Below are 72,089 nucleotides of genomic sequence, written 5' to 3' on the forward strand. Positions count from 1 at the left end.
ATTCTATCTTTTCTCTAGAAAGGGAAGTATTTTGTCCAAAAAAATGTAATCAAATCTTGGAAAACTAACTCTTGGATATAAAAATGTTTAAAATGAAGAAGTAATGTAAAGAATTTAGTGTAATACCTGATAAGTAGTTGATTCAATCTTTTCTTCCTCTTCTTGTCTTTTAAAGATACTCTACAGTAATACATGAGGCTAGAATTCTGTATCTGTGTGTAATAAATACTTCTTGAAGAAATCAACAAATGTTAAAATCTCCCAAGGATGCCTTAGAAAATGTAAATCATATTTTTACACATCTCAAAGCATTTGGTAGAATCACTCATTAACCTCTTAATGACAAAAGAGCATTATCATAGAATTAAAGTACTGGGAATGAAGAGGAAGGATGAATGGGAAAAGATATTATTAACAGCACAACAACTGAGTACAAATGTGTAGACTGTAATTGCCTTAATGGACATTTGCCGAAGACAATCAGATAAATACCCACAACCTACCAAATGTGCTCTTCTATCTCTAAACTGTTGGATACAGGCTTTCAAATTTTCTATTATCTTTGAAATTAGACATTTATCATGCAATCCCCTCTGCATAGCATTTGACAGGTATCCATCTAACGTCCTCAAGCCAGAGATATTGCCTGACAACAAAGAGTTCTTAAACACTAGAGTGTGTTTAGAAAATGCTTAACCCACCAAGATGGAAACCAAAAGTGCAGAAATATCTTGCTCTATTATATATTCCCACAAGCTTGAAGATTTGACTTTTTATCACATGCAACAAAAATTACTGTTCTTCCCAAAGCAAATACAGCTCAAATTCTTAATCAACATCTTTGAAAGCCTAAGCCTAGCTTATATATTTACAGATGCAGACATCCTACAGTTACCATAAGCTAAACAGGGTAAGTCCCCTCATCCAGGGACTCTATAGCTTTTGCTATATGTAGAACTAATAAGGATCTGCTAATGTGGTCATCAAATGCAGTCCTATCAGCACTAAACACTTGGCTTGGCATTTTGATAGTAATACCCTAAAGGAAGTGGACAAGATGGATCCTCCTTTATATGGTAAATGGATAATAAAGCAGCAGCTTCTCTTATTGGGTTAGCAACTGAGAAAACTAAATGAAGTTTGTGACATAAGAAACATAAGAGATGGCATCTATGATAAATTCTCACACTGGGAAATAAGCACTCTAAATAGCTGTTTCTGAATTTGTGCTGTAATTCCAGTTGAAGGGCTATTTCACAAGTGATATTTACAGGCTTTACAATGCTAATACAGGAAGGCTCCCCAAAAGTACATTTTACTTACACTCTAGCTTTTTCCAAAAAGGAAATTGTAAGAAAAATCTTATTCACAACGCACAGATAAAACAGTAAAACTTCCCTACCTCGGAGAAGGAGCCTTATGTAAATATGGTGGAAGAAATGGGACTAAAAGAGGACGAAAACTGTGGCTATCTCTTGGCCACAGCAAAACCTGTCTTCAATCACCAGCCTGCTTTTCTGCATTTCTGCTTGGCCTTTCACTGTGCCTTTCTAGCTTATGGCTTTTCTTGCTTCTTGCTAAAATTTAAAAAGGTGGAAAAGTGCTGTCTGCTGATTTTTAAATCTTTCTTTCACTGATATTAAAAAAAAAAAAAGCAAGCTGATGACCACTCTTGATCAAGAGTTGGCAGGAGTTTTTCTGCTTTTTCAACTATTGCATCTCCTAGCAGTTTGGGGAGTAGGTATTCCTATAACCACCACTACAAAGATACAAATCCAGAGAGGCTAAGGGACTTGTCCAAGACACATGGGGAGCACAAGGCAAAGGCATGTTTCCACTCACCTTTTCTGAAATTACACCTCATTCCTTCCACACCATTATCCTCTCCTCTGAAAAGAATGGTACCACACAAGCAATAATAGTCAGTGTGGTTTTTCTAGTGACCAAAATTTCTAAAGAAACCAAAACTTGCAAAGCTACCACTGATTGCTAATTTAAAGTATCTCCCTCCTATCCCCACTGCTAAGTCTCAGTTCTTTACTTCCTTCTTGCCACTTACCACAAGGTATAATCATTTTTCTGATTATTTGCTTGTCTGTCTTATACATTAGAATATAATCTCTCTGGGGGCTGGACAGTGTCTTATTCACTCCACTCATTGTGTCCAGCTTCTAGCACAATGCCTAGGATATAGCAGAGTTGTAACAAATATTTGTTAAATGTGTGAATAGTTAGATTTCTTCCTAATTTACACAGAAGAATAAGCAGAGTTCCTTATTATATCACTAAGAATAAAATCCTCCAAGTGCAAGAATTATTCAGTAGGAATAAAAATCATGGATTTTAGAACCATAAAAGGCTCTAGAAGACTATGTAACTTAACTCTTTTGTATAATTGACGAAGTACTGAATCCCAGAAAGGTAACTCAGCTTACCAGGTCACACCCTTAGCCACAGAGCTGTGACTAGAACTGAGTGAGACTTTATCAGCTTTACTTATTTATATGTACCCTTCAGTACTGAAGAAAGCATCTAGGGAAAATGACTAATAATGTTGAAAAAAGGTAGAAGTTAGTACCCTGAAATAAAGTTCAACAGGAATTTTTCTTTTACTGGAAACATTTGATTCAGCTTCCAAATGATAGTAATTTACACAATGAAATACAGTACACTGCTGATGAAAACATGCATTCTGCTTCATAACTTACTACCCTGTGTTTCAGGATAAAAGACATATTTTAACATGGTTTAGTCCCTCTCTTACCAAAAAAAAAATCCAGTATTTCTGAAATAAAATTATTTGGAAAAGCAAGAGGGTGTATAACAAATAAAGCCACAGATAGGGATTTTACGTACAACTCTCCAATTTCTGCATCAACTCAGAAAATCTTTACCCACTAAAATAAAGGAAAATTTATTAATTAAATAAAATCAAAGTGTCTTCTCACCTACTAAATATACCATCTTGGGTACTTACAAATAACATTACTATCTTGAAATGCAGGCTGCTTATAAATATACACCAATGATTACTAATACTATTTTAACTTTACACTACTGTATAACAAAAGAAAGGGGAAAAAAATGTCCAGACTGAAATCATCTGTAATTCATACTACAGCACATAGTTATTACAGCCCATATGGAGTGAAGATCACCCACTGCTGAAAGTTCCATGAGAATGCGACAAGGTGACACACTGGAGTTAAGTGTCTTATGCTGGGTGGCAGTTCATTTCATAGGGGCGCACAACTTGCGATATGAAAAGGATGTACAGAAGCTGCCTCACTGACAGGGGTGAAAACAGGGGAATCAAACAAATATTGCTGATTCAAAATTGTTCTCCTACAATAACAACTAGCACCAAATGAGTTGCTGTGGTGGAGAGCAAGCTGTGCTCGGAGACTAATTGCTGCACTTGTTAGAGTGTGCAAGAAGGTGTTTATTTGTTTTACATGTGTTTGGTGCCAAGACATCCCCGGGATCTGGAGCTGAAGTGGAAACAGAATGACAGTGTTTAGAAAACTAAACACAAAAACAAAAGGGAAAGAGAATTTTTTTTCTGAAAGTGACTTGAGCGTTAAATGTATGAAAAGCTTGAGGCTCTTATCCTGGGTGACTAATTCTTCAGTCTCCTTCAGATCAACCCGTGGGAGCCCATGCTGGAATGGAGTGTATTAAGTCTGGGATGCTTTGATGTTGTTACTTTTATTTAGATGGTGAATTATTCAAAGCAGGGAAGATGAGTCTAAGAGCTACCAATAAAATAAAAGAGAATGAACTCAGGAAAAGGAAGGAAGTGAAGCACAAAATGTGGGTGTTCAAACAGTTCCACCTGAATGGCAAAGTTTAGAATATGTACTATGGGGAATTTGCCACACTGTATCTTTCCAGCTTCAGAAATAATAACTAGATTTTGATTGACATTTTTAAAGGTTTAATGATGGAAATACTTCTACTGAACAACCTTGTTTTTCTTCTCTCATACTTCATAGGCCTCCAGAGTCTTCCTTTGGACAGAAATTTGCTACTCCAAATCTAAGCCCAAATTATTTACGGAATATGATTTGAAAGTATGTTAATTCCTCCAACCAGTGAACATGGTAAATATTAAAAACAATTATTGTTACTCATTATTTTTCTTTTGATGTGCAGACATTTGAGCACTAATAAACTCCACAAGGACAAATTTAATATGCTTACATTTTCATGTGATTAGCATATTATGTGGATTATTTGTTATTTAAAAATGAGGAATATGAATAATATTTATTATGTACCATACATCATTTTTGAAGCACTTGTTTTACATAAACTGGGTCACAAAAAAATCAAGCTATTCAATTTTTTTAAGTTCCCTTTATAACCTCAAAAATGTATACAAAGAATTTTTGCTTGGTTTGATTCTTTATTTCTCTCTGCGAATCTCTCTTTCTCTTTCTATCTCCCTCTCGGGTATTTGAAAATTTCTCAAAAAGGAGGAAGTAACCTTCATTTTGCACACAAGGACAATAATGCAAATCTGTACCCACCATAGATAAAAACTTCACTTTAACGTCATTTACTTTCTATTTTTCACTGCTTTCTGCCACATAGAGTGTGACTGGTTCATCAATGTGTAGCAGAAAACATATGTCAAATTGAGATTCATGCAAATCATCAATCCTACACAAAAAGCAAATTTCATATCTATGAAATTCTTACTTCTCCAAAATTATATTTAACTTTGAAACTATACTTACTTGATCTTTGAAAAATATAATCTGTACTCTTTAAAAATATTAATTTCATGTTTTTACCTGGTATTATGTACAAAACAGTCTTATGGCAAAAAAAATCAACTTGCTTATTGAGGGAATGAGCATTTGTTTCTGGTTTAATGCAAAATACATCAGGTCAGTCAGTCACATACTATTAGCCCAACTATGACAATTACATGGGAGATATTCTGCCTCACCAAAGTTCCTAAAACAAAAGAAAACCAGAAAAACCAACAAATGAATCAGTATATGTAGGGATGTGTGTGTGTCTAAGTGTGTGTCTATGATGTTTACCCTGATATTTGTAATTCAAATCCAATACCATAGGGTTTCCCACTTGCTTTCTGTATTCTCTCTTTTCATCTCTATGATATCTTCATCCCTTCCACCAAGCACTCAACTCCAAGGGCAGTGGTGTCACTCAGAGAAATGCTTCCCAGTGTCCCCACTGACAACTCCAGAGTTTTGACTCAGAGATTTTGCCTGTGGAAAGAACAGACTGTAAAACAGATGGCTCCTAATCTCTTCCCAAAGAAACTGGCTTCATTTGCAACTGAACACGGAGAAGTTTAAACCTGAGGGTGCTCTCAAGAACAGCAGAAGTTGGAATGGGAAAATATATTTGCTAATCATATATCCATTAAACATTAATATCCAGAATATATAAAGAACTCATACAAGTTAACAAAAAAGCAACCAACCTGATTTTAAAGATGAGCAGAGGATGTGAATAGACATTTTTTCAAAGAAGACACACAGCTGGCAAACAGGCACATGAAAAGATGCTCTACATCACTAATTATTAGAGAAACGGATATCAAAACCACAATGAAATATCACCTTACACCCCTTAGAATGGCTATTATCAGAAAGGTGAGAAATAACAAATGTTGGAGAGGATACGGGAAAGGAAATCTTCAAACACTGTTGGTGGTAGTGTAATTGATGTAGCCAGTATGGAAAACAGTATAAAGACTCCTCAAAAAATTAAAAATAGAACTACCATATGATCCAGCCATTTTACTTCTGGGTATTTATCCAAAGAATATGAAAACATTAAATTGGAAAGATTTACCCCAGTGTTCATTGCAAAAAAATAAGATTCACCACAGAGTTCACTGCAGCATTATTTACAATGGCCAAGATATGGAAACAATCTAAGCACCCACAACAGACGAATGGATAAAGAAGAGTGATATATAAATAATACATATAATAGAATACTACTCAGCCATGAAAATAGATGAACTCCTGCCATTTGTGACAACAATGATAAACTTTCAGGCTATATGCTAAGTGAAATAAGTCAGAAACAGATAAATACTGTATGATATCACTGATATGTAAAATACAGAAAAAATAAATAAATCAAACCAAACCAAACCAAACTAAAACAAGCACATAGATACAGGGAACAGAGAGGTAGTTACCAGATGGGGAGAAAGGAAAGGCAAAATGGGTAAAAGGGGTCAACTATATAGTGATAGATGAAAACAATTTTTGGTGGTGAGCACACTGTAGTGTTCACAAAAGTCAAAATATAATACTGTACATATACAACATATACTGTTATAATTCAGTGTTATTCTAGTAAATTTAATTAAATAAAAGAATAGTGGAGACTGTGGTCAAAGGAGGCTCAAAGGTGAGGTGATTTATGGATCTAATGAAGATACAGCCTGGACAATAGATAGGGTAGATTACAGGAGATAACTGGGAAATAAGATGGTTGCGAAGAATCCTCCTGGGGTCAGAACAAATATCAAACACTGATCTCAAACTATTCCATCCTCTGAAGGAGACACAATTGTATTTGATTTGTTTGTAGAGGAATGTATGCCCAGGTTATTGTTGAAAACAAAGCAGTTAACTGGAAATCAGTCAAGCTAATAGCTGGATCTGGTCAGGAAAAAAATGGAGAGAATTTTACCAGTACCCTTGTTATCCCAGGGTGACTCTGGTCATATCCAAAACTGTACCTCCCTGAAGGGCAACACTGGAGGCTTAAAACTGTGAAGTGGAGGGAACAGGTATCACTAAAATAATCCCACCAATTACTAAACAAGTAAACACATAACAATAACAAGCCCTATAAGGTCAAGGGGAGAGAAAATCCATATTTGCTATAATTTATTATAAAATATATCACTTTTACATATATTTATTTTATATAAATTATATATATAATATAAAATATAACAATACATAAAATATGTTACTACCTGCTACAAAATATTATAAAATATCCAGTTTCCAAAAACAAATTAGAAGGCAGGTAAAGAAACAAGAAAATATGACCCATACACTATGGGAGAGGAGGAAAGTTGGGCAACAGAAATTGCCTATAAGAGTAACCAAATGTCAGATTTAACAGAAAAAAATTTCAAAGTAGCCATTATAAATACGCTTACAGAATTTTTTAAAAAGTATAATTAAAATAAAAGAAGGTATGATCACAATGTTGCAACAAATAAAGAATACCAATAAAGATACTGAAATTATAAAAGACAAACCAAAAAAAGACAGAAATTATAGAGTTAAAAAATACAATAACTAAACCTTTTAAAATTCACTAGGGAGGCTTAACAACAGATTTGAAATGGCAAGAAGACAGAATTTAAAAACTTGGAAATAGATTGAAAGACATTATACAAGCTAAATAGAAAAAAAGAATGAAGAAAAAACAGAGACTGAGAGAAATATGAGACAATATCAAGCACTGATATATGTATAATGAGAAAGTTAGGAAAGGAGAACAAGAAATGTGAAGAAAAAATATTCAGGAAGGTGTGGCCAAGATGGCAGAGAAGGAAGACCCTGAGCTCACCGCCTCCTTCAGGCACATTAAAATTACAGTTATTTATAGAACAACTGTCTATGAGAGTGATCTGAAAACTAGCAGAAAAGATTTACCACAACTACAGATATACAGAATAGACCACAAAGAGATGGGTGAGAGGGGCAGATACGCAATACAGTCAAGACCCACACGTCTGAGCAGGCGACCCACAAACAGGAGGATAATTACAAGTGCAGAAGTTATCCCTAGGAGCAAGGAGTCTGAGCCCCACATTAGGCTCCCTAGCCCAGGGGCCCTACATCAAGAAGACAAGACCTCATTATGTCTGGTTTTGAAGACCAGCAGGGCTTACATACAGGAGAGGGCTGTAGAAAACAGAAACTCCACTCTTAAAAGGGTACAAAATCACACATGCTCCAAATCCAGCACAGAATATGAAAAGAGCCTGGGTTAGCCGACTTGCTAAATTTGGAGAGCCTCCCAGGAGGCAACTAGGATACCTACTGAGGACACAGATGCTGGTGGCAGCCACTTATGGGAGCTCTTTCAACCAGGACGACACTGGTGCTGGCAAGAGTTATTCTGGAGTCCTCCCTCTAGCCTATTAGCACCAGGGGCTTACTACACACTAGCAGGCTGGCATGAGTCCTAGGATCCCCACAGGCCAAGTAGCCAGCTACAGGGGTAACCAGCTCTAACCATCATCAAGCCAGAACTAGCCCAGGTCCTTCTGGGCCCTGTAGTCAGCCACACGATTCAGGCCTCTCCCATCAGCAGATGGACAGCTGCCACAGAACCCCAAGGCACACACAGCCAGGCACCCCAGGACTTAGCCCTACCAACCAGTGGGCTGGCAGACATAGCCAGAGGCAGTGCCTGGCAGCCCACTGGGTCAGGGGACAGCCTCACCTACTGATGTGCACAGTTGATGGCCCCTCAAAAACAGAAGGACCCCTGCAGCCCATATAGGGGACACCTCTAGACCATAAAGTTCTGGTGACCAGAGGGAATGGGCTGCTGGACCGCATAGGATGTCTCCTACATAAGGTCATTTCTCCAGATCAGGACATATAAACCACCCTATCTAATACCTAGAAATAACACAGAGAATTAGGCAAAATGAGGAGGCAGAGAAACATGTTCCAAATGAAGGAACAAAATCAAATCCCAGAAGAAGAACTAATATAAGTGGAGGTAAGCAATCTACTTGATAAAAAGATCAAGATAATAATTATAAAGATGCTCACTGAATGTGGGAGAAGAATGAATGAATACAATGAGAAGTTTAACAAAGAATTAGAAAATATAAAGAAGAACCAAACAGCTGAAGAATACAATAACTGAAATAAATACCCTAGAAAGAATCAACAGTAGCTTAGGTGATACAGAGGAAATCATGACCAAGAAGAAAAATAACTGACAATCACCCAAACTGAACAGAAAAGAGAAAAAAAGAATTTTTAAAAATGAGAATAGTTTAAGAAACCTCAGACAACACCAAGAATACTAGCATTCACATTACAGGAGCCCCAGAGGAAGGAGGGGAGAGAAGGAAAAGGACAGAAAATATATTTGTAGAACTAATAGCTGAAAATTTCCCTAACCTAAGAAAGGAAATAGACATTCAGGTCCAGGAAGCAGAGAGAGTCCCAAATGAGATGAACTCGAAGATGTCCACACTAAGACACACTATAATTAAAATGGCAAAAATTAAAGATAAAGCAGCAAATCTTAAAAGGAGTAAGAGAAAAGCAACTAGTTATGTACAAGAAAACGCCCATAAGACAATAAGCTAACTTTTCAGCAAAACATTGCAGGCCAGAAGGAGTGGCACAATGTATTGAAAATGATGAAAGGAAAAAACTTAAAACCAAGAATACCCAGCAAGCTATCATTCAGATTTGCAGGAGGGATACAGAGTTTTACAGACAAGCAAAAGCTAAGAGAGTTCAGTAGCAGTAAACCAGCTTTACATGAAATATTAGCAGAACTTGTTTAAGTGGAAAAGACCATCCACTTACAAAGCCAGCAGGAAGGCTAAATAACAAAAGTAGTAAAATCACCTGTATCCAACTAAGTGGTGAAGGAATACACAAGCAGTTAAGGAAAATAAAAAGATGTAAAATAAGATGTTAAAAACACTAAATATGGGGGGAAGGTAACAATGTAGGGTTGTTAGAATGCATTATAACAAAAGAGATCATCAATTTAAATAATCACGTATATGCATAGTTTATTATATACAAACCTCATGGTAACCACAAACCAAAAACCTATAATAGACACACACACACACACAAAAGAAGACCAAACATAACACTAAAGACAGTCAACAAATCACAAAAAGAGCAAAATAAAAGAGAGGAACCAAAAAGAACTATAAAAACAACTGAAAAACAATTAACAAAATGGTAAAAAGAACATAACTATCAATAATTACCATAAATGTAAATGAACTAAATCCTTCTCCAATCAAAAGACCTAGAGCAGCTGAAAGGATTAAAAAAAAACAAAAACAAGACCCATATTCATGCTGCTTACACAAGACTCACTTCAAAGCAAACGACATAGACAGACTGAAGGTGAAGAGATGACATGCTACTGCATGTAAGTGGAGTCAAAAAGTTGGGGTAGCAATATTTATATCAGATTTTAAAATAAAGACTGTTATAAGAGACAAAAAAGGACATTACATAATGATAAAGGGATCAATCCAACAAGAAGATAAAAAAATTATAAATAGATAGGCACCCAGTGGAGAGCACTTAAATACAAAAAGCAAACGTTAACTAATATAAAGGGAGAAACTTTCACAGTAATACAGTAACAGTAGGGGACTTCAGCATCCCACTTACAGCAACGGTCAGATCATTCAAACAGAAAATCAATGAGGAAACACTGTCCTTAGACCACACATTAGATCAAATCAAATAAATAAATACATACAGAATACTTCATCCAAAAGTAGCAGAATACACATTCTTTTCAAGTGCACATGGAACATTCTCCAGGGTACATCACACATTAAACCACAAAACCAGTCTCGAGAAATTTAAGTTTGAAATCATATCAAGAATCTCTTCTAACCACAACAGTATGAGACTAGAAATTAACTACAAAAAAGTCTGCAAAATCTGCAAAAACACAAATACATGGGGGCTAAACATCATACTACCAAACATGGTGTGAAGATTAGTGAATTAGAGAATAAAAATTAGGTTCTTTGAAAGGATCGACAAAATTAACTAACTTGGTTTTACCAAGAGGAAAAGAGAAAAAAGTCAAATTACCAGAATCAGAAATGAAAGAGTAGGCATTGCTAACCACCTTACATAAATAAAAAAATTATGAAGAAATTCTGTAAGCATACCAACAAATTAGATGAATTAGAAGAAACAGAAAAATTCTTAGCAAGACATGAACTACTAAAATGACTCAAGAAGAAACAGAAAATCTGAATATACATATAAAAAGTTAAGAAACTGAATCTATAATTTAAAAATTTAGTCACAAAAAGGCCCAGGCTGATATGGCTTCACTGCTGACCTCCACCAAACATTCAAAGAAGAATTAATACCAATTCTTCACAAATGCTTCCAAAAACAGTAGAAGAGAGAGCACTCTTCATCTCATTGTATGAGGTCAGTATTACCCAGATTCTAAAATCGAGCAAAGAAAACTTTAAAAAAAGAAAAAGAAAGAAAACTACACATGAAAAGAAAACTACTGTCCAATATTTCTTATGAATATGGATACAAAAATCCTCAACAAAATACTGGCAAACCAAATATAACAACATATAAAATGAACTACACACTACAGTAAAGTGGGATTTATCCCATCATAGTAGATTATTGTTAACATCTGAAAATCAGTTAATGCAATGCATAATATTAATAGAATTTTTAAATTCACAAAATCATCTAAATAAACACAGAAAAGCATTTGAGTAAATCCAACATCCTCTGATGATAAAAACACTTCACAAAATAGGAACAGAATGGAACTTCCTCAATCTGATTCTTTTAAAGGCACCTAGAAAAAAAATCCATAGTTGACATCATATTTAATGGTGAAAGACTGAATGCTTATCCCTAATATCAGGCACAAGACAAGGTAACCATTTTTGTCACTTCTACCTGACATTCTACTAGAAGGTCTCACCAGGTCAATTTGGCAAGAAAAAAGAAATAAAAGGCATCCAGATCGCAAAGAAAGTAGTAAAACAGTATCTATTCAAAGATGGCATGATCTTACACAGAGAAAATTCTAAATAATCCACTAAAAATTTCTCAGAATATATGAGTTCAGCAAGTTTGCAGAATACAGCATCAGTTTGCAAAAACCACAACAGCCAAAACAATCTGAAAATAAAAATTTAAGAATTCCATTTGCAATAACATCAAAAGGAATAAAGTAGGAATACAACAAAAGAAATGCAAAAATTATTCTCTGAAAACTATAAGCCATTGTTGAAGGAAATTAATGATGATCTAAATAAATGGGAAAGCATTCTATATTCATGGATCAGAAGACTTAACATTGTTAAGGCATTAACCCCAAACTAGTCTATAAAGTCAGTGTAATCCCTATGAAAATCCCAACTGATTTTTTTAAGAAATTATCTGATTCTGAAATTCACATGGAATTCCAAGGAGTCCAATGGAGCCAAACAGTTCTGGAAATAAAAAAAAAAAAAAAAAAGAATAAAGAAGGAGGATTCACACTTCTCAATTTCAAAACTTACAATGAATCAGATAGTGCTATAAGGCATAAGGATAAGGACATACAGATCTGGCATAAGGATAGACACAGATCAATCCAGCAGAACTGAAAGTTACAATGAGAAAACAGCTATTTTGAATGCTGCCTGGGCATTTTACAGCATGAAAACCCTGCTTACTCCTAGAGTCTGGACATTTCGAAAAGGACCCAAACCTAGGATCACCACCACAAATTCCCACTTTGCTTTTCCTGGGGCACCTTTTAAAATAACCGATTAGAGTTGAGCTGGCAAAACATTAGTAACCTGTGGCCCAAGCACCTTATAAATTTTTTGCTAATCTGAGAAAGAAGACTGCACTTCCCCCAGCTTACTCTGTGTTCCTCTCCCTCCTTCTGGGATCTCTAAGTAATAATTTTTGTGACTTTAGTTCATTTGTGTGAGTGTACTGAAACTGCGCCTTCAATCAAAACAGTTGTGGGATTTTCACTTCCCTGAAGTGGGAGCTCAGGTGCTGAGGAAGCTACCTGCCAACCCCATGTAGATGGCTTGTGCCTCTTCATTTAGCTGGTCATAATCTGCATACTCTTTTTTTCAGAGGGCCCAAATGAGTTAACTGACCTTGACTCAAGATCCTCTGTGGAAAACAGACTCACTGCGCATGGTTTAAAAAAGGGAGATCCCTACATAATCTTGCTAAATGTCATTGTGCATGAACAGATAGAAACTAAGTTGGAAAGGAAAGAGGTTTTGGAAGTTGTTGAAGGGCAAATTATAAGATGAGTCAGGTTCACTGAACATAATCTTCGTATTTTCAATTTAATATACCAGCTAGGAGCCCCTCAACACAAAAGTCTAGAAATTAACCCAAACACCTATGAAAAACTGATTTTTAACAAAGGAGTCGAGACTTTCAGGGAGAAAGAACAGTCTTTTCAACAAACAGTGCTGGGACAACTAAATAGCCACAAGCACAATAAAACTGGATTCCTCATACAAAGTAAAAAAATTAACTCCTGTCTGGCATGTAAGGGATATTAAGATTGACTCATGACTGATAACAGTGTATTACAGTTGAGAACAGTTCCTAAGTGTCTGTATCTGCAATAAAATGGGTATGATCTTTTCAAATGTACTAATTTATAAACCATAAAAGACATTATTGATTTACTAGATTAGTTTCAGTGAGTGGAAAAGTATGATATTCTCTTAAACTAATCAGATTCTTAGTTATCAGGAGCTTAGCATTTGGTACCTAATTAAGATAGCACTGAGATACTACTGCATGTTAAATTCATAGGGGGAAAATAAAAGAGAACTAGCTTTATAAATTCAAACCTACAAAGTGAACACTAAGGTCCTTAGTCCCCATAGAATTTCTTCTTCATGTCTTTGTAATTTTTTTCTTGGAATAAAATGCAGTTTGAATGCAATGATGGAAACTTTCAATCATGGTGGCAAAGTCTTCTCTAGCATAATAGGTTCTGAAGTTACACTTCTGAGTATAAATCTTACTTTCCATTACTTGGCTAGCTGAGTAGTCAGGAAAGCTGTCTCATCAGAAAATGAGTATGAATATAGTAATTTGTACTTCATTAAGTTATTGATAGGATACAATTACTAGAACATATTAAATGCTCAGTAAATAATAACAGTTGGTATTTTCCTTAAGGTTCACCAAAGAAAAATATTTATCTGTATCCTTAAACAAGTCTGATCTAAACCAGAATTTTACTATGACTAATTCCAATTAATGAGCACCAGGAACAAACATCTGAAATTTCAATTCTTTCTCATTTATCTGTTATGTTGAAGGTGACAGGGCAACCTACAGCATGATTTCTCATCAGGCATAAAAATCCTTTTTACAGGGAGTCATTCAACAAACATAATTTGAGGACTTACTATGACTAAGGTTCCATACAAAATATTAATACAGGTTGCTACAATTTCAAGGCTGTGTATGTACAGTTTTAATAGCTCTTTTGTTTAAAATATATCAACAAGTAAACTCCAAAAAATTACTTACAATAGCAAAGAAACGTGTGAATTAAAAAGATAAATTATATATTGTAAGAAAATGAGCTCAAAGAAACAGACTGTTCCATAAATCAAAAGTAAAAGCATTCTGGTCAGTGATGCCCAAAACTGTTATTCCAAAAAGATATCTGACATAACATAAATGTTGTTGGCCTTTAAATGAAGTTCTGCCATTTGTCATACTATAATTATACTTCTCAGGCAGTATTTTTTCCATCATTATTTTCCCTATTGTTACTATCATAATTGTTATCGTTATAATTATCTTCATCCCCATTAGCTCAGTATTTTAGATATTCAAAATTTCTCCATATCCAAAATATCTTTTGTTCAGAGATGAAAAAATATAATCCAAGTCATTCACTGAAAGAGTGAAAATGTCAGAAAGTATTTTGACCATATTTCTCTACCATAATTGAGTCCTCAAATCAAGTCTTCTGAAATAACCTATGTAGGCAGCTTGAAAATCACAAAATCTAAATGTCAAATAGCTTCATGTAGTAATCATAAACTATGCACAAATATTCCTAGTCTCATATTTCCAGGTCAAAGGTACGACTGTATTCCTCATCCTCCTGCTTTTCAGTTAAACATAGAAATAATTTGCTTATACCAGTGAAATGTAAGACAAAATGATGTCTACTACTTCCAAGCAGAAAGGTTTACAAATCAGCACATGATTTACCATGCTTTTCCCACTATTACCAAGACTGGTAACACTCCATTCCTCCTCAAAGTCAAACAACAGCTAAACTCATTTAAGTAGCCATTGTTAAATCAAAGGAGATCCGATTAAAATTAGCTACAATGAAACCAAATATATCTCCCCTTTTTTCACTTTAAATTTTTTTTTATTGAGGTATAGTCAGTTTACAATGTTGTGTCAATTTCTGGTGTACAGCACAATGCTTCAGTCATATATGAATATACATATATTCATTTTCGTATTGTCACCATAAGCTACTACAAGATATTGAGTATGTTTTCCTTTGCCATACAGTATAAACTTGTTTATCTATTTTATATATACCAGTCAGTATCTGCAAATCTCAAACTCCCAGTTTATCCCTTCCCACCCCACTGCCAACTGGCAACCACAAGTCTGTATTCTGTAGGACTGTTTCTGTCATATATATGTATGTGTGTATATATATATATTCCTTTGTCTTCCTTTGTCTTTTTTTTAAATTCCACATATAAGTGATATCGTATGGTATTTTTCTTTCTCTTTCTGGCTTACTTCACTTAGAATGACATTCTCCAGGGCCATCCATGTTGTTGCAAACCACATTATTTTATCATTCTTTATGGCTGAGTAGTATTCCATTGTAGAAATATACCATTACTTCTGTATCCAGTCATCTGCCGACGGGCATCTACATTGTTTCCATGTCTTGGCTATTGTAAATAGTGCTGCTATGAACACTGGAGTGCAGCTGTCTTTTTTTAACATTTTTTTATTGAGTTATAGTTGCAGTTGAATTAAGGTTTCCTCTGGATATATGCCCAGGAGTGGGATTGCTGAGTCAAATGATAAGTCTATTTTTTTGTCTTTTGAGGAATCTCCATACTGTTTTCCACAATGGCTGCACCAAACTGCATTCCCACCAACAGTGTAGGAGAGTTCCCTTTTTCCCATACCCTCTCCCAGCATTTTCCATTTGTGGACTTTTAAATGATGGCCATTCTGACTGGTGTGAGGTGACACCTCATTGTAGTTTTGATTTGCGTTTCTCTGCTAATTAGTCATATTGAGCATTTTTTCATGTGCCCATTGGCCATTTGTATGTCTTCATTGGAGAATTGCTTGTTTAGGTCTTCTGCCCATTTTTGGATTGGGTTGTTTGTTTTTTTCTTAGTAAGTTGTGTGAGCTGTTCATATATTCTGGAAATCAAGCCCTTGTCAGCCTCACCTTTTGCAAATATTTTTTCCCATTCCATAGGTTGTTGTTTTGTTTTGCTTATGGTTTCCTTTGCTGTGCAAAAGCTTGTAAGCTTAATTAGGCCCCATTTGTTTATTTTTGCTTTTATTTCTATCGTTTGAGTAGACTGCTCTAGAAGAACATTGCTGTTTATCTCCCATTTTAACAAACATTTTATCCCCCATCACTGAGAAACAGAAAACAATTTTCAGACTGAACTACAAACACAAACCTAATTCTGTGTAGTCTATATAGATACTAAAACAAAGTGATTCAGACAGTTTGAAAATAAAAGTGAAAGGCATACACATACATACAACACACCCAAAAAAGAGGGATTATGATATAACAATCAGTTGAATCAGATGAGGTAGAATTCAAGTCAACATATAATAAAAGTCAAAAGAAACCCAAAAAGGGTATTTTATAAGTATAAAGGGTACAAATCACAATGAATCATTAAAATCTACATATCTCACAATATGACACCTTTTTAAAGCACAAAATAACACAGGAGATACAAGCAAAAATTTAAATATATTAGTAGTGGGACATTATTAGACTATACACACCAAAAAACACAATAAATATTAAAAAGTTTAAAGAATACAGACAATATCCTCTAATCAAAACATAGAAAACAGAAAACTTTAAAATCAGAAACAAAGAGGTCTTTTCACTTGAAAATTTAAAAAATAAAATTTGCAAATCTTGTGTCAAAGGTGTAAATATATATATTTGATGTTTTATTAGCAGTTGCACATAAATAACTACATATTAATTTTTAATTCATTTATATTATTATTATTTTATTTTTATTTTATTTATACTTGTATATGTCAATTGAAATAAATGCACAGGCTAAAAGTTTAGAGTTTTGTTTTATTTGGCAAACATTTCTGAGGACTCGAGCCCAGGATGACAGCCTCTCAGATGGCTCTGAGGGACTGCTCCAAAGAGGTAGGGGAGGAACTAGGATATATAGGAGTTTTACAACTAACGTTAAAAGATTACTTGTTAACTGAAGAAAACCAGACATCTCAAGTTAAAGAATTTAGCGCTTTTCTATGTATGGGAGGGAGCAAACATTTGGGCTCACTGAATTCATTCCTTTGACAAGCATCTAGCTATCTAGGGCCAGTATCCTGTCCTTTCTTTTTCTGAGTCCACTCAGGCTGCAGAGGTTAGGCTGCAGGCTTGTCTTCACTGCAGGGGGTGGCAGCAGTGGCTGATGACTTGATGGCTTCAGTATTCTTTGTTTATAGATATGGTTTGCAGTATTTTTCATTCACATATATTTATTTTATTTTAATATCATTAATATTAATAATTATAACTAATATATATAACAAACCACTAAAATAAAACCTGTTATAATTATTTTATTGCTTAAAAATCAGGCATTATAAATGAGACCAAATGTCTTAATGTACAGGTTTTTCTGTGCCACACATTACCAATATAAAGATAAGCACTCATAGGGACTGAATTTTCCCTGGGTTACACTTGTCTTTGGGCCCTCACTTTGGGGAGTGCCATATATTTAGATATACCCTGAAGATACAACAAAAGATCTAGGAGCATATGAACTTTAACAAGGGAGCAGTAATCTGGTCTCATTTACAGTTAATAATCCTACTCTTCCTCAAACTTTTTCTAACCTCTTGGTAAAGTTTGTGTCTTCCAGGTTACAACAGTCTCACATCAGATGATGGCTATGCGAGGATTCCAGCCCATATCGCCCTCAGATACAAAAACAAAAGGCTGTCCTGCCCCAGGGGCCCCTAGATTAGAATATATAGTTCATATATATATATAAGTATATACATGCACTACTGTACAAATATATTATGCATTAGTATGCATATATATTAGGCAGGGTCAACGCCCCTCAGCCCAGTAGTAGTTTTGGAAGATGGACCATCACCCCTCTGCACACCAAAAGATTATGGGAGTAAAATCTCTGAGGGGGGAATGAGACAGGAGGGAAGGGGGCAGGGCACAGCCATTCAAGGAATGAGGGCAACTAACACCATAATGGTGGAAGATTCAACTCCCAGTAGGCCTTGAGGATCAAGATGGTGGGAGATTTGACTTCTAGTAGACCTTGAGCTTCATCATGTGCTAATTGTAACATATTAGCATAATAAATAACATGCCCTCAGGCGCCATGACAGTCCCAAGGCTAACCACAAAAGGTCAAAGAGTGGGCCATGGCCCAATTCCTGGGAATCCCAGCCCCTTCCTCAGGGTAATTGGAATGGTCCTCCCACTTGTACGTCTGAAGCTACTGAGCCCATAAAAACTAGCAACACCACGCCTCGTGGCCGCCTTTCTCAATCCCTCATCTTTGGAAGACAGCCCGCACTCTGTCTATGGAGTCTATACCTACTTTTACTTTAACCTGAGCACCCAACCCCCGCACCTCATGGCCTTTCTCTTGCCTTTTGAAACAGCCTACACTATGCAGTATGTATCTCTCTAAATAAATCTACCTTTGGTAAAAAAAACCTAAAACAAAAAAAATCAGGCATTATAGGCAAAGCCCTTCTATACTATACTCAAAGTTCAGAAGCCATAGAAGAAAAGATTAATGTATTTCATTATGTAAAAAGTGGAAGTGAACATAAACCCTCTGCAGAACAACAAAAAAAAAGTACCTTAAATCAAAAGACAGAATAAAAACACATATCCCAAAAATAAAACTCAAATTTCCCTAATACAGAAAAAGAGTTCCTAAGAAAGTTTCTAAGAAAAAGAGTAGCAACTCAATAGAAAATGGATACACTATATGTACAGATGGTTCACAGAAAAATAAGGAAATACGAATGTCGCCCAAGAATCTGAAGAGATGTGTAACTTTACAGAAACTAAATGCAGATTAAAACTGTATCAATACGATTTTTGTCAAGAAAAGCATTTTCTATTAAAAGCCAAAATATTTCTGACATATTATATTAATGATATTCATAAACTGCTACTAAGACCACAAATTAGCTTAACCTATATTAAGAGCAATTTGGCAAGATCTTTCAATATTATAAATTACTCAAATTCAATGTTATAGAATTTATTCTATATATGTATCATTGCACACAAGCAAAATGACAAATACTCAGTCATCCTTTGCAACATTATTTACAATCACATAAAATTAGCACAGACAGATGGCCTTCACTGGGAGTCCATTTAAATTGTTACCCATCCATAGACTGGAGTACTATGCAGTTACTGTTAAAAGTAACAGGGAAGACAAAGCAATCTCTTTGAGTTTGATAAGGAAAAGTCTCCAATATACACTGTAAAATGAAAAAAGCAAAGTACTTTCTTTGGAATCACAGAAAAGGAGGGTGGGGATAAGAATAAAACATAATACTTATTTCCTTATATTTGCATTAAGAAACTGTGGAATTATACCAAAGAAACTAATAAAAGGGACTAAGAAAAGAAGCAGTTTTGTTTCAGAATGTCTCTTTAAGTTGTTTGACTTTTTAAAACAAGTACATTTTAATACAGGGAAAAACTCAGTTGGTTAGCTATGTATTTCATTGAGCTAAAATGGTTGTTATTACCAAAGAGCTTTTACACGCCAAACGGGGTTTTTTTTGCATATGTATCTTTCATTTTATCCCCCGCTTGCAATTTTCATGAAAGTATACAACTCTATGGAAAGTAAACATCATAATTTTTTCTTTTGGTCCGCAGATTTGGGAAAGGGACATCTCTATCTCAGAGCCCCAGCAGTGATCACTGCTACTAACCCTACATGTCCTTTGAAGTACATCCAGGTCTCAGCCAGGAAGATAATCTTAAATGGTTCTATATTTGTAGAGGAGATAGGCAAGCATTTCAAAAAAATCCAGGATGTGGTTTGATGTTTTTGACATCAGCCCACCAGGTTTGCCCGTCAGGGGTAATGTGTGTGAAAATGTTTTACCAAGTTCTGACATTTCTTAAAGTGATTTCATCAGTAGTTCCTCTGGAGGGCCAAATGAAAGCTTGTTCAACTAGAACTTGAGGCAAAGACAGTAGCAAGCCTCAGGCAATTCCTGCTCTTGGAGTGTTAAAGGTCAGTGTTAAAATTTATAACATACTGTTATCTAACATTAGCACCTCTGTTGATGTATTCTTAAAAAATTTCTACTTTGATGGGCCTGAATCAAAGTTTGTTTCATGATCTGGGCTCTTAAATGTGTCCCTTCATAGCAGGCCCGGACAGAGCAGTCAATTCACTGAATTATTTATGCAGATCCATCCAAACATTGTGAATTAGTTGGTCCTTTGGTTTTGAGCACAGGTGACATACCAGATTTTGAAGAAAAGATTACTTTTCTGTGACTCTAACTATAACTGATTTGGTAGTCTCTGCCCTACTTGCTCATACATGGCATTTTATAAATAGCTGTGTCATGAGGAGGGAGCACAATCTCACATGCCATTAGCACCATTCAGCATGACGTTTTGTTTTTTATTAATTGAAACCAGAGAAGCATACACAGTCTTTCAAACTCTTCTTTGTATCACAGATGTGGCTGTACTTAGGCCAGGCACAGCTATAGTGCACACAACATGGAAAAGCTCCAGGGAAGGACTCTAACTTCACAATCCTCTATACAGAGAAAAAGGAAATAAAACAGTATTGCAGGGAATGCATAGGCTCCCAAAAGTCAATAGTGACTTCCTGGTGAGGGAAGTGGCCCTGTTTGAAATAACTGGTGCGGGGGAGAGGTTCAGTCTCCAGAATCAGCCTGTTCTCTTGAACAACTCAGACCTGCTGAACTAGCTTCCTGCTGAACTACCAAGAGATGGGAAGAAATGTGTTTCCAGAAATCTCCAAAACCATTTTTCTCCTTGAAATGCCTGCAGCATATTAACTATACTGCATATAACCAAGAAGCGTATAGGCAAAGTTTTGAGAAATGTGGACATCTAGGTCAGGGTCTAGCCTTTCCATGCTGTCCACCTCACTCACTCCCACAGCTCTCCTTCTCACACTAGAAAGACCTTCTGGTCTTCCCCCATGAGGTCCTACTTTCAAAAAGAGTGGGAAACATGTTTTAAGTCTGCTCAGCAAAATGCCCCAGACACAACAGGCATCCAATAAAGGCTTTCTATTGATTAAGAAGAAAGTCCTCACGTATACAAAGATTAAGTGATAATTATTTCAATGCTTTTTTTCAGTTACCATTCCATTGAAAAAACTGCTCAAGTTTTAAAATTTTGAAAAAAAGATCATTCAATCTGGACACCATTTAAAAAAAAGGAGAGGCAGCAAATGTCACCTGGGTTACCTAGAAGAATTTTTATAGATTTGCAAACAAATTAAATAATAATGCATACTATCTCTTTTGCTTTTACTTATATTGTGAAAGAGTAACTTTATGTACATTACTAGCTTAAACTACTCAGGCAACTAATTCCCTAATAAATACAAAAAATATTATATTCTTTATCTAATTCAATTTTACAAAAAATGGGGGAAAAATTCACCTATTAAGTGGGCCAGGGTGCTTTCCGTTTAGTTAAAGCAACTCTTGGTTACTACAAAAATATGTTTAGTTTCTAGACAGTAATTTGGTGTTTTATTCTACTTTGCCAATCTGATACAACAGTTGGGCATGCTGGTTCTGCTTTGGCACATTTATTGCATTATTCAGCAAGAAAACAGAACTTCCTCTGCAGGCAAACAGTTGTATCTGTATTTTCTTCATCAAGATATTTAATTTGGACTTGTTTTAAAATATAATCTAAATGTAATTTTAAAAACAAAATCAAAACATAACATATATATTTGCTCATTAGTTAAAAAATTACATTTGTGTTATATATACACATATACTCACATACACACACATATACGCACATACATAATGTAAGATACATACATAATTAGACAACACGGAAGAATGTAAACTAGTTTCATAGTTACACTAATCTAGGCTTAGGTTTGAGTTTTATACCACACACTAGTTAGGACAACCTGGGAGTATTACTTAACCTTCCTCAGGCTATTAGCTCATTTACAAAATTGGGATAAGTATTCTCCTCAAAAAATTTGAGACTATCAATGCAATGTAATGAAATGTCTAATATAAAGTTCTCAGCACAGGTCAGGATGGAATCCATCTGCGACACCAATCAATAAGGAGAGCTGACACATCACTGGAATACACTGGAAATATGGTACAAGTTGAATCAAGTTCCCAAAAAAGTTCCTCATGTAACTGTACTTCTGTAGTATTTCATATTCCACAGAAGTAGACAGCGCCCTCAAGTGGCAGTTTAAAAAATCACTCTTTACAGAGTTGACCCATTCAGAGCAAGTTGTAAATGGTGTAGTCAAAGTAGGAGACCACCACAGGCTGGAGAATATACAGCTGATATCACCCAAGGGCATCAGATCTGAAAGTCTGAAGCACAGGTTTGTATGGTATTAGTGCTACTTTCCAAGAAAAAAAGGAGTTTACGTTGTAACATCTAAATTGTAAATCTTTAAAAATCATAGGTTTCATTTGCAGAAGCTTAATGATATTCATTATTGAAATGATGCAGATGTGTTCTTTCCTATTTTTTAATCTACCTCCCTCCCCACCCAACAACCCTCTGAGCTAGGTATTTTTTTTATCGTTCCAATTGTCAGAAGAGGAGACTGGGACATTAAAAAGCAGCTATGTTGCCCAAGATAGGTCAAACATGAAGGAGCAAAATTGAGAGCTAACCTCAGGACCTTGCTCTTAATTTTGATATCAACCAAAAGATATTGCAGTTCGGAAAATCAGAGAAGGAAAATAAAGAAAGAACAAAAGCTCCAAAAGAATAGGAAATGGCCTGCTAACAGAAAAAACAGATAAAGTTCAAATACAGCCTAAACAAAATTCGAAGCTCCCACACCTTTGTCCATGCAAGGTATCTCTTTCCATAGAGTGTGAACGACAAAATGGATGTAACAAAATACAATTCCAAACAAGTTAAATGCTGTGGTAATTGGTTTACAGAATAAATCCCTTATCTGAAACATAAATATTCCATTTTTATTCATAGGAAACAAGTTCCTAACTGTCAAAATTAAATAAATACCAAGTACATCACATTTTAAAAACAGCAGATTTAAGGGACTCCACATTCATAGCCTGACTGTGTCCTCAAATTCTTGTTAAGGGTCTAGCACACAAGAGCTGTTTAGTAAATCCTGACTTTCTAAAACCTAATGTTTTTTCCTTTAAGGTTATTTCTGAATGTATCCATACAGCCCAGAATATCGTTTTGTGCATGTTGCTTATTGAATTAAAAATTCAATTAACACCTATGAATGAATTAAGAATCCCATTCTGGCTGCTTAGTTCCTAAGCTGCTAGGAATATTTTTTAATACTGACGGTTCTCTTTCGCTATGGGAGGAAAGGACTGGGGGAAAATATTTCTTGCTTATCCAGATCCATTATGAATGAAACAGTGGGACTGGAATAAGCACCAGAGAAACTCCTTAACTTCAGTCATTAATTTGATCTACAGAAATAAAATTAGTGTAATCTAATGATTATCTTAATCATTTTCATGTATCTAAGAGAGTACCTTCGTATTGAAGTATTTTCTTCTTTGTTGTTTTAAATGTTTTAAAACCCAGAAAATAAAATAGAATGCAATGTACCTTGAATGTCATATTTAAGTTTTGAAGAAACGAAACGTTAGAGATTATTCCAGCACCTATGATACACTCCTTATTCGCATGCCCCTACTTAGTAGCAACCAACATGATTTCTTCTTGCCAATCCATGTTTGTACTTTTGTTTCATACCTACCCATAAACAATCGGTGGCATGTTTTGTATTCCTAGTTTAATTTTCTTATTATTACAGTATACAAAATTATTTAATGATTTCTTTAACTCAGTATTTTGAGATTTACCTATCTTGATACATAAAGATTAAACTAGTTCACTTTAACTACTGTGTAATAGGTCACATCTTCTATTGGGTGTTTGGTCAATTTTACTGATTTATAATAACTAGTCTGGATACTTATCTTTCGTGTAATATATATGTAACTTATTTATCTTTTGTTATTTTGTGTATTATTATTTAAAAATTTTAATTTTCCTATAGTTCCATTTATCTGTCTTTGGGATGTATGTTTAGGGGATGTTGGTAAGGGAAACATTTCCATATCCCTTAGATATAAAGATACTTTCATATTATCTTTAAATAACTTCAAAGTTTTGTTCTCCACATATGGGCTTTTATTCTATCTGGAATTTATTTTTGCAGTGAGGCTGTACCAGATATGTCCCTTCATACCTACAGATCAAACATGTTTCTCCATTCTATTCTGTGTCCCAAGAGGCTTACATGTATGAACACAAAAACCAGCCTCCTTAGCCTCTGGCTTCCAACTGGATTTACTCAGTAAGGAGTCCCAGGAGGAGATCAGAGGGAGAAAGGAGAGTGAGGTCATGACTCTATTTAAGGAGGGGAACATGTGAAGAAAAACAACTCAAAGCGTATATCTCATTTCATGGTTTGGAAGTTATCAATTTTATCATTATTCTTTGGTGATAATTTTTTTGGTGTTTCAATATGCATACATGAGAAAATATTTTTTCTAATAAGCCCTAAAAGTATTCAACATGTTTTTCTCCCAAAAAAGACAAAAATCTTAACAAGTTTGAACTACCTACAAATACCTGTTCCCTGCACTAATATTTTCCACATTGTTGTTGTCTAGACCTATAGTCCCATAATTTTTTTTAATTTTTAAAAAAGTAGACATAAGTAGCTAATAACACTTACTGGAATGTTTCCAAAAAAATTTTTTTTACTATTTTCCCTTTTCTCTCACTATTGCACAACTGAAAATGTTTTAGCTATTATTGCTTCTCTACAATTTCCTTAATTCTCTACTCTTAGAACTCCCACAGGACATATATTAGAGTCTCTCAATCTATTTCCCACCATCATTTTAAATAGCCTTTTGTTTTTTTCATCTCTTTATCCCTCTGTCCTAAGTTTCAGATGAATTTTTAGTATAATTTTCAAATTAACTAATTCTTCTCTCAATATTTCCCAGATTTTAAACTGCTTTTTACTATATCCAACTGCTTTGTCTAAGTCTAAATTTGTGTCATAATTATTTTCCTTTTAATTAGTATTTCTACTTTTTTATCTGAGGCTCTTCAATATACTTATTTTAAAGTCAGCTATAAATCATTCTGTTATTTGAATTTCACGGACATATACTCATATCCCAATTGTTGCTTGAAATGGCTATCTTGGAAGTAGAGCTCCTCATGTGCATTAGACTTTTAATTTGCATGCCTATCTGTAGTGGTAGTTCATTTCTCTTTCTTTCTTATTCTCACTGTTAATTCCTCTTTATATAACAGTTTTGTGCTTGCCTACATTGCATCCTCAAAGTCTCCAGCTCAAAACTATGCATTACACTGGAACCTCAAGGCTCTTGTTTCACATTAGTACTGAGGTCACATCAAAGGCCATAATAGAGCATGATCCACATCCTAGTTCCATGACTTTCTCCTTCCTATCATCCCAGTCAAGGTACAACTCTAGACAATCACGGCAGCCTTTTTCAGCCTACTTTCCTTGGCAGGGAACATCAGCCATATTCGCCAAATTTCATTCATCATTTTTTTTTTTTCTCCAGCTACCCATGATTAGAGGGCATTGCTGACTGACATTAGTTAAAAGCAGTCAAATTCCCATTGCCTTTGATAATCTGGGTTCCTAAAGATCACGATACATCTACCTCTAGCCCTCTGTTTACTCTTGTCAGCCCATTCTATTTCTTATCTATAGAGATACTTGTCTTGTTTTTGAGCAAGGCAATGCTTTTTAACTTTTAAATAAATGATTGTAATCTATCATTGCCATGTGTATTCAACAAAAAGGGTAAAATGGTTGAAACTGTGAATTTCTAGCTGCTTTTTGACCAGATGTGAAGATACACCATTTTGAAATCAAAGTAATCTTAATGTAGTAAGACTCCCAGTGTGTTCCACCCATGGAAATAAACACAGATTTCTCTATTTGTCTATAAAATAAAGACTAAAAGGACTAAAAATTATACAGCTTCATTTATCCTGATATTTTTAGAAAGTATTGAGTATTTTGGAAAAATATAAATTTTCAAATCAAATTATAAATTATAGAATATGATATATGAACAAAAGTATCTGCTTTAGTTCTGAAAATCTGAAAGAAAATTACAAAATACCAGAATTTCATCAGTCACCAAATCATACTATTCCTGATTATTAATTTAGTAACAGGAATATTTTCTACGTAAGGTGTGTGTGTATATGTTTTGCTAAAACGGTGAGAAAAAAACCCACAATTACACTTGACAACTTTAATACCCACTCTCAGCAATTCATATAACTACTAGACAAAAAACAGGAAGGATAAAAAAGAAGTGGACAATACAACCAACCAACAGTATCTAATTGACATATATAGAACACTCCACTAAACAACACAAAACACACATTTTTTTCAGGCACCTGTGGATGGGCCTGGATACATGTCCACTATTGAAAAATAACACAGACAACAACATAGAGCTGAAGCAATAGCTAGAATTTTTTGACCTGCAGAGGTCTCTGGCATTGACTAACCAATCATTGTATTTCTAGGACTGAAGTAAGTGTTAAGCCTGATAAAGTCGTACTCGATCTGTGTAAGTAGGAAAGTTCAAGGTCTGGTCAAGTTAAATCTTTCTCAAATTACCTTAATAGGGAGTCATGGATCCTCAACAAATTTCCAGACTTGAACCTGTTTACAGACCTAGAGCCTCCTAAAGAAGTTGAGGATGGATCCCCTTGAGTAGGGACCCTGCTATAACTTTTCAGTGAGTCCAACAGTATGCCCAAAATTACCCCATGTTTATTTCCTCGATTCTGAAAAACACAGTTGGATGAGACATATCCAGTAACTAGGAGGATACCCACAGTGGTTCCCTGACCTATGGAATGAGGTTGATTAAATAGGAAATATTAATGGAGATCTTTAGAACTTACACTCCCTACCAAAGTATTGAAACAAATGCAACAGCACATCCTGGAGAGACTGCCAAGGTTTTTGTCACCATCAAAAACTGAAAGGATCCTAGTATATCCCCATTCAGTTCACCTATTTGGCCTGTGGATAAGGCAGATGGATCTTCAGTATATGGAATATATTATTATAAACTTAATTAGGTGATAACTACAATTTCAAATGTATTTCTAGACGCCTTTGCTTCATTGAAGCAAATCAACGCTGTCTCTTTTCTCCAGTTTGAGTTATTGATGTCAAAAATACTTTTTCTGTGTGCTTGTTAGTAAAGCCACCAGAAACAGTAATATACTTTAGTGTCCCTTCTTAGGGCTCTACTAACTCTTCAGCTATCTTCTATAGCCTAGTCCACTGAGGACTTGTTTGCTTCTCTACAGGACATCAAGCAAGCCCACAACATGGATGATACTATGCTGATTGGATCTGGTGAGAAGAAAACAGCAAATAAACTAAATATCTTGTTAAGATATATACATGCCAAAACATTTTCTGACATAAATCTTAGCAATGTTCTCCTAGGGCAGTCTACCCAGGTAATAGAAATAAAAGCAAAAATAAACAAATGGGACCTAATTAAACTTATAAGCTTTTGCACCACAAAGGAAATCATAAACAAAACAAAAAGACAACCTACGGAATGGGAGAAAATATTTACAAATGATGCAATTGACAAGGGTTTAATTTCCAGCACATATAAATGGCTCATACAACTTAGTAACAAAAAAACCCAATGCAAAAATTGGCAAAAGACCCAATCAAGACATACAAATGGCCAATAGGCACATGAAAAAATGCTCACTATCACTAATTATCAGAGAAATGCAAATCAAAACTGCAGTGAGGTATCACCTCATACCAGTCAGAATGGCCATCAACAAAAAGTTCACAAACAAAAAATGCTGGAGAAGGTATGGATTAAAGGGAACCCTCCTACACTGTTGGTGGGAATGTAGTTTGTTGCAGCCATTATGGAAAACAGTACGAAGATTCCTCAAAAGACTAAAAATAGACTTACCATATGATCCAGCAATCCCATTTCTGGGCATATATCCAGAGGGAACTCTTAATTCGAAAAGATACACGCACTCCAGTGTTCACTGTAGCACTATATTTACAATAGCCAAGACATGGAAACAACCTAAATGTCCATCAACAGATGACTGGATAAAGAAGTTGTTGTCTGTAGGTATGTGTGTATACACACAATAGAATACTACTCAGCCATAAAAAAAGAATAAGATAATGCCATTTGCAGCAACATGGATGGACCTGGAGATCATCATTCTAAGTGAAGCCAATCAGAAAGAGAAAGAAAAATACCATATGATATCATTTATATGTGGAATCTGAAAAAAAGACACAAATGAACTTATTTATAAAACAGAAACAGACTCACAGACATAGAGAACAAACATGGTTACCAGGGGGTAAAGGGGATTAGAAGATATAAATTTGGAGCTCGAGATTCGTATATATTAACTACTACATACAAAATAAATAAACAACAAATTTATACTGTATAGCAGAGGGAACTATATTCAATACCTTGTATTAACCAACTATGAAAGAGATATAACGTGAATATATGTATGTACATGTATGACTGAAATATTATGCTGTACACTGGAAATTGACACATTGTAAACTGACTGTATTTCAATTTTTTTAATGGGGAAAAAAGGCATATGCATGCCAGAGAGGAGAATAAACACCATAGAAATTCAGTGATATGTCATATCTGTAAAATTTCTAGGGATAAGTATTCTGGTGTATGTTGAAATTTCTCTTATCAAATGGTGGGCATATTTCTGCATCTGGCACCTGCTATCTCTAAGAGGTGGACTTTAAAATTTTAGTTGCAATAGATACATTATTTGGGCACCTTACTTCAACACTTTTGTCAAAATACCCAATAAGCTGTCAGTTTGGGGTCCAGGTCAAAAGGAGGTTCTGCAAATAGAACCAGGCTTCCATTCAACCTGTCCTGCCACTTGGGTCCCATGACTCAGCACATATTCCATAGTGCTTTAAGTGTCTATGGAAGTTGGGGATCCTAAGGGAAAAATTTGGCAAAACCTTACAAATAAATCATAGTATACCCCTTTTGGATTTTGAAGAAAAGTTATACTTCCTCTGCAGATAATTATTCTCAACTGAGAAACCGTCTCAGCCTCATTACTGGATCCTACCAGAGTGCTAACACTTATCACTGGTCGTTAAATAATGATGTGTCCTGAAATACTCTTATGAATAGGGTGTTGTCTGCCCGCCAAGCCCACTGCAACAGTATTCAGTCAAGTGGAAGTGATGGATAGGTTTTTCTCTACAAGTTTTGAAGTTACCAGTAAGTTGCATGAAAAGTGGCTCAAACTTCCATGGCCCCTACTCCTGCCTCCTCTTTCTCTCTCATGTGAAGCCGTCTATGACAGCAGAATGAGGAAAAACAATTCAATCTTTGTTCACAGATAATTCCACACACTATTCTGGCACTAGCCTAAGTAGACAGCTGTAGCACCACAGGTGTGGACATGAACAATAGTGTTGGAAAAAAAATCTTTCCAATGGGAAGAACATCAAGCTGTGCACCTGACTGTTCATTCTGCCTGGAAGGAGAGATGGATAGAGGTACACATCTAAAGTGAGTCATGAGCAGTGGCTAACAGTTTGGCTGCATGGCCAGCAACTTGGAAGAAACATGAAGAAATATGATCTAGAGAAGACATACATGGAAAGACCTCTCCAAACGGGTAGAAATATGAGAATATTTTTGTCCTACACAAATGTTCACAAAATAGCAACCTTAGAGAACAAAGATCTTAATAAACATATGCACAGAGTAACTTATTCTTTTCCCATTCTTTCATTCCTGTAATTGCTCAATTGGCCCATAAAAACAATGATCATAGAAGCAAAGAGGGAGCTTATGTATGGGCTCAGCAACAGATTTCCACTCATCAAGGCCAATTTGGCCAGAGCCTTTGTTGAGTACCCAACCTGCCAAGAGCAAAGATCAATACTGAACCTCTAAAATGGCACCTTTCCCTGGGGGAACCAGCCAGCCACCTGGTAGCAGGTTGATTATACTGGATCACTTCCATCATTGAAGGACCAACTCTTTGTTCTCACTGGAAAAGACATTTATGCTGGATGTGATTATGCCTTCTCTACCCTCAACATTTCTGCTAAAACCACCATCTGTGGGCTTACAGAATGCCATATTCACCTTCACAGTATTCCTTACAACATTGCTTCTAACAAAGAAATTCATTTGACAGTAAATGAAGTACAACATTGGTCTCATGTTCACAAACTTCACTGGTATCATTATGTTCCCCTCATCCTGAAACAGCTGGCCTAATAAAATTATGGAATGGCCTTTGGAAGACTTCAGTTATGGCACCAGCTGTTGAAAGTACTTTATGGGGCTGAAATGATATCATCCCGGATGTAAGATACACTTTGAATAAGCTACAGAAATGTAGTGATGTTTTTCCTATACCCAGAATTCAAGAGTTTAGAAATTATAGGAAAGACAAGGAAATAGTTCCTCTCAGATTAATGATAATAATATAATAGCACCATTTTGGTTTCTTTTCACTGTAACTTTTTTTTTAATTTAGAAATCTTACTTCCCAAAAGAAAAATGATTCTACCAGAGAACACAGCATCACACAGGAACCTGAGACTACCACTGGCTATTTTGAGCACCTCATGCCACCGAAGCAACCAGAAAGAATGAGAAAAATATTTCCAGTATGCAGGAGGTCCTCCAAAGTGTCTCTTAGTCTTCCTATTATTTGTGGTAAAAGTTAACGTAAAGCTACAACAACGTGAAAGAGCCAGGGCTGTAAAATAACATAGACTCTTCAGGAATAAAGATTGGGAACACCCCACCAGATAAGATATCTTCATATTTCTCATCCTTGTTGTCTTGTCTTCCCCTGAACCCCCCCATCACTAGCATAGAGTTCAGAAATGGGAAATTGTAACGAATTCCTCTCATTTAAATAACATTTAGTAAGCAAAAACAAACAAACAAACAAACAAAAAACAGGTATGTCTGGCAGAGCTACTCTGAAGTGTTATATCAAAACAGCTTTAATTTTCAAGGGGGTGATGCCAAATGAATAAGGGTATAGCTTTGCAATGCAGGCATCAATAACAGGATTATTTGGAGAAGTGGGGGTGGGTGGAAGAAACGGATCTGAACAAGAACTTTTCCCACTACCCTTGACCTAAAGAATGAGCATCTATACTTAAGAATCAGGCTTCCCTGAGGAAAGCTTTGCCTTTATAAAGCTGATGATACACTTTATCTCATTTTATATACCACTGTAAACAGAATCATTCTCCCAAGTGTAACAAGGTGCTTTATTCCAAGCTTCTCTTGTATTCTGAAGTCTTTTTTATTTCAAAGAGAAACCAGTTCTAAGAAAAATACATTAAAAAAATAAAGAGCTGAATGGATAAGTAACTTCATAAATAATATTCTTAGTTCCAAGTTCACAGTTAGGGATCTCTAGAAGAGGAGGTCTTAAAATTCCCAGAATCTTTTTGTTTCAGCAGAAGTTGCAAAGAAAAATAGTAGATTATTTGACTCACATGTTCTTCAACTATCCTCTCAACTCCAACCCAGTTTCACAGAAAAGCTAGATGAGAGCTTAAACCAGGAGACCTATGCACTGAATCAGAGGAATTCTAAAAGACCAACCCTAGGATTGGGGACTGGACAATAACTCTGAATCAGAGACCACCAGGAAGCTAGGGTGACTTCCACACAAGACTCCATTCAAGTGAGCAAAAGCCTCCTCTTTTCCCACTTCTTTCACCAAAGACCTGTAAGTTGTTTACCTTTCAGACAAATGGAATGGACTTCCCTAAACATACTACATAGAAACAGACGTTCTCCCTCTTCCTTCTTACCCCTTCAGGTCTGAAGCAGCATCCATCAGCACCAAACCTCAAGATTACACAGAACTCACTGATGTCCAAAATTGTCAGATAGTACCATCATTGCTAGGTTGATTATTTTTGTACATATAGTAACAGACTGAGTAGCCTGAGGGCAGTTTTTGTTCACTTCTTTCTCCCCTGTGTCTAGCACAGTGCCTGGCACAAAGCAGGTGCTTAATAAGTAGTTGTTGAATAAATGAATTTCTAAGCTAGTATTTTGTTATCTTTCATTTAATACAATCAGTAGAAAACTATTACTTGAGCACCTTTTTATGTACCAGATACTATACTAAGCTGTGAGTGGACAAACATTTCACTCCCAATGATTGACACTATTATTTTAACCTTAGGAATGAACAATAAACACTACTGCCGAGCCACAATTTCCTCACATTCAATTTAGTGGTTGGAATAAATGACTTCTTCTATAAGATTATTTAAGTTCTAAACTTACTATAAGGGTATGAAATGTATAAAGCATTATACAAATTAACTTAAGGTTTAAAGTTATAAAATCTTTTTTTTAATTTGAATACTGCCCCAAATGGACGTTCTCCTCAGTTCAAAAAGCAATTCAGTCTCTCAGATGGATATAAGCACATCATTATATAAACCACATAAAGAATATAGCAAGCCTAGCAGTTGTATTTTTAAAGCAGATATCTACTGTATGTTACCTCCTTGATAGCACAACATTTTACATTTAGTATCCTCTATAGGATCTAGCACTTTAAAAAAAAAAAAGCATTCAATAAATGAATTAATGCAATGGAAACACCTTAAGAACCAACAAGGATTCTAACCTGAATAGCAAATGGCATTCAGGAGATTCAAGAACTCCATGAAATTGTATGCAAAACTGTGTGTCTGTAGGCCATTTTATACAGTTCCTTGGTTTTATCAGAGTCTCAAAGAGATCTATTATCCATAATGGTTCCTTCATTCAGTATACATTAATTGAATATCAACTACTTGCCAGGCATTGTACCATGGTTTAGGCTTACAATCTAAAACTTTTTTTTATAATGAATACTGACTACATGAAATCTTTACTCTGCTTTCTCACATTCAAACCATTAAAAATAATGTATACTCTATTAAATATATTTACATCTTAAACCAGCATCACATACTATGCAGTTATTTAAAATGGTATTTGCTGGTAAAAATATACTTTAGAAATACATTCTTATTTGGCTTCATGGAAAAGATTTCATGATAACAGAACCAATCGGGCTTGAGTGTATAATAAATAGATAGGTAGATATGCATACATAAACACACATACATATAATTTAAGAAATCTTTGGTAAATCATGCTGCTCAAATTGTTTACACCATCTCTAATACATCAACTATTTCACACCATATCTTCCTAACAATAGCATTAAAGCTACTTTCCTGTAAAAACTAAATGATATATAAAGAAAACTTCATAAAATTGTTTTGTAAGCAGTTTTCTCAGAGACTTTCCACTGACTGAAACAGCTTTCAAATTCTCTAGATGGAGAGCAAAAATATTTTTTAAATCTCAAGAAAACCTCTATAATCTAATGACAATTTTCCCCTTTGCAAATCTTATCTCTCTCCTTGATGCATTAAGCATCAACTATCTAGTGCCAACTGATATTTATATGAGCAGATATTTAACTTTCCTGAAAAAAATTATTTTTATCTTTGAAATTACCTGCCATATTCTTGCCACAAACGTAAAGGAATGCTTCCCCAGATACAGGTATAAGCATACTTAAAGATTAAAACCCTCATCCACAATAGATGTTCACTTTATAATTTGAAAATTCAATTTAGCATGATCCAAAATAACTATTTTTAAAAATGGTTATCTTATATTATTAGGAAATCATTTATTTCTAATTCCTATACTCTACCAGAACTTAGTTGCAATTAGTGATAGTGGCCAGGAGATGGTGCATTTTCATTTCCTAAGATTTACTTCATAGGCCTTTGTGTAATTTGCAATGTTTACTTTAAAGAAACATGCTTTATTAATGGTACCTGTTATCATAAATGGCAGATATGAATGAAAAATAGACATTCAGAAAAAATAAGGAATTAATATCTCAAAAGTTTTACTACTAATCACTTATATGCAAATACAATATTTTAAAATACTTTGAGTAAGTATTTTTCTCTCCTGTGTACAAGAAACAGAAGGAAAGAAAAAGTTTAATATAATAATTATTTAGAATACCTCAATTTTTCAATTCTTTCTTTTGGTTCATTTTATAGAACACTGGATTACTTTACACTCAAAAACTGTATTTTATAGTTATAAACCCATTTTTAATGAAATTTTTAAAAGTATAGTTTTAAAATACGAATTTTACAACTGATATATTGGGAAGAAAATTCATTAAAGTAAAAATATTTCCTGAACTGGCTTTATTCAAGGCACATATAATGTTTAAATGTTTCTTTCACTTAATAAATGCTAAAGAAGAGTCTTTAGATCTCATATCTATTATATTGCTTGTAAAAAATAAAAGTAGCATTTTTAAGGCCTGGTAATCCATGCACATACACAGTGAATACAATAGATGTGGGTGTAAGGGCTCGTACTGCATGCTTCTAAAAATACTCCAGAAAGGGAGATAGGCAGATGCATTACAGACTATCCTGATTTGGTCTGGAATACAGTCTGCCACCAGTTACTGAATCTTTGCTGGGAAGGTAAGAAGAATCCCTAATCATCTCTGAAAAGGCATAATCCAAAGCTGGCCGAAAAGGCAATGCTGGTACCAACCCAGGAGTTAGGTAGGGAGACATGAAACCAGATAGCCCCCTTCCTGGGGTCGAATATGCCAGCCGTAATGGACTGATACCTAGTCTAGGATTTAAAGTGTAGAGACTTGAATCACCTCCATAAGAAGCACTAGTAGTGTTAATGGGAGAGAAAGCTGATCTATTTCCTAGAGTTCCAAAACCAATTCCAGCTAAACCAAAGTTTGAAGCTCTCTGAAAAGCTGTATTTTCTAATTCTCCTGAGCTTGCTAGCTCCCTGGTGTCTGGTTTGTGTTCTTTCCCATTTAAGACCTGTTCAATGGCTTGGACCACATCCCCTTTGCAGAACTGTAAAATGACTTCTAGCCGGCTGCGTCTGTAACTTGGGAAAATCTTGGTAAGGATATCAAGAGGGTCTCTTGATCTCGAGGACACAGTGGGAAGGCTGGCTCTGGTAGCGGTGAAGTCTTTGGTCCACTCACTTTCATTTCCTGATTCCAGATCAGAGGATGACAGAGACCTGGGACTCTCTTCACCTCCTGAATGCTCCCCAGGATGAGGAGGCTGATCATCCTTGTTTGAGTTTTCTGAAAGACATGACCTGACATTTTGTTTTCCAATGACATCATTAGACTTAGGAGATGATTCCAGGGTAAGGTGATAGGATTTGGAGACTGGTTCTTCTTGTCCACTCTGGCATGAGTCACATTTACTCTCCTTTTGTACTGTGGAAATTTAAAAAAAAAAGGAATCAAATAAAGAGAAAACTTCTAAGAACCTAGTCTTACCCACTCAAAATTAATGCTTGATAAAATAATTCATCTACTCATAGTATATTAGTAATGTTACTATTCAGTTTAAGAGATTTCAATGAGTAAGTATTTAAAAAGATCATTTAGAAATGCCAGTGTTGGAATAGTGGGAAAATGCCATTTATTCTTTCATTTCAGGATCACAAAATTATATAATATACAAGTGCTGTAGTTATTTAGGAATCAGAAGATGAAAGTCTATTGTTCTCCTAAACTGTTAACACCAACATTTCACACTATTGCCCCATTTGGCAATTCAAGATTTTCCTAAATGTTCCCCAAGTTTTGTTGTTACCCATGTAAGGGCTTTTTTGACAATGACTAAAAGAACTAAATCAAACAACTGTTTAGATAAGAAATTGGAAGAAGGAACCATCTTAGTATGAAAATGAATATTCTATTTAATCACTAATGCTAAACTTCAACAATTAGTTTTTTTAATGCTCACATTTCAGGTTGCAATTAAATTACTCAAATAATGTAAAAAAATAACAAAATTATTAATATAATTTCAAATCTACACCAATAATGACAACTGCTGTACAAATCTTGAATCATACCAGAGCTTGCATATTGTATTTTATCAGAGACAATATAGAGTTGGTGTATTTTTAATAATCCTCTGTGAAATAGGGACTTTCTTTTTCAATCTCCAGGAAATATCAATAAAAGCATTTACAATCAAACTTTTTTTTAAAGAAAATTATTAACTGCACTATTTTTACTATTGCAATCTGTATATATCCTCAAAGTGTCTTATAAAAACAACTTATTAGCCTTCTGCTTCAAATCACAATTCCCTTCCAGTACTAAGGGCAATTTTCCAAAAGTATTTTTACATAAAAATCTGATTTTCTACCTCAATATGTGGAACATATGAATATTCATGAAACAAGAATATCTATTAAAACCATTTTGCAAGGCTAATGCCAGGGAAATAACAATGTGTAATATTCACTAAATGACTTTTATTTTGGTTTACATTTCTTCTTACCCTATAGTATGTTTTATCTCCATTTCCATTAGAAAGAGTAACTTGTCAAGTGGGTTACTCATAGTATTACTGTCAAACTTTCTTTTTGTATCAAATTTATGAATGTAACAAAACAAATATTGCCTAAAGCAGTGATTGGCAAACACAATTTGCAATACTCCTATGATTTCTCAAGGAGTGGTCCTAAATTCCAAAGAAATATCTATAGTTTATTTTAAAATAAAGTGTGTGCAATTTAACACTTTGAGAGTTAAAAGACTGTCATTATATCAAACGTAGGACAAAAGAAAAGATGTTGCCCTTGCAAAATCACAAAGACTCTCTAGTATTTTCACCTTTAAATCAAGCAATATAACTCATCTAATGAAGTGGGGATAGATTGGTCTTGGTCTGCCATTCTATTTTATTTATAAATACGATTCACTAAATATGATCCCCTAAACATGTATCAAAATTTCATCTCTACAGTAATTTATGCATAAAATAAATTTCGTTATTACACTGTACTTGTGGAACACAATATAATGAAATACCAACTGCATTAGACTATCTAGAAAATAAGCTGTCTTTAAAATATTGGGATATTATATCATTTCTGTTCTCTCAACTCCTATAGCTGGTTTTACTTTGTCTATCATGTAGTTGTTGAATATATAAAGTTTCCCTTCTTTTGAATATAATGTTCTTTTGTATTGGAAAATCTTATTCACCTCTGAATCATTGTTAGTCTTTGTCTAATGAATGAGTAAATTAAATAGACTACTACAATTCATGGATATTGTATAAAAGGAAGCAGTCAGTTTAGAAAAGCCATGGTAGTAGCTTTTCCAAAAAAAGAGGTCAACTGGGGCAAAGAATAAAATAAAGTAACTGACCCTATAAAAAAGTACCCCCTCAAAGAAATCATATAAATAAATCAATACCTAGCAGAGAGTTGTCAGTCAGATTAGTTTATGAAATTTTAATTTTTACTTCTATAGTGCTAGTGTGACCTACGGAGGACTATAAAATTTATTAAAATACAATGAGATTTACATTAGCATGAAAAGTTAATTTGGGATAATCCTAGTCAAAGTGTGTGTATATATTTGTTTACCTAACACAGGGGGTGAAGCTGATTTGCAGTCAATAAATAACAGGGGAAAAAAAAATGAAAACTTCCTGGATGAGAAATCCCTAAGGATAAAATCCCCAAAGATAAGAAATCCTTGGACTTTGAAATTCTTACCAAATCTGAATTTAGAAAATCTAAATTTCTTTCCTATGGGAAGAGTTGAAACTTCAAATGTTAAGTTTTCTACACTTGTGGAGGCTGATAAGCAGTTGGGGAAAAGGGATGAATGCTTAAAAATTTTAAGGGAAAGGAGTAAAAAGAGGTTTTGGTAGATTTCAGTCTCTTGCCCACTTACAGTTGGTTTGTCCCAAAGGTAAAAAGAACTCTACCCCCAACCATAAGTGAGTTTTCCAGCAAGATCAGATTAACTTTGGTTTTACAGCTGAACAGAGTACAGAGTAAGCTCAAAAGGCAGCTTTTTTCACTCAATGCCACCTGTAAGTTCTACGCTCACAGCTAAGGTCATAGCAACTTGGGGACAAACTCTATTCCTAGCAGGAGTTGCTCAACAGATCACTCACACTTCACCTTTTCAATACCTTACCCTACCACCTAAGAGAACAGAAAGCCCTTCCATAGTGGAGGTGATGGGTCTCTTAACACCCTCATTAAAGTCCATACTGCGGGGCAGTTTCTCAGAACTTAAATTAGTGCTTCTTTTAGAGAACTTTTCTTGCCTGCTTCCTGGGCACAGCTGCTTATTTCAAAGATTTTCCCCTCCAAAACAACCATTTTTCTTTTGCAAAAAGCTAATGTTAGATCAACTCACCTTGTTTTTCCTCCGTATAATCTGGCTGGAAACTTTCGAAAGCAGGGGTCGCCAGACCACTGGCATGTCTCAAGGCATCCAGTCCCAGAGCAGTCACCGCCGCAGGGCCGGTCGCGGTCTGGGGATTCTCTGTTCTGCTGCTTCCTCCGGGTGTCCGACCCCCGGGGCCCGACGGTCCGGAGTACAGGAGCCTCTGCAGCCCCCGGGCCTCGCTCTCCTCCTGGGCCTGCTGCCTGCGCAGCGCCACCTGGGCGGCCATGACGCGCTGGCGCTCAGCGATCAGTGTGCACTTGGCACACGCGCAGTCCCGCCAGCGGCAGAAGCGCTTGTGGCCCTTGAGGGCCGACACGACTCCGTGGTTCCGACAACGAGCGCACTTGGGTGTCCGTGGGTAGCCGCAGCCCACGGCGCCAACTCCCCTCTCCAGACTGGCAGCCGGCGGGCAGCCACCACTCCCCGCGGTGGCGGCTGTCCGCAGAAAGAGGCTGGGCGGTCGCAGGAAAGTTGGAGGAACCGGTATGCCCGGGGGTACCGGTAACGCCGAAGACAGGGATGGAGGGGCCACTGCCACCAACCCTGGGGCCAGGTGGGGTCGGCCGCTAACACTTTGGTCTCTGCTGCCACACTGTGACTGCTCCATTCCCAGAGTGTCTGGCGAGGGGTCGCAACAGAAGAGCGCGCTGTCCACAGCTAACCCTGCCGGGATGCGGGAGGACCGGCAGTGGTCCCGCTGCCTCCCACCCACACGTCGACAAAGTTTGACACAATTCCCTCGATGAATTAGGGACAACGGCTCCCTGTACCTGCAGACTCAAAGAGTTACAGATGCCCAGAGAGCCTCGTAAGAGTCCCGGGGCGCTAAGTTAAAGTCCCTGTGCTCCTCGCGCCTTGAGACCAGGAGAAGGCAAGACTGCAGAGGCTACCCCGCCCACCTGGTTTACTGGCCAAGGGCTCTCACTTGGGGAGGGAAAGCCAGGGGCGGAGAGTGGAGACTAGACAGTCTGAGAGGAGGGGCGGTGGGAGATACAAGAAACTGTCCTAATGGCCTGCAAATGTCCCTCCACACACAAAAAGCCACTTTCTCCCACTTGCTTCCCGATGAATTCCTTAAACGTACATTTTTGTAAGATAATCTTCACTCCCTCCCCGTGCTTCTTACTGCCCTTCTTAAATGAAGCAAGATTTTAAGTTCTCCTATACCCAGTTCCTCGTTCCTCCTATGAGAGTTTAAAGACTTGGACGTGGAGTTCTCCTTTTGTTTCCTTTTCCCAGATGAAGTCCTCAGGACGGTAACACAGCCAACGTTAATGAGAAAGCACAGCTTGACAAGCTGCAAATGTTACCCACCTGAAAAGTGCCTTATTTTAAACGGGTCTTTTGTCTGCGTCAAAACAGTGGGTAAGTAATTAGGGAACTGATCCACATTCAGAACCTTCTCGTGCATTCTGTTATTTACAGATCCAAATCTGGATTCTATATATCAATATATTTTGAAATGTTACTGCCCAAAGAAGTCTTTATGAATTTCCTACCTGGAACTATTTATAGGTAGCAATTGTGTTAAAGCTGTTTCAAAAATACATTTCTATTGTAAAGTATTGAGGAAGGTCCTGGAGACCATTATTTAAACATGCTATCATATCTTGAAATGTGCATTTAATGCCTTTAGTTGAAAGAAAAGATCATATTGCTTTCTAAACAAAAGACCATTTGAGACAAAATTCATGAGCGTTTATTCTTAATAGAAAGGAGAGTCAGGGCTCTATCATTTCTTCAAGATGATATTCAACTACCTTGACAGGCAATTCATATTCTAGCCCTAAGATGTCAAGTAATAATGACATTTTACCATTCCACCTATTGACATCCAGTGCAGACACTGCTAATCAATCTGGGCTTTCTCCTACCTGCCCACTTCACATCATCACTGTCCTCTCATACTGACTTGACATTCTATCATAGAGGTTTCCCACCATTCCTAAGCATTGGAACTACCTAGGGAAATTTTAAAAGATAAAAATACCCCAATCCAAGTATTCTGATTCTTTTGGTTCTGAGTCTTTTAAACTCTCAAACTGAAGATTACATACAACCAAGACTTAGAACTGTCACTCTAGGAATTCCTAACCTCTATGGATTCTATAATACCCAAACATTTTCACATTTCCTTGCTCAAATCACTCCTGCCTAAAATCTAATTATTCCCTAACTGTGGAACTCACATCTAATGTATGAGAAATAAGTTTTCAGTACTATATGAATCATTAAAGCACAGTGAATTACCTAGTGAGAAAACAATTCCCTTTTTCTATTATTTTTAAAGACCTAGTTACATAAAGGCAAATGCTCAGCTTGGTGTTAGGTATGACATTATAATTTGTTTTAAGCCTTGTTAATTATGCTTTTTAATAAAAAAAAATCAAATGAGCCTTAGCAAGTAACAGTGTTTACCTGGTACTTAACATTATTTTTTTTCTGTTTTTATTTGATTTTCTAAGTTACCTTACAATTATGGCAAGGGATATTGGTTTTTATCCAAAAAAGTGAAAGTAAGTTTTAAAGTAATTGTATTTAAATAAAATGTGTCTGTTGAAATAGAAAATGATAAAATGTGTTAAAGACTGAAAACTAACAAACTTTGTTGATAAAAATTTAAGATCAAAATAAACGGACAGATATACCATTTCCATGGGTCAAAAAACAACATTGTTAAGAAGACAGTTCTACATAAAGTGATCTATAGATCTATTTAATCTCAATCAAAATTTCAGCAGACTATTTTTGGTAGAAACTGTCAGACCCTCTCTAACAGTCATATGCAAATGTAAAGGAAAGACCTAGAATAGTCAAAACATCTTTTAAAAAAGGATGAAGTTGCAAAGTTAACAATATCTTATTTCAAGAATTATTACAAAGTTATAGTAATCAAAATAGTGTATTATTGGTGAAAAAAAACAGAAAAACAAACCAATGTGACAGACGTGGCTTAGAGAGGTTAGAAACAGGCTCACCAATAGACAACTAATTTTAGACAAAGACACATGTAAAGACAATTCAGTGGAGAAAGGATAGTTTTTTCCCAACAAATTTTGTTGGAACAATTGAATAATTCTGTGTGCAAAAACAATAATAATAATAACTTTGATTCATACCTCATGCAACTTATAAAAACTGACTCAAAATGAATTACAGACCTAAATGCAAGTTATAAAACCGTATCACACAGGAGAACACCTTTGTGACCCTGGGTTATGCAAAGATTTCTTAGATACAACACCAAAAGCATGATCCATATGGTAATTTCAGACTGAAAGCAAGATTCTTGGAGCGCCACCCTGTTACCTCACCATCAACTAATCAGAAGAAAGTTACACACCCTGCAGGCCTCACCCCAAATCTTGCCTATAAAAACTTCTCCTGGAAAACCATCAGGGAGTTTGGGTCTTTTGAGCACGAGCCACCCATTCTCCTTCTTCTTGTGTGGCCTGTAAAAAAAACCTTTCTCTGCTCAAACAAAAAAAGAAAGAAAAACGTATGATCCATAAAAACAACAAATTGATAAATTGTACTTCATCAAAATTAAATACTTCTTCAAAAAGACACTTTTAAGAGACTGAGAAAATAACTCTAATATACATATCTGAAAAAGGACATGTATACATAATATACAAAGAAATTTCAAAACTCAGTAAGAAACAAATATTTTAAATGATTTGAATGAACAAACACCAAGAGAGATATGTGGATGGCAAATAAGGACAATAAAAGATATTGAACATCATTAGTCACTAGGGAAATGCAAATTAAACCTACCACTACACATCTATTAGAATGGCTAGAATTGAAAGGCTGACCATATCAAGCACTGGCATGAAGGTGGAGGAGCTAGGACTTCCAAACACTGCTGGTGGAAATGTAAAATAGTACAACGACTTTGAGAAACACCTGACGATTACGGAAAAAGTGAAATACACACATATCATATATTCCAGCCATTCTATTCCACTCTTAGGTATCAACCCAAGAGAAATAAAGCAAATGTCCATAAAAGACATAAAATTTTAGGCTCCATACAAAAACTACTAGAGCTAATAAAAGAATTCAGCAAGGTAGCAGGATACAATATTAATCCATACAGAAATCAGTGGCATGTCTTTACGCTAACAATGAAATATCAGAAAAGGAAAGAAATAATCCCTTTCATAATTCCACCCCAAAAAATAAAATACTTAATAAATCTGACCAAGGAGGTGACTTACATGTGGAGAACTACAAAACACTGACTAAGGAAATTAAAGACTTAAAGAAATGGAAAGATAGTCCATGTTCTTGGATTGGACAATAAATATTGTTAAAATGGTCATACAACCCAAAGCAATCTACAGATTTAATGTGATCCCTATCAAATTTCCCAGGAATTTTTTCACAGAGCTAGAACAAATACTCCTAAAATTTACACAGAATCACAAAAGACCCAGAATTACTAAAACATTACTGAAGGAAAAAAATGAAGCTGGAGGAATAACCCTCCCAGACTTCAGACAATACTACAGAGCTTCGATAATCAAAACAGCATGGTATTGGTATAAAAACAGACATATGGATTAATGGAACAGAATAGAAAGCCCAGAAATAAACCCACAAACTTTAGGTCAATTAATCTTTGACAAAGGAAGCAAGAACATACAGTGGAGTAAACACAGTCTGTTCAGCAAATGGTGTTAGGAAGACTGCAAGCTGTATGTAAGTCAGTCAAGTTGATACTCCTTCACACCATAAATAGAAATAAATTCAAAATGGCTTTAAAGACTTAAACATAAGACAAGACACTATAAACCTTTGAGAAGAAAACATAAGCAAAACATTATCTGACATAAATCCCAGCAATGTTCTCCAAGGGCAATCTACCCAAGCAACAGAAATAAAAGCAAAAATAAACAAATGGGACCTAATTAAACGTATAAGCTTTTGCACAGCAAAGGAAATGGTAAACAAAACAAAAAGACAACTTACGGAATGGGAGAAAATACTTGCAAAAGATGAGACTGACAAAGGCTCATACAACTTAATAACCTAAAAACAAACAACCCAATCCAAAAATGAGCAGAAGACCTAAACAAGCAATTATCCAATGAAGACATACAAATAGCCAATAAGCACAGGAAAAAATGCTCAATATCACTAGTTATCAGAGAAATGCAAATCAAAACTACAGTGAGGTAGTCCACAAATGATAAATGCCAGAGAGGGTGTGGAGAAAAGGGAAATTTCCTACACCGTTGGTGAGAATGTAGTTTGGTGCAGCCACTATGGAAAACAGTATGGAGATTCCTCAAAAAATTAAAAATAGGCTTACCATATGCTCCAGCAATCCCATTCATGGACATATATCCGAAGGGAACCTTAATTCAAAAAGTCACATACACCCCAATGTTCACAGCAGCACTATTTACAATAGCCAAGACATGGTAACAACCTAAATGTCCATTGACAGATGACTGGATAAAGAAGTTGTGGTACATTTATACAATGAATACTACTCAGTTATAAAAAAAAAATAATAAAATAATGTCATTTGCAGCAACATGGATGGACCTGGAGAATGTCATTCTAAGTGAAGTAAGCCAGAAAGAGAAAGAAAAATATCATATGCTATCACTTATATGTGGAATCTTAAAAAAAAGACAAATAAACTTATTTACAAAGCAGAAACAGACTCACAAAGAAAACAAACTTACAGTTACCAGGGTGGGAAGGAATAAACTGGGAGTACAAGATTTGCAGACACTAACTAATATGTATAAAATAGATAAACAACAAGTTTCTACTGCATAGCACAGGGAACTATATTCAATATCTTATAGTAACTTACAGTGAACTAGAATATGAAAATGAATATATGTATGTTCCTATATGACTGAAGTATTGTGCTATACACCAGAAATTGACATAAATTGTAAACTGACCCTACTTCAATAAAAATATATTAAAAATAAATTTTAAAAAACATAAAATTTCATAGTAGCTTTATTCATATACCAGCAAACTGTAAAAATCCAAATGTTCGTCAACAGTTGGTATAACCATACAATGGAATACTACTTGGCAACAAACAAAAGTATGTTAATACATGCTATGACATGAGTGAATCTAAAAACAATTATTTTGAGAGAAAAAAGACAAAAATGAATATATACTATATGATATAATATATACAAAATCCTAGAAATCTGTAGTGATAATAAATACATAAGCGGTTCCTAGAAACAGGTTGTGAGGGCAGTGAAAGATGGGCTGGAAGGATTACAAAAGATCAAAAGAAAACTTTTGGAGATGATAAACATGTTAATTATTTTAATCATAGTAATGATTTTATATGTATATACATATGTCAAAACTTAACCAGTTATGTATATTAAATACGCACAGTTTATTGCATATCAATTATACTCTGATAAAGCTCTTATAAAAAGTTAAACCCCTTGTTATCTCTGGGAAAAAAAGGCATTAGAATAACATGAAAGCATTTTGAGCAAAGATAATCCTAATCTTAACATCCAAACCTGGAGTAATAATTTTAAACATGTGTATTTCTTCCCAAATGCACTGGAAAGCCTGAATCTCTTCTCTTCTCATCATGGTACTATGTGCTCTCTCTTCTCAAATTATGTATACTTTTTTCCCTTTTTACCCCATCTAGCAGGAATTGGGTACTGTGACTATTCTTATAAGTCACTGAAGAAGATCTCGACAGCTGCAATTTAGCAGTGGCAACAGTTTCATCAAACGAAAAAAATGATGAGAAAGAAGAAACATGTTTTTAAATTAAGCCATATACAAGTATCACAAATATGTCATTTACAAATTTATTCTAAATAAGTAAAAGGAAAATGACTAGGAAAATGACTAGTCTGATAAATGGGAAACGTAGTGGCACATAAGAAGGAAGGGAAGCTAATAAATCGAATTTCTTCCAAGTTCAAAAACATCTATACATCTCCCTTTTCAAAGATTTATTTTTATTCCAATTCCTCATTCACCCTAAACTCTTACAATCAACTGCCATTCTTTTCTTGGTTTATCATACCAATCCTTCAGCATAGAGGAGTGGAAGTGTGAATATCAGCAAGTGAAAATAGGTCTGGCTCTGGTAGTAACTAAGCTATAAGATCGAGGGCAAGATACCCTCTCAGTTTCACTTTTCCTATTGGCAACTGAAAACATTCAAGGATATTTTCAAGTCTGTGGGTCATTTCATTTGCCAAGTCTAGTCTTAAGTTATTTTTCATTAATGTTTTTATTCTCTGTAGAATCTCGTTACTAAGCCCCATCCCTCTCCCCATCCTACCCAAGGTCTCAGTCAAAGCATCAATCCTGCTGAATCTCCCATGCTAACCCGCGACAAAGAAAAGTTAAAGAGTACATGCTTAACTTGGCTGGAAGCTTTTGGCAAGAGGACTGGAGATTTGGAAGGAAAGGCTCCAAGATTCCCTGTTTTTTCATGCATAAATATATACAAGTCACTCCATGGCTTCGGAATGTATGTGAGCACATCTTACACAGCCTACTCCACGGCTTCCCAGAGCCATATTGTGTATGTCACTTTTTAGTCAGTTTTGAGGGGAAGTCTGAACTGCACTTCTCTTTCCCTAGGATTCTTCAAAAGACAATTTAGTGTTACTGTGATTGATAGGGCACAGTCTACAGTGACATAAATTTCAGCCCTTGGATTGTGGCTCATCAAATGGCTAGGCATCTCAAGTCTGGGAAGAAACAGGCCTTATGTGGGACACAGCTTTTCCCAGAGTATTGCTGGGCAAAGGATGGATATATTTGGTGATATATCTGGTCAAGAAATGTCACTACCCAAAAAACCAGTATCCTACAGTAAATGCTCCCTTCTGAGAATACCCTGCAGCTGGGTAGAGATAATTTATTACTCCAGAGCTGTAACTAATCACATCATTGTGCATCTTAGGAAATATAGGACTTCCTTGGAGGACATCATCTCTGATCCCTTGCTCTCAGACAGCAAGCAGCCAGCTGGAGACCATACACATTGTTCCCCTACTATCAAGGGGATACAGAATGTAAAAGTGAGTAGAATGTGGTTTTTTTTTTTTTTATTGCTTTAAAAGCCCTTTTCATACCAGTTGTGGGTATTTATCTGGAATCAAGAAACTAACAAAGATAGAGAGTGAAGAAGTACCTATCTTTTCCCTATATCCATTTCTAAATTCCCAGCACATAGTAAACACTCAATATATCTTTGAAAATAAAGAATGGATGTCACAAGACTTATTTGTAGGTTGGCTGAATAGGCCCCGATATCACATTACTTTTCCTTTGTAGTCTGAAAATTTTGGGAACTCATTTTCATTTCATTTGCACTAAGGCACTAAGAATTTCCAGGCACTAAGAATCTTTTCTGGTTTTAGCTCCGTGGTGTTTATATAAGCTGGAGTGTGATTTAAGTATTGTTTATTATTTACTTGTTTTCTGTATTTTTAATATTAAATAGGTATTTTATGACAATTTTTTTCTTAAAGAAAAAGTCTTTTGAAATGCTGCAGTTACACTTTCATGCCACTGTATATTCCAGTGTTTTTCAAAATGTTTAGATCTAAGCACATATAGTTGCTTATGAATACAATGGATTAATGTGTCAGTGTATTTGTTTATAATCTTTTTTCTGCATATAAAAAGGCTATGATAATATGCTATATATAACACTTTCATTTTAATATTGTGATATAAACATTTTCCATTTGAAACAGCTTTTTGTAAACATCAGCTCTAATCGCTATATAATTTTCCATTATTTAGTCATATGATAATTATTCTAATAAAGGATATTTATGTTTCATTTTATCCATTTTAAATAGGAAAAAGATAAATATGTGAGCTTGAAAATGTCTTCTATATTTTAAATTATTTCTTTAGAATAAATTCCTATAAATAAAAGTACTAAATTAAAGATTGTGAATATTTTTTAAACTTTTGACTTATGTTACTTTTTTCTGAAGAGGTCAGGTGAATTTGAATTTTAATATACAGTTCATTTCATTATCATCCTGTGTATTCTTTTTCTTTTAAATGGGAGTGGTTTTCTTACTAGGAAATTGATGCTGCTTTCTTCTGAAGTAACAGTGATAACCCAGAGTTCAATTAGGAAAATAATTCCACAACAAGGTTTCAGTTCATAGAAACATAATCACCATTTTACAAATATCTGGTTGAGTATGATTGGGGGGAATTGAAGCAAAACCTGGCAAAAGCTCCAATCATTGTAACATACCCTGATGGTTCTTTGAGTAAATTACACAGCCGTTTGTGAACTTGCTGATTTAAGTAATTATTTATAAAGGAGTGCTGTTGACTTAAAGACGATAACAAAAAACCTTGGTGCCTTTGTGGTTAATTGCGTAAGCACGTGTTCAAAAGCTATGCTCTTTATTTAGTTTACTCTAATAGATATAAGTCCACCATGTAAATAGCACTCAGAACTTATGAAACTCTTGTTTTGTTTTTTAACTCACAGGATATTTAAAGTAAATTCATGCTCAGGGATTGAGATAAGCTTTGTGATCTGTCTTACACTGAATAGAATCCACCTTCACAAATTAACATATATAAAAACACGTCCTCAGAATTCAGTCTTTAAACCAACAGACAGCAATACAGTTTCACTTAGGAAATATGTGAAGGCCCTTTATGTGGATATAACAATGAATAGCATGTATTAAACACTAAAGCATTTTAGTTAGAAGTTTAATTAAAAATTGCATCCTAGGTAAGTTAATTAAAACAACTGTCATTAATCAATAAATTTCTTCATAAAATGTTACCACCTTAAAGGATCTTCTGTACATGAAGGGCATCTTTCTCACTATTATAGCTACCCTTTAAGAGCTGGTTATTGTGTATCATGCACTATGTTCAGGCTTTATACATATTATGTCATTTAATCCTCATAATCACCTTATTGAGGCCAGTCATATCACCCTGATTTTAGAAATGAGAAAAAAAAAAACATAGTTTCAAAGAGAGTAAGTCCTCAAGATATTCTAATATTCAGCCTCCTTACACTCATGCTTCTCCTCAGAAGTTAGGCTAGCTCCCACTGTAATACAGACTCACAAAGCAACCTGTTAGGTAGAGTTGTTCATGATATAGTTACTCAGAAGGGGTGCTTATTGGCTGACTCATGAGCAATCCTGGAAATGCTTCTATTCTTTCAGTTAATAACAGTTTCATTTTTTTAAAAGTATAAAATAAAAAAGAGAGAAATTTTAAAATTCCATACTTTGTATATCTTCTTTTAGTAAAGTTTAATGATGGAATTTTTGTTTTATTCCCCTTCCCTCCCCACATCCCACCATGTAAATAACAATAAGACAGAAATCAAGGCAAAATTCTTTTCTGTTATTTACACCACTAGAAATTTGAAACGTTTTCCTTTTATTTTCAGGCATCACTAAAGTCAGATTAGATACTAAATTTTACTGCTGTCAAAACCTGATATTCAACTCAAAGGTGGTCTTTTCCTCTCAAGGTAACTGTTGTGAGACTCTGCCATTCAGTATCAGGTAAATAGTTAAAGGTTTCATAAAATAAAAATTTATAAAAAGAGAAATTCATATATTCCCTTTTTGGAAAACAGTTAACTTTTTTTAAAAAAGATACATTTTTAATGTGGTTCCTACTGTATTCCATTGACTGAACACAAAGATACCTAAGTCAATTCCTCAAATATCCTCAAGTCCCTACTTCTTCATAAGGAACTGCCATAGCATCTAAAAAATATTTGTTAATTATTGTTATAAAATATGATGCAATTAACTTTGAAAGGTGTTATTCACTTCTGTCTTTTTCTCTTCTATCTTTTGCTGTGCCAGAGTCTGTCTTCTGGAGCTTTCATTATAAGTGTTCCAATTAAAAAGCTGTGTGAGTAAGAAAATGGCTTCCATTCATAATAAGGATTCTAAACAAGAGGTAAATTTGGTAAATCAGTTCCTCCCTGGCTTCTAGCCATTCACATCTTTTGGTTTTGAAATTCATTTCTTTGTGAGCGTAAGGTGGTTGTTATGAGGTGTTGTCAGGCCTCTGACAGGGTTATTGTGCATGGTAGGAGGTGGTAGTTTTTGATCAATGTCTTCAAAGTCAAAGCTTGGAAAATAATAGCTGCACATCAAAACCCATTGCCATAATGCAGTTAACATTGGGCTCTTTCAGGCGGCCCCAGGGAATGACTTAATTCTCATGTTGAGCTTTACTATAATTAGCCATATAGAATGGCATACTAAGATTTACGTGAAGACTTATAACTTGAGATTCATTATCCAATGAGGTTCAGGAAAATCATTACCAGAAGAAAACTAAAGACATCTATCTATTTATTCATGTTTTCCTCTCATTTTTCCTGAATCTTTGATTGATTACATTTCTGTTCTTAAGACATAATATCTTTCTAAGAATGCCCGTGTTTTTTAGGCCATTTATGAAATTATTTGATGATACCCTGCCTAGTAGATCAAGTTACTGATTTTAAACCTTTTTGTTGTACTTTCTTCTATATTCTTATTACTTTTCCAAAAAGTCTTAAATATTCATAGTTGCTTTAAAATGAGGGCAGGTTTTTATGTTGTTTAAGGTTTTTTCTTCTAGAACATAGAGTTATTGGTAACATTTAAGAAGAAAAGGCTATTTTGTTCAAAAATCATAACTGGCATGATTATATAATTATATATATGATTTCTTAAAGAATCTATAGAGTCACAGGTGGAAAATACACAATAAAAAGTCAAATAAATCCATAGTTAAGAATTAAATGTGCCATATGTTTCTCTAATACTGAGGCACAATGGGGTGCATTAAGAAACTCATTAAGTCAATGGAAACTGCAGCTGGGCTCTGTCGAGATGTCTATTCACTTCACTTCTGAAATAGAAAAACAGAAAAAGAGTGGATACATTCCATTTCTTCTCAGATTTGAACTGATCATGTGAGCTTGAGGTTAGTGCAATGTAAAATGCTAATATATCTTTCCTATCAGCATCAAATTTAATAAAACTCACTTTAATACCCTTTATTTTTCCCAGTAAGGCAAAGATGTCTATCTCCCCTTACTTTCTTAGTTTTTCTCATTTAAAAAAAAAAGACAAAAAAAAAACTAAAGTTGTGCCAAAGCACCTAAATAGTACAGTAGAGCCATGCAGCAGACACACTGGGCCTGATAAATAACTTGAGAAGAAAAAAAAGTCTTAATATATCTGGTTTGATTTTATGGACTTCAGAATGAAATGAATGCCATAATGATACAAATCACTCCCACTAAAATTTTGTGTGATTTGGGAAAGGCCTTGGTTCCCAAGGCATTGGTTTCCTTTTCTATAAAATACAGTTCTTGATGCTTTTTTTTTCCTGTCAGTTACTTTAAGAATCTGATGAAATCCATGAAAATCTGAACATAGGCACATAGGAACACAATTCTGCATAGTATTTCAAGCCCTCTTTTAGAGTGAGAGCCATAAAGGACTACAAAAGTTTCTTACTTGTTTAAAATTCTATGATTCTATGCTAATACCAATATAAAACTCCCTGATTCATAAAACACATCTGCAAAACTGAGATCAAGCTCTGAAGTCTCTAAAGTCTACTACTGGAGGAAATGAATGTAGAACTATAGAATCTTAAGAATTCAAAATGGCCTTAGTGTTGATTAGTTTTCTCTATTGATATATTACAGTTCATACTATCTATATTCATTTTTAATAAAAACTATGCACTGAAACAGAATGAGAAAATAAGCCTGAAAAAAGTAACACCTCCAGCCATTTTGGTTTAATAATAATAATTCATATTCTTGAATTCATTTCCTTCTTACAAGTATCTTCAAAATTCTCTTTGAGTTGAGAAATGATTAACAACTAAGGGGACAAACAAGTATGTTTTCCATACTTGGTAGTTACCACACTGCAAATGATAAACTCCTCAGAGACCATTCAAGTTTTCATGCATCAATAATGAATTCAGAAGCACAAGGCTTAAATTCTAAAGGCAAATCCACATCATTATCAATAATGGCTTCTATCATTTGAAATCCTAAATCAGGTAAAGTGAGGTCCTAGAGTCTTTCAAAATTCCAAGTTTCTCAAGGGTTCTCAATGTTTTCTGTGTCTGTAGAATTTTTTTTTAAAGATCAATTGAGTGGAATGAGTTTTAGATACTACCTACTCCCAAGCTTGTGTTTTTTAAAATATACACCCAACTTCATTTTTTTAGCTGAGGGAAATTGCTGCCATGTTCAAATGTCTGCTCTCCTCTTCAGTGAAATGAAAAGTTTACCAGGCTTCACACATGGTTCAGATAAAGAGACATGTCTCTGTATCAGGAGTTTCTAAGACTGTGAGATTCTCAACTGAGTTTTGGATATTTGGAAGTTGATTTGGAGTGGAAGGTAAGAGGAGATAATCTAGTGGGAAAAAGCAGGTGTCCCCTCTCAAGTTGCTCCCTTTAGTCTTACTCCTGACCCTGTGCCATAAACCGCCAATATGCTCAAGGATCTGCTATCTTGTAAAGTCCTTCTTCAACCCTCTTAATCTATCATTCCATCTTACCTCTCTCTTTCATAACCAAATCTCAGAGTCTGAGATCAAACGTCAAACAGGTCTCCATTCTGTCTACCAACAACATTTAGTAAGGTCACCAATGACTTCTATGCCACCAGATAAAAGGACACTTTCCATCCATCACCTGCTTGACCTCTCAGCAATTTTCAACACAGTTAAGTGTACTTAAAATTCACCTCTCTTGACTTCCATAACACCATAATTCTGTTTTTTCTCCTACTTCTCTATTTCTTGTCAATCTTATTTGCTCATCCCTCTGCTTTTCCTTTTTCATGTATAAGCCTATTATAGTTCATTTGTGTGATTACAATAATTTAATGCCTATCTCCTCCCATAAGAATGGAAAACAGGACTGTTTTGTTTCCCAGTGTGTTCTCAGTGCCTTGATCACCTAATAGATAATCCATAAACATGTGTTAGATAAATGGGAAAAGACTGGAAGGGATCAAGGTATGACAGGTCTCATGGGCATCTGGGGTCATTTTAGGGGACTATGAAAAACAGTTGATTTCACCAGAGATCATGATGCAGGTCTGACACCTGCAAACAGAAAAGGGGAAGGAGGAAGACTGTGTAGGAGGAGACTCAGTTATAGTGTTAAGTCTAAGAATGTCTCCATTGGGCCAGCAGGGATCCACATAGCAAAGACTGCCTGTTAGAGGAATCCTGCTTCGGTCAGAAATGGTCTGATAGTAGTTACTGACTGGGAGAAGCCTGGACAAAGTTTGACATCAGTATGAATACTTCAGCGGACCCTTCCTTGCTGAAAGTTCTGTCTTAAAGGGACAGCTGACAGGTGCACTCTCATGGGTACTACAGTCTGAAGATTTTTGTAAGTCACATCTAAGGCAGGAGGTATATTCTTAGAATTGACTCCATTATTATTTGTCAAAATAATTTATAAAAACTTCTGACAATTAACAAACATGTAACAGCTATTTTTCGGTAATGCAGCCATTTTTCCTTTCTGACTCCTGAAAGTTTATTCCAAAGATTTGTGGTTGAATCCCTGGATGCCAAATCTGTGGACACAGAGGGCCAACTGCACATTCACACGGAATGTTTCTTCAATGCCAATATAATTGTTTGTGATACTTTAAAAGACTACTCAAATCTCTGCTTCACTCCTTGATGGAATAACAAACACCAGATTTACCCTACCTCTTGACATATAGCAGACAATGATAAATGAAGCGATGGTTTTCAGGCAATGGACAATAGGAAGAGTATCCAGAAGGTAATAAAATAATTAGGAGAATGAATGTTTATTAGAGCCAAAGAAAAATTATTTGAAAAAGGAAGACACAGTCAAAAATCTCAAAATTCAAAGAAGTCAAATGAATTGACTAAAATGACTTCATTGATTTTAGCCAAAAAAGGAGGCGGGGGCATTCTTGAAAAATAAGGGATAAGTTAGGCAAAACCCCATACCTACTTTTCACTCCTAGCTTTAACCTGACCCTAAAGGCTACTATCATTAGGTCAAAGAAAAGGAAGAGAGAAACAATCATTTTTTGGAAGATTGTAGAAGAATCATGAAAGATACGTATAGATTAGAATCTCAACAATATGGTGACAACACACCTTTTTTAATGTACCTGGTTTCCATCAGAAATCCAGATGCAGGTAAACAACTCTGATTCTACAGTCACATAATTTCATAATGTAACATAGAAAAATATGTTCTCATTTACAGGCTATTTTCCTGTGACTGGGAGAAACTTTAAAATCTTTCAAGGTTTTTCTACATTTTATTTTTAAATTATTTGTGGTGCCACAGGTACGGAGACATAGTATGTGCTCACTGAACATCTGTGAGTAAATGAATAGATACGTGAATAAAAGAGAAAATTAGGTAGATGTCATTGATATTAAAGATATTCACTACAGTGTTCAACTATACTTTATTGCTTGGAGTCTTGCAGACATAATATTTTCCTCATATTTATACTTGAAAACATTCTTCTGAATCAGCAGTTAGGTTTCAGAAAAAATACGCCAGTGTTTAAATATAAATATGTAAATATATCCATGCCCCTTGTAATATACCAATCACAAAAGATAACAGTTTCTCCTTTTTTTCTCTAATGGAGCAACATGATACTTCATTACCTTTTTATTTCATTATGTATATGACTGTGGCTTTGTGATGCCAGTCTCTCCCACAGCTTTCAGAGTACGTGTCTCCCAGAACAAAATGAAAGGTTACAATGACCTGCCAAATTTATTAAAGTTACCAGTACAAGTGTCCAAATGTATCTTACAAAAACAATGTCAGAGCTGCTTAAAAAGTAAGCATGACTACGTTGAAATCCATGAAGGGAATTAAAAATAATACAGCATACATGGTGGGAGGTGAGAATGACTGTAAACATAGGCAGAAAGGCAGAGTCATGAATGACTTCTTTTGTATGCCTTAATGCTAGCCAGTATTATTATTCAGCAGTAATACTTTATCCATTAACTAGTATAATATTTAGTAATGTCATTATCAATATTAATCATCAACACAGCTATACTATATCCCTTACCTACTTCAGTAGTTTGAGGTTTTACAATCTCTTCTTTGTCAATATTATAATGAATGAACTGAGTTTGATTCCTGGTTCCATTTGTTATGGTCAGACTTCTATCAAATTGCCTAATCCATCTAATTATCAATTTCCTCATCATTAAAATCGAAATGAAGGAGTATTTTCATCACTGGATATTTAAAAAGATTAAGCAAGATAATGTATGTAAAACCCTTTGAATATACGTCCTCTATAACTATCTCAATGCAAATTTTTTTAAAAAAATTCAAGTTTGTACACTTAGTGACTGAATTATTAAAGAGATTATCTCCCCCAAAATCATAATGTAGGAACCACTTCTTTTGATTCTTGAAGTAATGAACTGGCACACAATTTGCCTTGCAGGAACTTCCGAGAGTCAGCCTTTATGTCATCAGCCCTCATACTATTTTATGACTAATGTTACATATTTCTTTACAAATTCCCACAAAACTCTAGTGGCCTTTTCGGCCAGCTAGCTATCTTTTTAATCTATTTTCTCTGATATGACTCATCTTCATCAGTCTCTCTCAGCACCTGGAAACTAATCATAATTCAATTTAGAAAATTTAGAAACCAGAGGAGCCAAACAGGAAAAGAGCCTGGAAAAAAACCCCAAAACTGCTAGATGGGAACAGTAGGGAATATTTCAAGTTGATATTCGATGCACTGTTTTACTGCTATTCCTTTGCTGGTGATGGTAATTCAAAGGATAAATAGTTCCATCTGAAAGAGACCACCTGTCCACTAAATATCAGATATCCTAAAGCTTTTGAGATCAGTCAGTTTTCTTTATCTCATCTAATTTGACACCATAAAACAGAAATTATTTACTTTCTTAAGATCAGAAAACTTTCTGAAAATAGAAATTATGAAAATTCATCCCAGGAAAATGCACATACAGAATTTCACATATAGAAAATGCACATACAGAATTTCACATGGGTTCATGGAACCCATGAACCCTCTCAAGCCCATCTGTGGATCTATGGATTCTCTAAGGCTACACTTGTAAGCAGATTTTGATGCCTTGATTTTGAATGTAATGATATACCTGAAAGCTGTCCTATTAACTTTACTTTAGATTTATATTTTCCCCTAGGCAACTAAGTAGTTTGCATGGAACAGATGCCAGCACAAAGCCAGATGCAGCCCCCTCCCCATACACATCCATCAACTTATAAAACATCTGTGTGCACACACAAGTTTGTATGTTAACACCTCCCTGAGCATCCCTCTGGTGAAAAATGGACTATGAGGCAGCCTACCACATTGCCTATATATTCCTAAATGTAAGTATACCTTAGTAGACACTGCAGTGGTGTCTACAATCTCTTATTCCAAAGATGCTGGGGTTTAGTCCATTTTCAGGCTTTCAGATATTCCTACTAAATTTTCATGAAGAGTTCTCCCTTTGAAGTCCCACACTAACCACAAAACAGGTCATCAGTAACAATCTCAACTACTGAAAGAAAACACCATCAAAATTAGTGGTGGTTATATATGTCATGCATTTTACCTACGTAATATCCAGTTCTTATAACAACTCTTCAAAGTATTTATTATTGTCATCATTTTTGATATGAGAAACTCAGACCTCAGAGGTCAAATGATTTGCCAAGTACCAAACATAAAACACATACTTCCCATTACATCACAGCCAAACAAACAAAAACAACTTCTTAGGAAAATTATTTGGATATGCACCTCAAAAACTTACATACCCTGTCCAAAAGCTCCTAGTACTCACAAAAACAATGCATGTGAAAGATAGGGAGCATAAAATATGTTCTCTCTCTCAGCCATGGTTCACTAGTACTGACCCAGTCTTTCTCTCTGGACATTTTTCAAAATCAGCAAGTTGCAGCTACTGCTTCAGACCTGCAAGTGTCTTAGGCTGTCATATTGTTGTTTTAAGTCACTGCCTCTATATCTGCACTTCAATTGCTCACTAGGGTCTAGCAGGATTCTTTGCTTCCTCTCCCTCATCTGTTCCTTCTTCCCTCCCTCTCTAGCGCACCTCCACCTCTTCCTTAAATGACAAACTGACAGACATGGCTATGTGTACCTTGTTTAAACATCTGCTTTATTACTGATGAGTGACTGTCCTAATGGGCAGGCAAGGTTTTTTTTCTTATCTTTCATTAAGGAATTCAGATGGTCTGAAAGCTGAACTGTTTGGAGGATCTTGACAGATGCCTCTTACTTTCTTTTAAGACCACTGTGAATGCTTAGGCATTCCACTCAGATAATTCTCAGTAGTGGAACAACCGTCTGTCTGTTTAGGTACCTGGCCATGTAAAACATGCATTTGGCTTCAGAGTCCCACTTTCACACCTAAGGATTAGTTTTTTCCTGAGAAATAATCGGACAAAGACCCATTTATTCTGTAAATGTTATGAGATGTTAACGGTTGCTTACTATAACTGTATAATGGAATGACTGCTGAGGAGAGTAACTATTGGTACAACTAAAATAAAACCCAGAAAAACCAACAGATGTAAAAAAGCAAGCCCAAAATGTTAAGCATATAAAACAGAAAATACAAAGAAGAGCATGAGTTTCATAAAACAACCAATAGATTGTTTTAATGTGTAACTATTACAAAGCTTTCTTGTGAAAATAAATTTAAAATAGGGAATATTTGGGGTTCAAAAATCAGAGATAATTTTGGAATTAGTGATACAGATGACTGTAAGTACAGACTTCAAAAATATATATTACTACACTCTACTTAGAATCTTTTAGGAAACACTATTACTCATTCTGACTTCTGCAAAAGATAGTTATATCAGAGAGTTCTAGAATGTTATACAAGGAAATTGAAGCTCAGAAGAAAGAGTGTTTGGAAGTATTGACAGGAAATGAGTAAAGATAAAGTAGAGACAAAAAAGGGCATCAGTGTTGACACTACCAAGTATTTTAGGGGGTGTCCTTTATCTCTTTGCTCATCTAAATTCTCCCTAGTCATCCTTGTTTTTTGTTTTCATTTTCTTTTTTCCTACCCTCCCATTGTATTAAGCTCATGGGTTTTGATAAAGTCTGTTTTCTCCACCTGTGACACTCTTCCTCTAGACCTTCCTTTATGTGTTTCCCCCATATTTAGTTGTTTTCCTCACATTAAGCTGCATCTTAAGCTGCATCATTCAAGAGGCAGCATAAATATCACCTTTCAGAGTGGGCTACTCTAAACATGAAATTTAAAGAGCTCCCCAGCCACTCTCTATCACATGGCCCTCTTTTATTTTCACTATTTTACATTTTCTTGACAATCTTCCTTTTTTGATCTATTTCAGAAAACCTGTCTCATTCACCACTGTATTTTCACCACTGAGCACATAGTAGATGCTCACTAAAAATTTACTGAATGAATCAAGTAAAGATAAAAGTATTTATTTATTAATGGTGGGACAATTACTCCCAAAACACAAAGCCCCCTCATAGAGCTAAATTAGTAAACACATCTCCTTTGGTGAATGCACCTTCACTTCTTAAAAGAGAATAGGCTACGAAACAATTATGATCTGACATACTTTTTAGTTCTAGAATATATTCCAGAAAATGGTTCACTTCCAAAACTGAGGACCCAGATCTAGAACACTTAAATGTAGTTGGTTGAACAAGTGCCTGCCTCACTTGAGTCCAACTAGATGTACTAAGGCAGAGATAAGAGAAGAACTCACCCCATATTGCCTTTCATACTGGACTAATTCTGCCCCCTAGGATTTGATACATTGCCCAAAAAATACCAAGCTCTGCCAATTTACCGAGTAGTTACTTGTATTTCTAAGGGGGAAAAAGATCAAATGAGTGGATAGATCATTTGAAAGTATTCATTCCAATACTTCCACCTATGAGGACTGGATCAGAAATTATCTTCCTTCAATGGAAGGCTCTCCTTTAATGAATACTGGCAATGTAGTATATGTAAATAGTTAATGAATATTTTTATCAAAAAATAGAAATAAAATTTAGAAACGTTTAGGAAAGGAATTAACGATTGAATGTAAGAAATGTATGTGGTCTCTGTTCCCTTATCTGCAAAAGTAAGGAAAAAAAAATAGAGGCAAAACAAGAAATTGTCATATATAATCATACCCATACAAAGTACATCAAAGTCTCTGAGAATTTCCTTTCATGCATATTAATAATTGTGAGCTTCTTGAAGACAGAGACCAAGTCTTTCATCTTTTGAAACTTGCCCTTTCCTTCCTACTGTCTGGAACATCATAAAGGTTCAAAAAAATAATTGTTGAATCGAGCTAATTATATTTGAGAGTAAGACAATAAAGACTTGCTTGGGACCTACTGAGTTTCTTCAGAGCTAAAAAATAGATCATGCATTCTATACCACTTTAGGGGACATTTGAAAAGTATAAAATTCAACAACATAGATGGGAACATTGTGTAACAATTCAGGCTAATCACAAACACAACTGGTTGCTTATTCACTGCATTCTACAGGGATATGAACTTGTAAGTATGAACGGAAGTGCATGTGCACCGAGGCAGAGCTACCTCTCCTAACTCGAGATGACTCATGGAAAGAGTGCAATATATCCCTCTTGGAAATCAGGAAGGAAACACTGAGTCATGTAGCCTCCACGTTTGTGGGAGAAAGAGCAAAGACACTGTTAAAAGTTCAGCCTTTCTTCCAACTAGAATGGAGACTGTATCCAACACTTGTCTTTATGGCACCATGCCCTCATTGGGGATTCTGGATATGAGATATTCAAGGTGTGGCATTTTTGCTGCTTCCTGTACTTTGGAACCTCCTCTAGCTCTTGGCCTTACATACACAAACTTCCTCCTAAACCCACATCAATCTAGTAGGTAACTATATGAGAGTACATTACTGTATGAGTCATGTAGTTCTCTGACTGTTCATCAGGAAATTACTTAGGAAATTGAAGTGAATATTTGTGTTTATTTTGGAACAAATGAAAAGAAAAAGTGGTCACATCTTCTTGATATTTATTTTGTCAAGCTTACTGAATTAAAAAAGAAGTACATCAAAGTATCTGAACTCTTTATTTGATACATATTAATAAGCTGTGAGCTCCTCAAGGATAAAGGTGAGGTAAAATGCACCAGTTGTTAGTGTGCAATTCAGTAAGTTTTGACAAGTGTATACAGTAGTTGTGTAACTGGCACCACCAAAATCCAGATAGAGAATATTTTAATCACCTCAAACCTTCCCTTATGGCTTTTTGCAGTCAATGGCCTAACTCCATCCTTACCATCTGACAACCAATTATCTGGTTAAAGTTCCTATAGTTTTACCTTTTACAGAATGTGATGTAAATCAACACATAGAGTATATAGCCTTTTGTGCCTTGTTTCTTTTACCTAACATAATGCTTTTAAGATTCACCCACATTGCTGCATCTACCAGTAATTCATTCTTTTTATTGCTGAGTAATACTCTATAGCATGGATATATAACAATCTGATTTCCATGCACCAGTTCAAGAACATTTCAGTTTTTCTAGTTTGGGGCTATTAAGAATAAAGTTTCTATACACACTCTGTACAGGTATTTTTATCCACATCTGTATTTATTTCTGAAGGGTAAAGACTTGGAAATGGGACTTCTGGTTCACTGTGGTGATTGTATGTTTAATTTAAGTTGCTGAAGAGCTTTCTAAAGAGCCTGCACCACTTTGCATTCCTACCAGGAATGTATGAATGCTCCATTTTCTTTGCATCCTCACCAGCAATTGGTATTGTTAGTCTTTTAACTTTTATTAGCTATTCTAGTAGGTGTTCAATAAAATCTTTCTGATTTTAATTTATATCTTCCCAATGACTAATAATGTTGAGCATATTTTCATGTGTTTGTCATTTACGTATCTTTGAAGAAATATTTGTTCAAACTCTTGCTCATTTTTTAAATTGTGATACTTGCTTTATTCCAGTGGCTGGAACCAAACACACAGTATTTTCAAGGATTGCTTGCAGTCCTTGAACTGCTTTCTCTTCCATTTTTTAAAATTTCAGTATGGTCAGTTTACAATGCTGTGTCAATTTCCGGTGTAAAGCATAATGTTTCAGTCATATATATATATGCATATATTCCTTTTCATATTCTTTTTCATGATGGCACTACAAGATATTGAATAGAGTTCCCTGTGGTATACAGCAGAAACTTGTTTACTTTACATATAGTAGTTAGTATCTGCAAATCTCGAACGCCAATTAATCCTTTCCCACCCCCTTTCCCCTCTGGTAACCATAAGTTTGTTTTCTATGTCTGTGAGTCTGACATAGCCTGAAAAGTTCATTTGTGTCTTTTTTTTTTTTTTAGATTCTACCTATAAATGATATCATATGGTATTTTTATCTTTCTGGATTACTTCACTTAGAATGATGATCTCCAGGTCCATCCATGTTGCTGCAAATGGCATTATCTTATTCTTTTTTATGGCTGAGTAGTACTCCATTATAGCTATCTATCTAACTGTATCCAGTCATCTTCTTTATTCAGTCATCTGTCGACAGACATTCAGGTTGTTCCCATGTCTTGGCTATTGTAAACAGTACTGCTATGCACTGCAGTGCATGTATCTTTCTGAATTAGAGTTCCCTCTGGATATATGCCCAGGAGTGGGATTGCTGGATTATACAGTAAGTCTATTTTTAGGTTTTTGAGGAATCTCCATACTGTTTTCCATAATGGCTGCACGAAACTACATTCCTACCAAAAGTGCAGGAGGATTTCCTTTTCTCTACACCCTCTTTAGTATTTATCGTTTGTGGACTTTCTGATGATGGCCATTCTGACTGATGCGAGGTGATACCTCATTATAGTTTTGATTAGCATTTCTATGATAATTAGTGACACTGAACATTTTTTGCATGTGCCTATTGGCCATTTGTATGTCTTCATTGGAGAACTGCTTGTTTAGGTCCTCTACCCATTTTTGGATAAGGTTTTTTTTTTTTGTTATTAAGTTGTATGAGCTGTTTATATATTCTGGAAATTGTGCCCTTGTCAGTTGCATCATTTGCAAATATTTTCTTTCATTCCATAGGTTGTTTTTTTGTTTTGCTCATGGTTTCCTTTGCTGTGCAAAAGCTTCTAAGTTTAATTAGGTCCCATTTATTTTTGCTTTTATTTCTGTTGCTTGGGTAGATTGCCCTAGAAGAACATTATTGCTAAGATTTATGTCAGAGAATGCTTTGCCTATGTTTTCTTCTAGGAGGTTTATAGTGTCTTGTCTTATGTTTAAGTCTTTAAGCCATTTTGAGTTTATTTTTGTGTAAGGTGAGAAGAAGTGTTCTAACTTCATTGATTTACATATGGCTATCCAGTTTTCCCAACACCACTTGCTGAAGAGACTGTGTTTAACCCACTGTATATCCTTGCCTCCTTTGTGGAAGATTAACTGACAATAAGTGTATGATCTTTTTTATGTGTTGTTGGATTCTGTTTGTTAATATTTTGTTGAGAATTTCTGCATCTATGTTCACCAATGATATTGGCTTGTAATTGTCTTTTCTGGTAGTGTCTTTGTCTGGTTTTGGTATCAGGGTCCTGGTGACTTCATAGAATGAGTTTGGGGTGTTCCCTCCTCTTCAGTCTTTTGGAAGAGTTTGAGAAGGGTAGGTATGAGTTCTTCTTTGTGTTTGGTAGAACTCCCCAGTGAAGCCTTCTAGTCCTGGACTATTGTTTGTAAGGAGGATTTTTATTGCTGATTGTTTTAATTCTAGTGATCGGTCTGCTCAAATGATCTATTTCTTTCTGATTCAGTTTTGGTGGACAGCATGTTTCTAGAAACTTTTCCATTTCTTCTAGGTTCTCCAATTTGTTGCCATACAGTTATTTTCTTGCCCATTTTTAAATGGGTTGTCTCATTGACTTTTAAGAGTTCTTTATTCTAGAAACAAGTCTTTATCAAAAAGAATTTTGCAAAGTTTCCTACCATTCTCTGGCTTGCCTTTACAGTCTACTAGTAATTTCTTTTGAAAAACAAAGGGTTTTAATGTTAATCAAGTTCAGTGTATCAATTTTTCTTTTACGGTATGAGCTTTTTATGAACGATCTATTAAAACTTTGTCTAATCCAAGCTCACAAAGATTTTTTTTAATCCTGTGTTTTCTTTTAAAATGTTCAAAAATTTAGCTTATAAATTTAGGTCTATGATCCACATCAAGTTAACATTTTTATGGTGAGAGATTTATTTATTTCTCAAATGGATGCCCAACTGTCCCTATACCATTTTTTGAAAATTACTCCTTGCCCTCATTGAGTTACTTTTGTTCCTTTGTTGAAAATCAGATGACTCTAGATGTATGGGTTTATTTATGGATTCTCTATTCCATTAATTTATGTTCATCTGTACACTATATTATCCTTTCTTGATAATGTAGCTTTATAGTAAATTCCAAAATCAAGCAATAAGAATTTTCCAAATTTGCTTTTTTATAAAATTTTTACAAAACTCTTTAGGCTATTTATGTTGTTTTTCATACACATTTTGGAATCAACTTATCAATTTATATTTTTAAACAAAAGCTTGATGGAATTTTGATTGGATCTGCACTGAATTTACAGATCAATTTGGAGAGAATGAACATCTTAAAAATATTGTTTTGGGATCCATAACAATGGTATTTCTCCTCATTTTATGTCTTAATTTTTTATTTTTTAGCATATAAATCTTACAAATATTTGATTAATTTTATCCCTACAAAGTTTATGATTTTGAAGTCCTTTTACAAAATATTTTAAAATTTCAATTTAAAAGTCTGTTATTATTATATAAAAATAGAGTTGATTTTTATACTGAGTTTGTATTCTGCTAACTTGCTAATTTTATGCATTAGTTTTCAAAGAATTTGTAGTAAATTCTTTCAGAATTTCTGGTAGACAATTATGTCATTTTGAAATACTGATGGTTTTATTTCTTCCTTTTCAAATCTATGTCTCTTGTTTGTACGTATGTATGCATGCATGCCTAATTGCTTTTCCTAGTTCTGCAATGTTAAGTAGAAGTGATGAAAACAAATAACTTATTTTTTCCTAATCTTGAGGGGGAAAGAATTTCCTCAACCATCATCAAGTATAATGTTCCCTGTAGGTTTTTTGTACACACTTTTTATCCGGTTTAGGACGTTCTCCTTGCTAAGCATTTTTTCCTGAATATATCTTGACTTTTGTCAAATGCTTTTTCTTAATCTATTGAGATACTAACAGTACGGTTTTGTGGTGAATTGTACTAATTGATTTTAACATGTTAAACCAATCTTAAATTCCTAAGGTAACCACCACTTCATAATAACATATTATTTATTTCATAGATAACAAAATATTATCAAATCATATCTAGTTAAGAATTTTCATGACTGTATTAAAGAGAAATACTGGCATTTTTTCTTGTATTATCTTTGGATTTGATTTGAGTTGGGAAATTTTCCCTATTTTTCTATTTTCTGTAAGAGTTTACGTAGAATAGGAATTAGCACTTCCTGAAATGTTTCATACAATTCAATAGGGAAGTCATCTTATATCAGAAAAGTGTTTTGGAGAGGAAAGGGGATTATCTACAAATTTAATTTTTTTGGTAGAAACAGTTTATCTCTTTCTTCCTTAATTAGCCTTGACAATCTGTGTCATACAAGGAATTTGTCCATTTCATATACATTGTCAATCTATGACATCAAGTAATTTATAACATTCCTTTCGTACCCTTTTATGTCTGACAGATCAGTAGTGATTTCTCTCCTTCATTTCTGATATTGGTAATTTGTGTCTTCTTTGTGTTTTCTTGATCCATCTGTCTAGTTTCATCAAACTCCTTGATATCTAATTTACTCTATTCTTAAATTTATACCTCAAAGCTAACCACATGTTTATTAACAGAATTATCATAATCTGTCTTATATGTTAGTTGGTCTTATATAAATTTATCTTCTCCACTGGACTGTAAGCTCCTTGGGTACAATGATTAAGATTACAATATTACCTGTTATATAGTTAGTGCTTCCTAAGAGACAAAAGAATTCTGTTTGGTATAACCTATGTTCTTAAAATATCTTATGAGTGTTCCCCAAATGATATTTTCAACTTCTAGGAGATTCTGTTCACTAAAAATATTCTCATCAACTAACACATTAACTTTTAAACTGTGTTCATCTTTAAATCTTCTTCTACCTTAAAGCTGAGATACTCTATTTTTATCAATGCTCAGATCCATTGTTGGTAGTAACTCTCCTTAGGTGGTAAAACTTAAATGAGCTTGCCACTCTGTAAGTATCCTAGTCTAGCAATACAGAGACATAGCCTGTCTTGATATCATAAATGGGGTATGCATATTCTATAACTTGGTTTAGAAAAAGTAGTCTAGTACATGTCATAATCCCTGGAACCTGAAGAATGGTAACTTACATGGGGAAAACGGACTAAGTAGATGTAATCAAGGTTAAGGACCCTGAGATAGAGAGATTATCCTGAATTATCTGAGTAAATCCAGTATAATCATATTAGTCCCTAGAAGCAGACAGAAGAGGAGGGTAAAAGAGCGGTTGAGTCCTTCAATATGAGACGGTCCCAAGCCCACCACTGTTGGCTTTGAAAGTAAAAGAACTATGAAACGGAGAATGTGGCGAAGCTGGGAATGGCTATCAGTTTACAGCCAACAAGAAAAAAAGCACCTCAATTCTGCATGCCAGGGAGCAGAAAGCAGTGCACAGAGAGAATCCTAGAGACCCACAAAGGGTATCAACTATTCAACAGTGTACTGGTCAGTGCATGTATATGAGGAAACTACATAAGGTCGGGGAGAGAACCATCTAACAGAACCAAAGGGAACAGTGCTAGGCCCACAGACCATATGAGGAAGAGTGCCTGTTTCCACCAAAAAAGAAGAAAAGAAAGAAAAGAAAAGGAAAGGAAAGGAAGGAAAGAAGAAAGGAAGGAAGGGAGGAAGAAAGGAAGAAAGAACTAACTCATAATTCAAAAGACACTGACTAGAGTACTCAGAAGCATTAGTCAGGGATAGTTAGCTGTAGACTGAGCCTGCTCTGGGCTCCCCAAACAAATCATACGAGTAAGAACTTAAATAATCAAACTGTTTCCAAGAAATTAAGCTGTGTCCTGAGATAAAATTCAAGAATATTTATAAAAATAAAAAATATCCAACAACAGTAATGTAAAATTCAAAACAGCTGACATCTATTCAAAGACTACCAAGCCAACAAAAAAACAGAAAAGCATGATTCATAATGAAGAGAATAATCTATCCATTGAAATAAACCCAGAAATAAAAATTGATGTGAGAATTCGCAGATTGGGATACTTTAAATTACTATAACTGTACTCCATATGCTTAAAAAGTTAGAGACACAGAAGATATTATAAAAACACAAAATCTCTAGTGATGAAAATAGTGTCAAAGATGAAAAACACACTAGATGGGATTAACAGAAGATTAGGCACTAAAGAAGATTAGTGAATTTGACAACATAGCAATAGAAACAAACCAAAAGGAAACACAAAGAAAAAACTCCAAATAAATTAGAAGAGTATCAGTGAACTGAAGAACAACTTTAAGTAGCTGGATATACGTGTAACTGGAGTGCCCTGGACAGGGACGAGAAAAAATATTTAAAGAAATAATGGCTAAACATTTTCCAAATTAAATGAAAACTATGAACTCTCAGATCTAAGAAGCTCAACAAACCTAAGCATAGAAATGAAGAAAAACACACTGACACACATAAAATCTAATGTTCAAAACCAGTAATAAAGAGAAAATCTTAAAAGTAACCAGGGATAAAAGACATATTATGTACAAAGGAACAAAGATAAAGTAATAGCATATTACTCATTGGAAACAATGCAAGCAGAAAAAAAGTGGAGCAATATTTTTAAAGTACTAAAAGAAAAAAAAAACTTTGAAAATAAAATTCATACCTAAAGATGAAGTAAAGCTAATTTCAGACATTTAAAAGCCAAAATAATTCATCACCTCTAAGCCCACATTACAACATTCTCATCAACTAAAGGCAGTCCTCCAGCAGGAAAAAAAAAAATGTTAACAGACAGAAATACAGATCTACATAAATAAAGAGAATAGAAATTGCAATTACATGAGCAAACATTAAGATTCGTTTTCTCAAATCTTTTCAAGAAAATTTAAATTAAATTAATAATAACAATACATTATGGGATTTATACGATACATATGAGTAAAATCATGAAAATAAGTGCACAAAGGCCAAAAGTGAAATAATATTACCTGAAGGCAGACTGTGATAGGCACAAGACATATACTAGAAAACCTAAACCAACCATTAAAATAACAAAACAAATATAATCAACAAAGGAGATAAAATGTAATTACAGAACATACTCAATTTAAAAAAGACAGAAAAATATATCGAAAACAAAGAACAGGTGGACAAATAGAAAACAAATAGCAAGTTAAAAAACTTAACCTCAATCATATTAATAATCATACAAAATATAAGGAGTATAATACCTCACTTTTTAAAAGACAGGAATTATCTGATTGGATATAAAAGCAATACCTAACTGTATACTTCCTAAACAAAATCCACTTGAAATTAAAAAAAAAATATGAATAAAAGTAAAACGATGGAAAAATACATACCATGCTAACATTGCCCGAAACAAACCTGGAGTGGCTATATTAATATCAAATAAAGTATATTTCATTACGGGACAAGGAACATCATTTCATAATGACAAAGAGTCAACTAATCAAGAAGACATAATATTTAATATTTACATACCTGATACCTAATTATATAGGTATATGAACCAAAACTAACAGAACTGCATGAAGAAACAAGTTAAGTCCACAAACAGAATTAAAGATATCTATGTCCCTTCCTCAAAAGTTGTTAGAAGTGGACAGAAAATCGGTGACAATATAGTGGATTTAAATGATGCTATCAATCAACCACAACACTACCTAATAATAGCAAAATTTACATTCTTTGCAAGTGCACATGGGGGTTTTACCAATTAAGTCATATTCTGCACCATAAAATGAATCTTAAAATTCAAAAGTATTCATTTCATGAAACATATGATCTCTGCCTACAATGGAATTAAATTAGAAATCAATAATGGAAAGATATCTAGAAAAATCCCAAATATTTGGAAAAAATTAATAATTGTCTAAAAAAAATCATTGGTCAAATAACACCTAAAATGAAAATTTTGAATATTTTAAACCAAATGAAAATAAAACATAACATATAATTTGTAGGATGCCATCAAAACAGTACTTAGGAGGAGAATTTACAGCACTAAATGACAATATTAGAAAATAAGAAATAATTCTAATAAATGACTTTAGATACTATCTTAAGAATCTACAAAAGAAGACAAGATTAAATTCAAATAAGGAGGAGAAAGGAAATACAGGTCAAAGAAGGAATCAATTAAGTATAAAAGTGAAAACAATAGAGAAAATTATTGAAATTAAAAGCTATTTCTTCTGAGAGGATCAATAAACCCACAGCCAAAATAACAGGAAAAGGGAGAGAAGATATGAGTTATCAATATTGGGGAGGGGAGAAGTGGTATCACTCCAGATTCTACAGATATTAAAAGGTTAGTAAGAGAATATCTGAACAGGAACAGACGGCATCACTGGTTAATTCTATCAAATATTTAACACAGAGATAATCCTATATAAACACTTCCAGAAAACTGAAGGAGAGAATTCCTTCATCCTATGAAATTAGTATGGTCCTGGCACCAAAACTAGGCAAAAACATCACAATAAAAAAGAAAAGAAACTACAGACTAACAGCCTTTGTAAATACAGATGCAAAAATTCTCAGTACAAGTTTAGCAAATCAAATCCAAAAATATATAAAAAGGATAATATATTAAGTGAGGTTTATCCTAGAAATGCAGTGGTGGTTCCAAAACCAATCAAAATCATGTATTATATTAACAAACTAAAAAAGAAAAACGATGATTATCTTTTTTAAAAAGTATCTGACAAACATTAATATCCATTCCTAATAAAAACTCTTCAAGAGATTAGGAATAGAAGAAACTTCCTCACAATGATAAAGGGAATCTACAAGCAACAACATAACGGTGAAACACTAAATGTTTTCTCCCTAAGATGAGAAACAAGACAAATATACCTGCTGTCATCACTTCAAATAAGCAATATACTGGGAATTTTAGTCAGTATAACCAAATTTAAAAAAAAAAGAAAAAAAGGAAGAAGAAAGAAAAGGATTTCCAAACGGCTTCCAGATTTGAAAGGAAGAAGCAAAACTGTCTTTATTGACAGCCAGTAAGATCATCTGTGTAGAAAATCCAATGGAATCTACAAAAAGGCTACTAGAATTAATAAAGTTTCACAAGGTTGTAGGATACAGAATCAATACACAAAACTCAATTGTACTTCTGTAAACATGTAACAAATAATCAGAAACTGAAATTTAATAAACAATATAATTTTAAAAGCATCATATTAATTACTTAGGGAAAAATCTGACAAAATATGAAAGATTTGTACATTTGAAAACTATGGCACTCTTGCTCTGAGAAATTAAAGAGTGTCTGAAAAATGAAGATCATGAGCCAGGTTCATCACTCAAAATACTCAATGTTATTGAAATGTCAATTCTCCCCGAAGTGATCTATGGTACTCAACACAACCCCAGTATGCCTTCTTGTAGAAATTACCAAACTGACTCAGAAGTTCATATAGAAATGCAAAGGGTCTAGAGGAGCAAAGATAACTGTGAGTTAAAAGAACAAAACTGTGGTACTACCTACTTGATTTCAAGATAAATTATATTTCATCAAAATTAAAGAGCTCTATACCTCAATAGCCCTATACCTATATTTTTTTAAAAAGATAAAAAGACCCAACCAATGACTTGGAGAAAATAATTGCAAAGCATAAATCTGATAAAGAACTTTTATCCAGAATAGATGAAGAACTATCAAATATCAGTAAGAAGTCAAACAATCCAATTAAAAATGGGCAAAAGATGCTCAACATTATTTTCCATGAAGGGAATCCCAATGAAAACAACAATTAGATACCACAACATGCCTAATAGAATGAGTAAAATGAAAAAGACTCACCATACAAAGTTTGGCAATGATGTAGAAAAACTAGAATTTTCATACACTTCTGGTGAGAATTTAAAATGGTACAACCAGTTTGGAAATCTCTTTGACAGTTTCTTAAAAAGTTAAAGATATACATACCATAATGATACAGACATTCCACTCCTAGGTATTTGATCAAAAGAAAACATATGTCCATACAAAGTCTTACACATTGACAACTATAGAAATTCCATTAGTAACAGCCCCAAACCAGAAACAAACCAAATACCAATTAACAACAAGTAAGGAGATGAACTGTAGTGTATTTGTATAATGGAATATACTCAGCAGTAAAAAGGAATACACTATAGATACATACTGAAGCATTAATGACTCTCAAAATAATTATGTTGTGTGAGAGAATCTAGAATTTAATCACCCCCTCTGCCCAAATAATTACAAGCTATAGAATCCATTACATAAATCTAGAAAATTCACACTAATCTGTGAAGACAGAAAGCAAGTCAGCTATTTCCTGGAGAGGAGAGAAGAGAGGGGACTGAAGGAAGGAATTACCTAGATACAGGAGAAAACTGGGGTGCGGGATGCATATGTTCTCTATCTTGATTGTGACTGGTTTCATGGGTATGTTCATATGCCAGAATTTATCAACTTGTCACTTTAAATTCATGCAGTCTTCTGTATGACAATTTTGTCTGACATTTTATATGTACACATACACACACACAAAAAAAAATGGAGTCTACATTAGTGTTCTCTAAAATAATACACTGTAATAACTATTTAAAATACTTTTGTACATGAGTACATTTAAGATATTACAAGGAAAACTATGTCAAAATAGAAAATGCCATGTATAAAACTAAAAATTTATACAAAGTATAACAGGATATAGAAGTAAGAAAATATTCTACTACCAATGCGTTATAAAAATAAACTCTCTGCCTGTAAAGTCAAGCACCTGTTAAGGAGATTTATGGTAATTTTTTAAAAATTTCATTCAAAATATTCCACAAAAGAAATCCATGTCATACCTTTTAGACTAGGATGTGAACAACAAAATTATTGTAACTTCAGCAAATAAATACTCCTTTTTCTCCTCTAGAATATGGGGGAAATTAAACCTAACTCCTGAAATTGAAACTATTACATTAAACTGTTTATGTAATATGCCTACTACAGTCTGGTATCCTAGCCAATGGTCAGTAAGCATTAGTTCCTTCCTCCAACTCATTAAGAAAATATAGAGTCATATTTGCATAACCATGAAGAAAATGTTTGTGGTAGCAAAAGAGAAAACTGTATATTATACATTTTGTTAATCCAGCTGCATTCTTTGAATAAAAGGAGCAAATTTTGAACAATATTATAAATAAGACTGTGTTTCTAGAAACACTTCAAGCAAAAGCCCTTTTTAAGTCTATATAATCTCAGTTCAGGGTAAGAGAGAATATTTGTAGTGAAAAGCTGAAAAGGACAATGGATAAAGCCTTAATTCTCCAGGACTTTCTAGGATTTACATCGACCGATATCATACCAGATACCAGAGAGAGAAAGAGTATTTTTCAAAATAAAGTTGCATTTGCATAATATTTTAAATAATCTAACATGATCTAACCTTGGTTTAAGGTTGTACTATTTGAGGGGAAAAAAAAAGTAAGCTCATGACAAATTTTGTTAGTAAGAGAACATAGCTCAGATCTAGATATTCAATGAGTGAAGAAATATTCAGTAGGAAAATGACTTCAAACAGCTTGGAATTTCCTGAATTTAAAATACCCTGAAATAGTACTGAACTTATAAAACTCTAAATTCAAGTTTTAAATTCAAGTATCTTAGTAAAGAAAAATAAATGTGGATGATGGATCAGAACATGTAAATTCCTTCTACTGAATATTCTTTATTTTTTTATTTTTATATAATTTTAAAGGTTAGTTTCCACTTACAATTATTACAAAATATTGACCATATTCCCCCTTGTTGTACAAAACATCCTTGAGCCTGTCTTACATCCAACAGTTTGCACCTCCCACTCTTTGATCCCTCTATTGCCCATCCCCAACCCCTGGTAACCACCAGTTTGTTCTCTATTTCTGTGAGTCTACTTCTTTTTTCTTGTATTCACTAGTT

General features: G+C 34.7%; 1 protein-coding gene across 1 annotated transcript; it reads right to left on the reverse strand.

The window, feature by feature from the left end:
- Positions 1 to 19,299: 19,299 nt before the first annotated feature.
- DMRTA1 (DMRT like family A1) lies at positions 19,300 to 39,586 on the reverse strand. The gene is made up of 2 exons (XM_010957914.3): positions 38,695 to 39,586; positions 19,300 to 35,730 (listed from the first exon to the last, which is right to left on the reverse strand). The coding sequence occupies exons 1-2, from the start codon at positions 39,332 to 39,334 to the stop codon at positions 34,889 to 34,891; spliced, it is 1,482 nt and encodes a 493-aa protein (XP_010956216.2). The 5' UTR covers positions 39,335 to 39,586; the 3' UTR covers positions 19,300 to 34,888.
- Positions 39,587 to 72,089: the final 32,503 nt, after the last annotated feature.

The sequence above is a fragment of the Camelus bactrianus genome, chromosome 4 (genome assembly GCF_048773025.1).
Source record: "Camelus bactrianus isolate YW-2024 breed Bactrian camel chromosome 4, ASM4877302v1, whole genome shotgun sequence".
Lineage (NCBI taxonomy): Eukaryota > Metazoa > Chordata > Mammalia > Artiodactyla > Camelidae > Camelus > Camelus bactrianus.

What these genes read in the sequence shown, in the direction of transcription:
- DMRTA1 (XM_010957914.3), bottom strand. Translation starts at nt 39,334, where the DNA reads ATGGAGCAGTCACAGTGTGGCAGCAGAGACCAAAGTGTTAGCGGCCGA. An exon ending in TTATACGGAGGAAAAACAAG is followed by an intron (nt 35,731 to 38,694) that starts GTGAGTTGATCT and finishes AAATTTCCACAG; the next exon opens with TACAAAAGGAGAGTAAATGT.